Raw genomic sequence first — 60,948 nt, forward strand, 5'->3', positions numbered from 1 at the left:
TTCCCGGACCCGTCTCTCAGCGCGGTCTGTTTCATCTTTCCTCAGTTGTGCGCCGGCGAGGCCTTCCAACATTGCCGACCAGAAACCGTCTTTGCTCTCCTTTCGGGCCTCGCTGCCCCCGACCCGAATACCGGCCGACGCCGAGTAGTGGATGGCCTCCACGTGTCGGGCCGCTGCCTCTTCCATCAGTCTCTTCATACCTCCTCGCCTGTCGTTTCGGCTCAGGGCCCTCCTGGTGTCGCCAGCGTGCACCCGGCCTTCCCACAGGTACACCACTCGGTTTCTCAATGCCTCTGCGAAATCGCCGCAGTCCTTCCGAATGTGGCCGACCTCGTCGCACCACATGCACCTGTTCCCCGCTGCCGGCCGTCGGTCACGAGCCGGTTCTCCGCCTTCCCTTCGAGTCTGGGCGATCTGGAGATCCTTTATCGCCCGCGTCAACTCCTCCAGCGTCGCTCCTCCGGACGAGGCATTGACCATGCCGGCTGAAGCCGGACCGGTTTCGAGCCATTCCCGGGTTTCTTCCCTTCGCACTTGCGGTGCCGGTTCAAGCCTCCTTGTTGTGACAGAGCCCGCACCGGCCGCCCCGTTGTCAGCCCATTCTCGCCGTTTGTCGAAACGGCCACAGACTCTCTTAACCGCAGCCCAGTCGGTTGTTAGCCCGTCTTCGGTTTCCAGCAAGGAGCCGACTTGATCCTTGTCCCGCTCGTTCACCGATTTGACGAACAGTAGGACCATGCTCGTATCCAGAACGGTTCGGTCAAGCGCCGAAAGGCGCGCAAAGCGTTCTTCGAACTCCCGGAGGAGTGCCGACACGTTTCTTCCCTTGCCGGGGGACTCCACCCATTCCATGAAGTCCCGCTTCGAAAGCCGGAGCGCATCGTCCAGCCCGTATTTTTCTAGGAGTTGGCCTTCGAACTCCTCCCAGGTATGGCTCTCCGCCCGCACCTCGAGCACCTCCGCATGGATGCTCGGCATCGCCACTCGAGGAAACCCGGCAAGACGCCTCTCTTCCGGAATATCCCGCATCAGCATTTCTGCCCCGTAGGACGCTAGATACTTCGTGGCATCCTTTCTGCTGAACCGGCTGATCGTACCGACGACCGCCTCAATGGCTCTGTCGAGGGCGCCGGTGCCCTTGCGTGCACTCAATATCCGATCCACGGCCGAAGCCATGGCCTCTGCAAGATCCGACCCTTTCATCTTCTGCTCTTCTGCCGCCTCTTTCACGTCGGGTTCACAAAGATGTCGAGGTATTCCTCGCGGATGCGTGGAATGAGGCGGGACCTCGGGGGTCCTGTACCGAAGAGCAAGAGAGAAAGGAGAAGAGACCCACTACGTGCGAGAGTAGATTCACAGGGACACGGCCCTTCGACACAAGAAGCGAGTGGGGCAGCGACACAGAGAGACACGAACGTATGTATGTATTAACAAAGACTAACAACAAAACACGAAGATGGTTACAACCGAACAGGCCGGCGAACAGATGCCGATACCTGTTCGTAAACGCACAGAAAGGAAGGAGTAGGTTGGAGGTGCTGACGGAAGCACTCGGGCATTCCTCAGAGCAGCGCGAGCCTCCCGAAACCTGCACAGAAGGAAGCTATGGAGTTTGCGAACCAGAGAGAGAGAGAAGCCTTCGCACCCAAACCGACAGCACTTCGTCCTCAACTCTCCGCGATCCCCTCCTCTTTCGCGTCTCCCTCCTTTTATATGCAGGGAAGGAGCCGTTTCCCCCCCTTAACTTCCTACCCACTAAATCTACCTGCCTAGGATCTTCCATGAACAACATTCGAGAAGAGCTGGTTCCTACGCTCCTGTGCACCGATTCCGCTTGTGGACGGTTTTCTTCACGACAACGTGACAAAAGCTTGACCCAAAGTCGGAGAAATGTATCCTCGTAGGATACTCATTCGAACACAAGGGTTACAAATGCTACAACCCATCTACCCGTAAGGTTCAAACAAGTTGAGACGTAATCTTCAACGAATACGCATCCTGGTATGCACCAGAGAACACTTCAACTCCAACCCCGCTCGACGCAGATGACATTGAAATAGAAATAGAAGCTAAGGATCGGCTCACACAGATGTTAGAAGATAGCCCAATTACAACACGGCTAAGTGGACCATCAGAGCCGTCAAACGATGAAAGCACATCTCGACCAAGTCCGAAGCTGGACAAAGGGAAGGAGAAAATGTGGGAATATGAAGATCAGGAAGAGACCGAGATGCTTCAATCTCTTGATAGTGAATTTGAAGATCTCGACATTCGCATAGATAGAGCGAAGAAAGCCATACTCCCCACAGATCGAGAGCTACGTTGATCCACACGTGAAAAGAACCCCGTAAACCGCTACGAATACGATGAGTACATGGCATATCACTACGTTTTTATAATGAAAGTAGCGTCAGTACGGTGTCATGAAGATCCGTCACTAGGCGCGGATCGTAAGGCGGAACCGCCGGGGTTCAGGACCGGAAGGATTCGAAGTTTACGCTAGTTTTAGCGAGAAAGTATTTAAGATAGATTGAGAGAGATTGATATGGCGAGAGAGAGATATTGAAATAATAGATTTGATAGAGAAGATACATCAACAATAGGGTTACAAGTTTCTTATTTGATCATCCAAAAATTTTACATTAGTCCTTTCATCTTTTTCCTCCCCTCTTTTATAGATGCCCTCATGCATGTCAGGGTACAAGACATGCATAAAATGCATGTTTGCCATTTGGTGCTCATGTATTACATGTGGTGCATGATAACCATGTCACTCATTTTAGCTCTCATGTATGAGAATTTGCATGTAAAGTTACAATGATAAAAATATAATTCCAAGAAAATGTGCAAGGTTCAAATCCTTACTTTCCCTCCTTGTGTATATGTATATATTTATTTATTTATCCATCTAGCCGCCGGTCGCCATCGTCGGATGTCGGTTACCATTCCGTCGCCGAATCCCGGTTCCATCGCCGGATGTCGGTTACCGTTCGGTCGTTGGTCGCCGAATCCCAATTCCGTTGTTGGATGCCGGTTACGTTGTCGGTTGCCACCGGCTCACCGGCTCCGTCATCGGTCCGGTTTTGGTTGGCCAAAACCTTTGCATGTAGCCAAGCCACACCCATTCATCCAATAGCTTAGTTCAAGTCACCTTGAACTCTCTACGCTACACACATAAACACAAAGATAATAGCTTTTGCTCTATGTTATATATGGTGAGATCCTTATTTATCATGTCTATGAGGGATATCTCACAATTTTATTTTTCTCTTTGTCCTTGCAAACTTCCTACCCACATAAGTTGACACTTAGATGTCCGTTTCTTATGTAGTAAAGTGCATCCGAAAGCTCTTCAAGACCTCAGTCTTTTTGTAGTTTTATGTGATTTTCACACCATTGCCGAAAATATTCACGACATCCACCCCCACCAAGAAGAGAGTGTGTGAGATTTCGGCTACGGTGATCAATTAGATTCTTCCACGTCCTCATTCACATTCGTCGTACTATCTTCATCATCGAGGTGATCGAGGTCAGGATCCTCGTCTTGTCTTTTCTTGAAAACCTTTACTCATTTTCCCGCAATGGGTATAGCCAACCTTGATCCATCTAGCTCTGCAATGTAGTATGTGGCATTGTCGTTGGCACTTATCACCACATACGGTCTGAACCATCTTCTTGCGAACTTTCTTGTTGTACTGTGTTGATTGTCAAGGCTGCTGTCGTAGACCAATACCCAATCTCCTTCTTTGATCTTCTTGGGACGCAGTTGATGCGTCTATCGAACCGAATTTTGTTCTTTACTCGGGCTGCCTCCATCATTTTTCGCGCATGTTCTAGATCTTCAGGTCTCCTTTCAAGTTGCCTTATCCGTGTCGCTAATAATTCTTCTCGGCTCATCTCATTCTCCCATGGTATCACTACCCATGAGGCGATTGTCCTTTCGATGGGCATCACCGGCTTTTGTCCATACATAAGCTCCGTTGGCATATACCCTGTCATCGAGCTGTGTGTCGTTCTGTCGGCCCACAAGGCATAGGGCAATAGTCGTGGCCAATTCCCGACTCGATCATTGCATGCTCGTACGATGGCTTTGACGATGGGTCCATGCCCTCGCTCGATCTTCCCATTCGCTTCTAGATTGTAGGTAGTCGTGAGGGAGAGCTTCACGCCTAGTCGTTCGAAAAGCTCCGTTGCTTCGTGTGCGTCCAACTCCCCCTGATCGGCAACTATCTTCCCCACACATCTATATCGGTAGACAACCTCTTCAAGTAAAAATTTGCAAACAGCTGAGGTCGTCTTATTTGTCAAGGCCAACCCTTCTACTTGATTTGTCAAGTCTTCTCTTGCCAGCACTAAGTACTTCATTTGCCCCACTCCCATTGGCATCGAGACCAGATCAACCATCCATTTGAAGTGTATGGTGAGCCAGTATGTCGGTCGTAGCTCATCACGATGACGTATGTTGGAATGTACTTGGCAAGTTTTGCATGTGGACACAAAATGGAGTACATCTTTGTGTTGGAATTACGGTCCCTTCGGATGGGATGGTCGGATGTCAATGCCGACGAGCCCGGTTTCGGTTTCGGATCCGGATGACGAAGACCCCGGCTTCGGTGCCGGATGACGGATGTACCCGGAGAGCGATCCGGATGCAGGGACATATCCGTGAATATGTTCGCTATGGGCCCCTGAGGCTATAGTCGTAAATAGCCCAAAGTCATATAAGTATAAATATGACTTAGGGCAAACAGTTTTATAGTTGCTACTCATTTTTCTGTTTTTCCACTCAAGAGGAGTGAAGAGAGAGCAGCCGTGAGAGAGAGAGAGAGATAGAGCGCGAGAGAGGAAGAGGTAGACGCCTCTGTGTATTTCCGCCGCCTGTGGCGAGAACAGCGAGCTCAAGGTCGTCGCCTTGCAGCTCGTCATTGTATACTTCTCTTTGTATAGTGTTGTTTGGAGCCTAGTACTCCCGTGGTTTTTCCCATCTAGGGTTTTCCACGTTAATCCCTGTGTACTCGTGTGTTTCTCTCTTTGGTTCCTATTTTCTGCTCCATTGATCCGCGATTAATCGGTTGTGGCCGAGCGGAGAAGGTGAATAGAAGAGTCGATTCTCAACAAACTGGTATCAGAGCGAACTGCTGCAGAAAATGGAAGGCGGCGGCAGCGGGCAGCCGGGGATGATGGTGCTAAATGCACAAAATTACGCCGACTGGAAGATCAAGATGGAGGATCTTCTGATTGTTCGGGACCTGTACGAACCGATTGACAGGTCGGAAATACCGAAAGGGGTACTTGAGTCGGAGTGGAAGCTCCTGAACCGGAAAGCCGTAGCGACGATCCGACAATATGTCGATGTAAGCGTACTACAACATGTTGCAAACGACACCAACGCATATGAGATGTGGAAGAAGCTGTCGGGCCTCTACGAGAGGAAGAATGCGTTGAACCGGACCTCCCTGATGAGGAAGATAGTGAATCTCAAGTACCGGGACGGCGAGAGTATGGTGGAACACGTAAGCACGTTCATGGGATTCGTGAACCAGCTTGCGGCGATCAAGTTCCCGTTGGAGGATGCAATGCAAGCCATCATCCTTATGTGTACATTGCCGGAAAGCTGGGAGAACTTGGTGGTGACTCTCAGCACCTCGTGCACCGAAGATAACTTGTCCTTACAAACGGTAAAGACAAGTATTTTGAACGAAGAAGCGCGTCGGAGAGATAAAGAACCGGCCTCCGACACGAAGGCGCTGCTTACCGAATCGGATCGGGGAAGACAATGGAACCGGAGTCCGCAAAGACGGGAGAAGTCGGGGACCCGGTCGCAGTCAAGAGGAAGGCCTACATGCTTCCACTGTGGGAAGCCGGGGCACTTCCGAAAGAATTGTCGGCATTACCGAAAAGACAACGGAGCCGACGACACCGATTCGAAGAAGTCACCGGAGAGAAACGGTGCATACCGGGGAGCCACGGACCGGAGAGGTTCGGATCGGCGAGGGCAGGACCGGAAAGGAACAACGGCACTCGCGGCAAGTGAGGAAGAAATCATGCTCATCACCGAAGAAGGTGAACTAAACATTGCCGGCGATGAGACGACCTGGGTGGTCGATTCCGGAGCATCGTTCCACCTGACCCCGGAGAGAAGATACTTCTCATCCTACACAGCCGGTGAGCATGGCTGTGTTCGGATGGGAAATGAAGGTACGTGCCGGATTGCCGGCATCGGAGACGTGTGGTTGACAACCCCGACCGGATGCAAAATGCTGCTAAAGGATGTCCGACACGTTCCGGAGGTCCGATTGAACCTGATCTCGGCCGGGAGGCTAGACGATGAAGGCTACACGGGTAGCATCCGGAACGGTGTCATGAAGTTCAGCAAAGGGAGCCTGATAGTGGCTCGGGCCCGGAAGGTCAACACACTGTACCTGATGAATTCCCGGCTATGTCCGGAGGAGCTGAACGTGGCAGCCGACACTGCCGGTGAGCTGTGGCACAAGAGACTGTGCCACATGAGTGAGAAGGGGATGAAGAGGCTTGCAGAAGACAACCTTATTCCAGTGAAACAAGTGCACCTGGAGAAGTGCACCGACTGCCTGGCCGGTAAGCAGAACCGAGCCTCCTTCCACTCAAGGCCACCGACGAGACGTAGCGCACCATTGGAGTTGGTGCACACTGATGTGTGTCAGGTAGAAACAAAGTCACATGGCGGAGCCCAGTACTTCGTAACGTTCATCGATGATTACAGTCGGAAGCTGTGGACGGCACCGTTGAAGACAAAGGACCAAGTGTTGTGCGTCTTCAAAGAACTTCACGCGAGAGTGGAAAGGGAATCCGGCAAGAAGCTGAAAGCGATATGAGCGGATAACGGAGGGGAATACCGGGGGCAGTTCCAGGAGTACTGTCGCTCGAAGGGAATCCGACTCGAGTTTACTGTGCCGAAGACGCCGGAACTGAACGGGCTGGCCGAGAGGATGAACCGGACCATAATGGAGAGGGTCCGGAGTATGCTGGCGCATCGATATTACCCAAGGGATTTTGGGCTGAGGCAATGTCGACGGCGACGTATGTGATAAATAGATCACCCTCAGTACCTTTGGACGGAGACACGCCGCAGAGAGTGTGGACCGGTAAGGAAGTGTCCTACCGGCACCTGAAGGTGTTCGGGTGTCTCGCATACGTACATGTGGCAAAGGACCGGAGAGGAAAGCTAGATCCGAAGACCCGGCCATGCATATTCCTCGGTTACGGCGACGATGAGTTCGGCTACCGAGTATGGGACCCGGTCGACAAGAAGATATTCAGGAGTCGAGACATCATCTTCATGGAGGACAAGACACTCGCCGACTGGGAGTCGGAGAAGAAGATGAAGAGCTCCAAGTCGACCGGTGAGGATCAACTCTACGAGGAGCAGTCCCGACCGGCAAGGGACCGGTTAGCACTCGAGGATCTGGCCGAAGACGGTGAAGAAACCGAACCGGCCGAAGAAGACGAAAATGATACCGGAACCGGCCCCGATCCCGAAATGGATTCGGATGAAGAAGAATCGGAAGAACCGGTTACCGAAGCTCCCGAACGGAGATATCCTCTAAGAGAGAGGAGGGCCCCCCGGAGATTTCCGGATCCAGAGCACGTGCTACTAACCGACGAGGGGGAGCCGGAGAGCTTTGAAGAAGCAAAGCACGACACCCAGAGCCGTAGGTGGTTGAGTGCCATGCAGGACGAGATGGATTCCCTGCATGAGAACCACACATATGAACTTGTGGAGTTGCCGAAAGGAAAGTGGGCACTTCGAAACAAGTGGGTGTTCAAGCTGAAACCAGGAGATGCCGGAAACCCCCCGAGATACAAAGCCAGGATCTTGGTGAAGGGGTTTCAGCAGAAGAAGGGCGTCGACTTCGACGAGATATTTGCCCCGGTAGTGAAGATGACCTCCATCCGGACGGTGCTGAGCATAGCGGCAAGCATGGACCTCGAGGTAGAACAGATGGACGTGAAGACGGCATTCCTTCACGGTGACCTCGATGAAGAGATCTACATGCAGCAACCGGAAGGATTCGAGAAGAAAGGGAAGGAGCACCTGGTATGCCGGTTGAAGAAGAGCCTTTACGGACTGAAGCAGGCTCCCCGGCAATGGTACCGGAAATTCGACTCCTTCATGACCGACGAAGGGTACCTCAAAACGCAGTCCGACCACTGCGTGTTTGTGAAGAAGTTCGAAGGAGGAGACCTTCTAATACTCCTCCTGTACGTGGACGACATGTTGATCGTCGGACGGGACCAGGTCAAGATTCGGATGCTGAAGAAGGCTCTTCACCGAACCTTCTCAATGAAGGACCTGGGTCCGGCGAGACAAATACTAGGGATGCATATCATCCGGGACCGGAAGAAGAAGCAGTTGTGGCTGTCACAGGAGAAGTACGTGACGAAGGTGCTTCACCGGTTCAACATGTCGGAAGCAAGACCGGTCGGATCGACCCTCCCGGCAAACTGCAAGCTGTCCAGCAAGCAAAGTCCCAAGACAAAGGCTGAAAAGGAGGATATGATGAAAGTGCCATATGCCTCTGCCGTCGGGAGCTTGATGTACGCGATGGTGTGTACCCGACCGGACATAGGATATGCAGTCGGAGTGGTGAGCCGGTACATGAGCAATCCCGGCAAAGAGCATTGGAACGCGGCCAAGTGGATACTCCGATACCTGAAGGGCACGGCAAACGTGTGCCTCCGATTCGGCTCCGGGAAGCCCGAACTCGACGGCTTCACCGATTCGGATATGTCGGCTGATGCAGATACTAGCCGGTCCACATCAGGGTATGTGATGACGTATGCAGGGGGAGCTGTTTCATGGCAGTCGAGGCTGCAGAAGACGGTTGCGTTGTCAACCACGGAGGCGGAGTACATGGCGGCTGTTGAAGCTGGCAAGGAAATAATATGGATGAAGGACTTCATCAGAGAGCTCGGAATCCAGCAGGAGGAGTACCGACTCTACTGCGACAGTCAGAGTGCAATCCACCTTGCGAAGAACGCGGCCTATCACTCCCGGACGAAGCACATCCAGCGAAGATATCACTGGATCCGGGAAAGGATAGAAGACAAGGAGTTCGTGCTGACAAAGATCCACACGGACGAGAACGGGTCGGATATGCTGACCAAGGTCCTCATACCCGACAAGCTGGAAGCATGCCGGAAGAGGATCGGATTGGAAAGACATCCCATGCCGAAGTGAAGGGGGAGTTTGTTGGAATTACGGTCCCTTCGGATGGGATGGTCGGATGTCAATGCCGACGAGCCCGGTTTCGGTTTCGGATCCGGATGACGAAGACCCCGGCTTCGGTGCCGGATGACGGATGTACCCGGAGAGCGATCCGGATGCAGGGACATATCCGTGAATATGTTCGCTATGGGCCCCTGAGGCTATAGTCGTAAATAGCCCAAAGTCATATAAGTATAAATATGACTTAGGGCAAACAGTTTTATAGTTGCTACTCATTTTTCTGTTTTTCCACTCAAGAGGAGTGAAGAGAGAGCAGCCGTGAGAGAGAGAGAGAGATAGAGCGCGAGAGAGGAAGAGGTAGACGCCTCTGTGTATTTCCGCCGCCTGTGGCGAGAACAGCGAGCTCAAGGTCGTCGCCTTGCAGCTCGTCATTGTATACTTCTCTTTGTATAGTGTTGTTTGGAGCCTAGTACTCCCGTGGTTTTTCCCATCTAGGGTTTTCCACGTTAATCCCTGTGTACTCGTGTGTTTCTCTCTTTGGTTCCTATTTTCTGCTCCATTGATCCGCGATTAATCGGTTGTGGCCGAGCGGAGAAGGTGAATAGAAGAGTCGATTCTCAACACTTTGTACATGCTTGGCCACCAATACTTTTCCTTCAACTTTTCGAACGTCACCCATGTTCCTCTATGACCTGCCCAAGCACTCTCGTGGAATTTGGTCATCAACGTCACTTGCTCTTCTTTCTTCACCACCACTCGGCGTGGTATTCTCGTCCTTCTTTTTGGGTGTTGCCAACGGAATCCTCCCTTTAGGAAGTATCAATAAGCTTTCTTCCGGATTCGTAGAGCCTCCTCCTTTGTCAATGAAGCATCCGTTGTCATTGTTCTTAAGAATCTGCCGATCAATAACCACTCTCCTTCGTACTCGTCCTCGTTGAAGGCATGGAGGGTTAGCATGTCCTTGTCTTCCACAAATAATCGATCCATCTGAAGAAGTCGAGGGTGACGTCTTCATCTTCCGAAACCATGTCACTTTCACTTTCAAATCTTGCCCTTAATAGCATATCATCCATCGCATTCTTCTTGCCTCCAATGTGGCTGATCTTTAGGCTTAAAGACTTGATATAGGCGATCCACCTTACCATAGCTAAATCTAGGGTCGCACATCTCGATATCATTCTGAGGATTGGGAGACAATCTGTCTCTATTATCACTTCCGACCCAATCAGGTAATCTTTGCCCGCCTTCACTGCCGACACAATACCCCAAAGTTCTCGCTTGACTTGGGCGTATCTTTGTTGCCGTTCGCTGAGAACTTTTGCTCCGAACCGAATGGCATACCGCGCATTATCTTCTCCTTCTTGGTTGATGACCCACCCGATTCCGGTTGGGCTCGTATCTACAGTCACATAAATCGGCTTTCCTTCGGTATAGTCGGCCTTTCTTAGTGTTGGAGCTTCAAGAAGTAGTTTCTTCAATCTTCAGATCACGTTCGTGTGCTCGACACGCCATTCGAACTTCACTCTTTTCTTTAGCAATCCATATAAGGGCTCGACGACATGAGCGTAGTACGAAATCCATATATGGTAAAATGTGTTGGGATTTCGGTCCCTCCGGATGGGATGTCCGGAGATGAATGACGGCAAGCCCGGTTGCGGTTACGGAGCCGGATGATGAAGACCCCGGCTACGGAGCCGGATGATGAATATCCCGGTTACGGAGCCGGATGATGAAGACCCCGGCTACGGAGCCGGATGATGAATACCCCGGTTACGGAGCCGGATGCTGAAGACCCCGGTTACGGAGCCGGATGCTGAAGACCCCGGTTACGGAGCCGGATGACGAATGTACCCGGAGAGAGATCCGGATGCGGGGACATATTTGTGAATATGTTTTGCCAAGAGCCCTTGAGGCTATATTTGTAAATAGCCCGAAAGTCATATGTGTATAAATATGACTTAGGGGAAACAGTTTAGATGTTGTTGCTCATTTTTATGCGAAGTGAGAGCAGCCGAGAGAGAGAGAGAGAGAGAGAGAGAGAGAGACGAAGAGGTCGTTGCCTCTGTGTATTACCGCCGCCTGTGGCGAAGACTGTGAGCTCAAGGTTGTTGCCTTGTAGCTTCACCAGTGTACATCCCTGTTCATAGTGATAGTTGGAGTTTGAGGACTCCCGTGGTTTTTTCCCATTTAGGGTTTTTCCACGTAAAATATCCAGTGTACCTTTCTCTCTATTGTCCTCGTGCACTTTGTATTTCCCATTTTCTGTGAGTTGATCCTATTCCTCGGTTGTGGCCGAGCACTGTTTTCAACAAAGTGGTATCAGAGCGACGGTAACACAGAAAATGGAAGGCGGCGGTAGTTGGCCTCCGGGCATGATGGTGTTGAACTCACAGAACTACGCCGACTGGAAGATAAAGATGGAAGACCTCCTCATCGTCCGAGACCTGTACGAACCGATCGACAATGCCGAGATACCCAAGGGAGTAATAGAGTCGGAGTGGAAGCTCCTGAACCGGAAAGCCGTAGCGACGATTCGGCAATATGTCGATGTAAGCGTCCTACAACATGTGGCGAACGACACCAACGCATATGAGATGTGGAAGAAGCTGTCGGGCCTCTACGAGAGGAAGAATGCGTTGAACCGGACCTCCCTGATGAGGAAGATAGTGAACCTCAAGTACCGGGACGGCGAGAGTATGGTGGAACACGTGAGCACGTTCATGGGATTCGTGAACCAGCTTGCGGCGATCAAGTTCCCGTTGGAGGATGCAATGCAAGCCATCATTCTGATGTGTACATTGCCGGAAAGCTGGGAGAACTTGGTGGTGACTCTCAGCACCTCCTGCACCGAAGATAACTTGTCTCTACAAACGGTAAAGGCAAGCATTTTGAACGAAGAAGCGCGTCGGAGAGATAAAGAACCGGCCTCCGACTCGAAGGCGCTACTTACCGAATCGGAACGGGGAAGACAATGGAACCAGAGTCCGCAAAGACGGGAGAAGTCGGGGACCCGGTCGCAGTCAAAAGGAAGACCCACATGCTTCCACTGTGGGAAGCCGGGGCACTTCCGGAAGAATTGTCGGCATTACCGAAAGGACAACGGAGCCGACGACACCGATTCGAAGAAGTCACCGGAGAGAAACGGTGCATACCGGGGAGCCACGGACCGGAGAGGTCCGGATCGGCGAGGGCAGGACCGGAAAGGAACGACGGCACTCGCGGCAAGTGAGGAAGAAATCATGCTCATTACCGAAGAGAGGGAGCTGAACCTTGCCGGTGTAGAGATGACCTGGGTGGTCGATTCCGGAGCGTCGTTCCACCTGACCCCGGAGAAGAAATACTTCTCATCCTACACAGCCGGTGAGCACGGCTGTGTCCGGATGGGAAATGAAGGTACGTGCCGGATTGCCGGCGCAGGAGACGTGTGGTTGACAACCTCGACCGGATGCAAAATGTTGTTGAAGGATGTCAGACACGTTCCGGAGGTTCGATTGAACCTGATTTCGGCCGGGAGGCTAGACAATGAAGGCTACACGGGTAGCATCCGGAACGGTGTCATGAAGTTCAGCAAGGGGAGCCTGATAGTGGCTCGGGCCCGGAAGGTCAACACACTGTACCTGATGAATTCCCGGCTATGTCCGGAGGAGCTGAACGTGGCAGCCGACACTGCCGGTGAGCTGTGGCACAAGAGACTGTGCCACATGAGTGAGAAGGGGATGAAGAGGCTTGCAGAAGACAACCTTATTCCAGTGAAGCATGTGCACCTGGAGAAGTGCACCGATGGCCTGGCCGGTAAGCAGAACCGAACCTCCTTCCACTCAAGGCCACCAGCGAGACGTAGCGCACCATTGGAGTTGGTGCACACTGATGTGTGCCAGGTAGAAACGAAGTCACATGGCGGAGCCCAGTACTTCGTAACATTCATAGATGATCATAGCCGAAAACTGTGGACGGCACCGATGAAGACAAAGGACCAAGTGTTGTCCGTCTTCAAAGAACTCCACGCGAGAGTGGAAAGAGAATCCGGCAAGAAGCTGAAAGCGATACGAACGGATAACGGAGGGGAATACCGGGGGCAGTTCGCGGAGTACTGTCGCTCGAAAGGAATCCGGCTCGAGTTTACTGTGCCGAAGACGCCGGAACTGAACGGGCTGGCCGAGAGGATGAACCGAACCATAATGGAGAGGGTCCGGAGTATGTTGGCGCATGCGAAATTACCCAAGGGGTTTTGGGCTGAGGCAATGTCGACGGCGACATATGTGATAAACATATCACCCTCAGTACCTTTGGACGGAGACACGCCGCAGAGAGTGTGGACCGGTAGGGAAGTATCTTACCGGCATCTGAAGGTGTTCGGGTGTCTCGCATACGTGCATGTGGCAAAGGACCGGAGAGGAAAGCTAGATCCAAAGACCCGGCCATGCATATTCCTCGGTTACGGCGACGACGAGTTCGGCTACCGAGTATGGGACCCGGTCGACAAGAAGATATTCAGGAGTTGAGACATCATCTTCATGGAGGACAAGACACTCGCCGACTGGGAGTCGGAGAAGAAGATGAAGAGCTCCAAGTCGACCGGTGAGGATCAACTCTACGAGGAGCAGTCCCGACCGGCAAGGGACCGGTTAGCACTCGAGGATCCGGCCGAAGACGGTGATGGACCAGAACCGGCCGAAGAAGATGAAAATGATACCGGAACCGGCCCCGATCCCGAAATGGATTCGGATGAAGAGGAAATGGAGCAGCCGGTTACCGAAGCTCCGGAACGGAGATACCCTCTAAGAGAGAGAAGGGCCCCCCGGAGATTTCCGGAACCAGAGCACGTGCTGCTAACCGACGAGGGGGAGCCGGAGAGCTTTGAAGAAGCAAAGCATGACACCCAGAGCCGCAGGTGGTTAAGTGCCATGCAGGACGAGATGGATTCCCTGCATGAGAACCACACATATGAACTTGTGGAGTTGCCGAAAGGAAAGCGGGCACTTCGAAACAAGTGGGTGTTCAAGCTGAAACCGGGAGATGCCGGAAACCCCCCGAGATACAAAGCCAGGATCGTGGTGAAGGGGTTCCAGCAGAAGAAGGGCGTCGACTTCGACGAGATATTTGCCCCGGTAGTGAAGATGACCTCCATCCGGACGGTGCTGAGCATAGCGGCAAGCATGGACCTCGAGGTAGAACAGATGGACGTGAAGACGGCATTCCTTCACGGTGACCTCGAAGAAGAGATCTACATGCAGCAACCGGAAGGATTCGAGAAGAAAGGGAAGGAGCACCTGGTATGCCGGTTGAAGAAGAGCCTTTACGGACTGAAGCAGGCTCCCCGGCAATGGTACCGGAAGTTCGACTCCTTCATGACCGACGAAGGGTACCACAAAACGCAGTCCGATCACTGCGTGTTTGTGAAGAAGTTCGAAGGAGGAGACTCTCTAATACTCCTCCTGTACGTGGACGACATGTTGATCGTCGGACGGGACCAGGGCAAGATACAGATGCTAAAGAAAGCACTTCACCGAACCTTCTCAATGAAGGACCTGGGTCCGGCGAGGCAAATACTAGGGATGCACATCATCCGAGACCGGAAGAAGAAGCAGTTGTGGCTGTCACAGGAGAAGTACGTAACAAAGGTGCTTCACCGGTTCAGCATGTCGGAAGCAAGACCGGTCGGGTCAACCCTCCCGACAAACTGCAAGTTGTCCAGCAAGAAAAGCCCCAAGACTAAGGCTGAGAAGGAGGACATGATGAAAGTACCATATGCCTCTGCCATCGGAAGCTTGATGTACGCAATGGTGTGTACAAGACCGGACATAGGATACGCAGTCGGAGTGGTGAGCCGGTACATGAGCAATCCCGGCAAGGAGCACTGGAACGCGGCCAAGTGGATACTCCGATACCTGAAGGGCATGGCAAACGTGTGCCTCCGATTCGGCTCCGGTAAGCCCGAACTCGACGGCTTTACCGATTCGGATATGTCGGCTGATGCAGATACCAGCCGGTCCACATCAGGGTATGTGATGACGTATGCAGGGGGAGCTGTTTCGTGGCAGTCGAGGCTGCAGAAGACGGTTGCGTTGTCAACCACGGAGGCGGAGTACATGGCGGCTGTTGAAGCCGGCAAGGAAATAATATGGATGAAGGACTTCATTAGAGAGCTCGGTATCCGGCAGGAGGAGTACCGACTCTACTGCGACAGTCAGAGTGCCATCCACCTTGCGAAGAACGCGGCCTATCACTCTCGGACGAAGCACATCCAGCGAAGATATCACTGGATCCGGGAAAGGATAGAAGACCAGGAGTTCGTGCTGACGAAGATCCACACGGACGAGAACGGCTCAGATATGCTGACCAAAGTGCTCACACCCGACAAGCTGGAAGCATGCCGGAAGAGGATCGGATTGGAGAGACATCCCATGCCGAAGTGAAGGGGGAGTTTGTTGGGATTTCGGTCCCTCCGGATGGGATGTCCGGAGATGAATGACGGCAAGCCCGGTTGCGGTTACGGAGCCGGATGATGAAGACCCCGGCTACGGAGCCGGATGATGAATATCCCGGTTACGGAGCCGGATGATGAAGACCCCGGCTACGGAGCCGGATGATGAATACCCCGGTTACGGAGCCGGATGCTGAAGACCCCGGTTACGGAGCCGGATGCTGAAGACCCCGGTTACGGAGCCGGATGACGAATGTACCCGGAGAGAGATCCGGATGCGGGGACATATTTGTGAATATGTTTTGCCAAGAGCCCTTGAGGCTATATTTGTAAATAGCCCGAAAGTCATATGTGTATAAATATGACTTAGGGGAAACAGTTTAGATGTTGTTGCTCATTTTTATGCGAAGTGAGAGCAGCCGAGAGAGAGAGAGAGAGAGAGAGAGAGAGAGAGACGAAGAGGTCGTTGCCTCTGTGTATTACCGCCGCCTGTGGCGAAGACTGTGAGCTCAAGGTTGTTGCCTTGTAGCTTCACCAGTGTACATCCCTGTTCATAGTGATAGTTGGAGTTTGAGGACTCCCGTGGTTTTTTCCCATTTAGGGTTTTTCCACGTAAAATATCCAGTGTACCTTTCTCTCTATTGTCCTCGTGCACTTTGTATTTCCCGTTTTCTGTGAGTTGATCCTATTCCTCGGTTGTGGCCGAGCACTGTTTTCAACAAAATGTGCATGCTCCAAGGAACCTTCGAACCTCCATTTGGTTTACGCATTCTTCTTTCATGTCTTGGACCGCGTTCACCTTTCATGGCGAAGGCTTTCCGCCGTATGGTCTACATAAGTGACCTACTACCAAGATCTTCGGTTGCCCAAATGCGGATTTCTCTCTCGAAAATGTCAAATTCGCGTATTTGAGTCTTTGGAGCACCTTCTCGCAATCTTTCATATGATCCGCGACGAACTTTCTACACCCTTCCTTATCTTTTGATTCATTCTTCTCTTCATCTGAACATCCTTTTATTGGAATACCATCCAAGAATTGCATCGTGATGTCCGGGATGCAATCCTTCAAGACCTTGTTCATGGCATTCACCATATGAGCCACCGAGTTCGTTGCACCTTGAGGTAAGGTACACATCCGCACGAGCCCGATCGAAGTCCTCATGATTGTAATGTCACAACTGTCGATCTCCAATTGGAATTGGTCATATCCGGAGTAGAGATCACCAATGGAGTAGATGGACCGGCCCGCAAACGCCTTGGCAAATTCGTCCATGCTCGGACCGATTCCAGCATTTCGAATTGTCACCTTGTTGATGGGTTGAAGATCTTGGATGAATCGCAATGATCCATTCTTCTTCAGCACCGTGAACCACCTATTAGAGTAAGAAGCATTCGATGGTTCTAGAATACCCATATTCACTTTCTCCTTTAAGAGCTCGATCAGCTTCGGAAGGTGCGCTCTTGGAACTGGTATCGGTTTCAAATTCCAAGGCACATGCGGCACCGTGAAGATCACCATCGGCTCTATAATCTTTGGGTCGACACATCCGATTTCTTGGGGAGAGAACGTGAAGGCTTTCCCATGCCTTTAAAGCATTTCACGAAACTTTTGCTCCTCTTCAGGGAGGAGGAAATCCTCCTTTCCAACTTGTAGCTTTCTTTTCGTCTCTTCGGTGAAGACATGACCTATTGTCTTTGGCGGAACCGCAACTGGCTTGATCTTCTTGTCCACCGTTTTATATTTTGTGTTAACTTTAGCTTCCTCCATCAAGATGCCATGATAGTATTCATCGATGATAGCGTACATGTTGACGGAGTTAACCGAAATCACGCGTTGGTCGTGAAGATAGCTCAAGTCCATGACATCCTCGATTTCGACGATGGTGTCGTTAAATGAGGCTTCTTCCATAATATGAGTCACGAACTCTTCTTCTTCTATTATGTTTTCTTCTTTCAACATCTTCTCGAATTCTTGTATCCGACGTTTGTCCTTCTTATCGGGTAGTACTAGTTTACATGTGCCATTAGGTGTGACACATGTTGCTTCTCGTCGCAATCCATGCACTCTTCTTTCTTGTGGGGACTTGTGATCGCTCGGACTATTTGTGCCTCATGCTTCAATGGTCCGCTCTAAAAATCCGAGGATTCTCCTCCAAGAATATCTTGATTTCTTTCATGATTAGCTCGCACCGTTAGGAATTGAAGAGATCTTTGGTTGTCAAGACTCTTTATTTGAGCAAATGTCGTGGCATTGTCGAACACTTTGGTTTCCATCCGAGATGATGTGATATACGGTTGTCCTAGGATGACAGGATGCAACGCCGATTCTTGCACGAAGAAGTGTTGATCCATCTCCACATCCTCGATCGCAACTTTAACATTGGGACAAGCTCCGTACAAGTCCTCCGTAGTCTTTGTTGTCATGCGAATCTTCCATCCGTGATTTGTATTGATTGGCCATCTTCCTTTTTGGTAGAAGTAGGTTGACATGAGGTTGATCTCCGAGCCATGGTCGATCAAGGCTACCATGGTCTCTTTCTTTTCCCTGATCTTCACTAGCGTCTCCCTTGTCGCTCGTGCCCAATGAGGTCGAGTATAGTGGTTGTCCACCATTTCTTCATCGACTTTGTCTCTTGCTATCGTTATGGCATTTGCTTTCGCTTTTAGTGGCTTCTCTTCTTCTTCGTCCGATTGTTGCCTTTTTTGCTTTACAAGGTCCACGATCGTGTCGTGGAACTCCTTCGTAATGCCAAGTAATTCCCCCAAGGACAAAGTCACGTGGCTATCAAGAACGCGTTCCTCAAGAATCTTCTTTAGGTCTGTCATTTGCTCTATGTTTGACCTTAGCTTATAGGTAGGCATAGTCCTTGTCTTTCGAGCGGGGTCTTCGACACCAATCTTCACTGGCCGAACCGTTTCTTCGACTCGTTTGCTCGACTCCGCTTTTCGGCTTGCATCTCCTTCCTCCATTTGCAAGGGTCGACTCGTCTCTACATCTTCTTTCTTTTTCGCATTCCTTGTTTCATGTCTTTTTTATGGGCCTTGTTCTTCTATTCTTTTTCTCTTTTCTTCGACGAACACCTCGTGGTTGTCGCACATCACTTCCGCGAGTATAGTGTTGTCATCTACCAGATCCGACCACCCGATTATACTTTGCATGCTTCGATCCGCAAGCTCTACCTCATTCGATGTGACCTTTCCCTTCTTCTCATACTCAAGAACGGAAGACCAAAACTTTGCTCCCACTTTCGCAGCTTCAGTTTTGTCTTTCCCGACTCTTATTCCGGCCAACGCAGCATAGTGCATCGCATCCACATGAGTTGCCTCGGCATCTTCCATTCCTTTCTTCATTCCCCCTCTTCCGAAATTTACTTGCAAGGGTATTCTAGTCTCGCTCGAGCAAATCATGTTGTCATCTATGTATACGATATTTTGTCGAATGGCATCTCGAAGGCTCGAATAATCTTTTCTCATGTGGTTAAAGTTGTCGCAACACACACATGTAAAGGGTTCTTTTCCTTTTGGGCCCCATCGATTCATGTTTGCTAGTGTGACCGTCTCAAACTTCTTCCCCGGTTCTTTGACGATGTCATCGCCAATCTTCTTTCGGCGGTCTTGCTTTCTCCGTGACAGTCGATCCCGTCAAGTTGGTGTCATCAACCCATTGGCGACGCTTGTCGAGCCTATTGCACGCCCGCTTCACCGCAATTTAGTCCGCTACAAGCCCATTTGCTTGGGTATTGTCTTCGAGAAGAGTCCCCAATTCTCGTCTATCCTTCATGTCCATAGCTTTCAAGAAGTACAAAGTCTTGTCCTCTTCAAGCAGCACTTGGTCCGTGTTGGGGAGACAACTAAACATCTGGTCGAATTCGTCATACACCCTCGAGGCGCTCATCTTCTTATTCTTCTTCTCTATCCACTTCATCGGGGCATGTCGTGTCATCCTCGTTGAGTCTTCAGTCACGAACTCCGCTAATATCGCTTTCTCAAACTCGAACCATGTTGTCTTACCTTCTTGAAGCTCAATGATGCGTCTTTGGATGTTGTTAGCGACCACCCTCTTGAAACTCGTGATTTGTTGTGCTTCAAACACGTCTGTTTGATTCATCTCCCTTTTGTATGCGTCAAGGAACTTCGTAACGTTCCTTCCATCAAATTAACCCTCAAGCTCTACGACACGATCGACGGCCTTCTCCATGCTCGCATTGTTGTCTCGAGATCTCATCATTTGTTCGACGATTATCATCATCCTTTCGAATTCTCCCACTTGGTTGCTTGAGGATGCCATCTCCAAGTATCGGTTTATCCGCAATTTGATCCTTCCTATCGCCTCTTTCACGTCGGGTTCACCACTTGATTATGTCGTGAAGATCCGTCACTAGGCGTGGATCATAAGGCGGAACCGCTGGGGTTCTGGACCGGAAGGATTCGAAGTTTATGCTAGTTTTAGCGAGAAAGTATTTAAGATAGATTGAGAGAGATTGATATGGCGAGAGAGAGATATTGAAATAAAGATTTAACTCTTGATTCTAGATTTGATAGAGAAGATACATCAACGATAGGGGTACAAGTTTCTTATTTGATCATCCAAAAATTTTACATTAGTCCTTTCATCTTTTTCCTCCCCTCTTTTATAGATGCCCTCATGCATGTCAGGGTACAAGACATGCATAAAATGCATGTTTGCCATTTGGTGCTCATGTATTACATGTGGTGCATGATAACCATGTCACTCATTTTAGCTCTTATGTATGAGAATTTGCATGTAAAGTTACAATGATAAAAATATAATTCCAAGAAAATGTGTTAGCTTAGTGGTAAGCCTATTGACTCTCAACTTGGAGGTGCAAGGTTCAAATCCTTACTTTCCCTCCTTGTGTATATATTTATTTATTTATTTATTTATCCATCTAACCGCCGGTCGCCGTCTTTGGTTACCGTTCGATCGTCGGATGTTGGTTACCGTCCGGACGCCAAATCCCGGTTGCTGCCAACTCGCCGGCTCCGTTGCCGGTCTGGTTTTGGTTGGCCAAACCTTTGCAAGTATCCAGGCCACACCCGTTCATCCAATAGCTTAGTTCAAGTAACCACAAAGATAATAGCTTTTGCTCTACCTTATATATGGCGAGATCCGTATTTATCATGTCTATGTGGGATATCTCACAATTTTATTTTTCTCTTTGTCTTTGCAAACTTCCTACCCACATAAGTTGGCACTTAGATGTCCGTTTCTTATGTAGTAAAGTGCATCCGAAAGCTCTTCAAGACCTCCATCTCTTTGTTGTTTTATGTGATTTTCACACCATTTCCGAAAATCTCCACGACAACAGGAACCGAAAATGCTTTTCGAAGCCGCAAAGGATCCGCGATGGGTCAACGGGATGAATGAGGAGATGGAAGCTTTATGCAAAAATGAGACATGGGATCTCGTTCCTCTCCCTCCAAACAAGAAAGAGGTTGGCTGTAGATGGATATACAAAGTAAAATACAATGCCAACAGATTCGTAAATCGCTTCAAAGCACAGCTTGTTGCAAAAGGCTATGCGCAAATGCACGTCATAGACTATGAAGAAACCTTTGCCCCGGTGGCAAAGATGACAACTATATGGACAGTAATTGCACTCGCCGCAGCGAAGGGATGGCACCTCCACCAGATGGACATGAAAAATGCTTTCCTCCAAGAAGAGTTAGAAGAAGAGGTGTACATGATACAACCACCCGAATTCGAATCGCGTAAACATCCGCACGTCGTATGCCGACTCAAGAAGCCACTCTACAGCCTCAAACAAGCATCGCGTGCTTGGCATTCGAAGATCACACAGTATCTTCATCAAGTCGGATTTTGGATGTCAAAATCCGATACTTCTCTATACATCCGAAATGAGTTGGATAGCCTGATCATCATCATCTTAGATGTGGATGACTTGGTCATCGGAGGAAAGGATCTCGCCAAGATCAACAAAGTCAAAACACTTCTCTCCGGCAGATTCGAAATGAAAGACCTGCACGAACTCCATTAATTCCTAGGCATTGAAGTAATTCGGACACCAATCGGGATAATGATCTCACAATGACACTACGTCCTTAACTTACTCTACAAGTTCAGAATGACCAAGTGCAAGCCTGTGTCTACCCCTCTCGATCGTAACCTAAAGATTGATGCCAATTCCGGAACCGTTGAGAGCGAGCCGACTCAGTATCGACAACTGATCGGTAGTTTGATCTATCTAACCATTACGCGACCCGACCTCAGTTATTCAGTCGGCCTACTTAGGCAATTCATGCAGAATCCGCGAAACCTTCATCTTGATTGTGCTAAGAGGATACTATGGTATGTCAGTATGACAATGGCTTACGGCATCATGTATAAGTCGAACACAACTATTCGACTCGAAGGGTACACCAACGCGGACTGGCAGCAGATAAACGATCCACCTCCGGATTTGTCTTCTCCCTCGGGAGCGGAGCAATCTCTTGGAGCAGCAAGAAACAGCCGATAGTCGCACTGTCGAACACGGAAGCCGAATATAGGGGCACAACAATCGCCGCATGCGAAGCCGTATGGCTTAAACGCATACTAAAGGATCTGTGTGTTCCCATCAAGGATCCAATTCGTCTCTACTGTGACAATATGAGCAGTATCTACCTAGCACGAAACCCCGTATTTCCCGCGTGGACTAAACATATCGAAGTACATTACCACTTCATCTGCGAGCATGTACAAGCCGATGAGATCGATCTACAACATACCAGTACCCACCTCCAAGTTGCTGATATATTTACAAAGGTCTTAGGAGTCGACAAGCTCGGGCAATTTGCATTGGACCTTGGTCTCACGACATCTACATTGTTGAACTTGAGGGGGAGTACAGGTATAGGCGACATGGAAGCAATACGCAATGATACGCAACACATACGCAATTGATCGAGTACGCGAATAGGCAACATAGCCGACTAGACAAGTCGAAGTATGAACCGTACAACCTTCTCGACAGATAGAAGTTGTTACGGGCATGACCATTTAATATCCCGTGGTGAGAATTTACCGTAGTATTCTATACACGTGGATAAGTGTGAGGGTTAAACGAGAGTGTAAAGAAGGGGAGGATTACTTTTAATCCTCGGGATTGAGACAACCCATTAGGTCAAGTGTGAACTTGCTTGGGGGCCTTGGGTATCACTATAAATAAGAGGCCTAACTGCCCTCATTTGATCATCTTTTGACTACATCGAGACTCTGCTCTTGTGGTGGGTCAACTCTTGTAGTGAGCGCGCCAGCACCAGGTACGACTCGACGCCACGGCGATGGTATGGGACGCCGATCAAGGCTCGAGTCCGTCTCGATCCCTTCGCTCGGGGGTGGTCGGGTGGATCGGCACCCTTCTTTCTCTTTCTCCTTTCTATCTATCATTTGTTTATCCTTATCTTAAGCTTACTTTAGTACTTAGATCTCTAATAGAAGTTGTGTTCGAAGGGGCGTGTTGAGAGTCGAACTCAACTTCCCATAGATAGGTTTCACACTAGCTCATGGACATGTTGGGCTAGTTTTGTAAATAGTAGAAAGGGCACTTGCCCTAGCTTAGTTGGTATATAAACCAACACATTGTAACTTAGTTGTTGTTGGATGTTTTATGTTTTGATGTAATTTTGGTTAATAGACAGTTTGCCTTCTCTGTCGTAAGAGCTCTCTCTCTCACTCTCTCTCTCTCTCTCTCTCTGTCTTGACACACACACACTCATCTTCCGTTGTATTACAACCACTCTTGCCTCTTCATTTCTTTACATAGGATTTTGTACTTGAGTGGGATACATTATAGATCCTCCACTCCCATGTTCATTTAATATAGGACTTACACCGTTGTACCTATATTCTGATCACACATGTGCACCTTTGCACATGAGATGTATATATACCTAATTGTGGGTATTTTTGTATTTGATGATTCTTTTTAATATAGTTAATCATCCCCCATCTTGTCTCGTTGCTCATCAGTGTTAACTTCCTCTCTCTCTTCCTCTCACACACATACACACACATATCACTTAATCTTCCTCTTAACTTAATCACATAATTAGGTACTAATTAACTCTTGCTTAATTACCTAATTATTAACATGGTATCAGAGCATGTGGTTTAGCACATCCACGAAGCCCACCTGACTCTTCGTGATTGTTTGTTCGAGACGCTGACGAAAAATCCGGTTATCCGCTACCATAGTGCCACTACGTAGCACGTGTACGTGATCGAAGAAAGAAGAAGAAGAAGAAGAAGAAGAAGAAGAAGAAGAAGAGACACTAATCAACATGAACACACAAATGGGTAGTTCGCTCCCTAGTGAAAACCTAGACCGGAGCAATTATTCATCTTGGGAGTACAAGATGAACCAATACCTTGTCGACCAAGGGTATTGGAGCTACATCACCGGTGCACTCGAAAACAAACCCGACATCACAAATGCCAACTACCCAACGTGGGAGGAAGGAGCGAGTCAGGTAATGTATTGCTTGGCAACATTTCCACAACCACATGCTTAGCCACATTCGAGATGCCAAGACACCTAAAGAGGCATGGGAGAACTTGAAGAAGATGTTCGCAACCAACACGACCATCCGAAAGCTTCAACTCCGACAAGAGTTGAACAACATTCGGCAAAAAGATATGTCTGTGTCGATCTACACCGCCAAGATCAAGAGCATTTGTGACTCGTTTGGCTCCATCAACATAAACATTGACGAAGACGAGATGGTTCAAGTATGCTTGGGCGGCCTCGCACAATGATTCGACTCGTTGAGGACGACAATCTTGGTGAGGGAAAACCCTCCTTCGTTCTTCAACCTTCAATCAATGCTATTGGTCGAAGAGAACCACGTCCAAATCAAAAGCAAGATGTCAAAAGGACAAATGTTCTTCTCGAATTCAGATGGTGGCCGAGGACGAGGTCTAGGTGGTAGAATAGGTCAATTCGACCCATCCCACGAAGGGAACTCAAACCTTCGACAAGAAGATGGAAGCCATCGAGGAACCTTCGGAAGAAGGGGGAGCTTCCATGCTAAACAAGGTCGGCAAACGAAGCCCGCTACGTGCAACTATTGCGGCAAAATCGGCCACTGCGAAGAGGAGTGCCGAAAGAAGAGAAGTGAGTCGGTGTCGACAAGCCGACAACTCACAAACTACGCCACCAACTTCGAATACGACGACTATGATGGACTATTCATGATGAGACATAGAGTGAACTCTATGATGGCCTCCGACTCCACAAGCACCTCCAGCTCGGAAGATGTGTGGTTCGTTGATTCCGGCGCCTCACATCACATGACATCCTGCGAAGAGTGGTTCGGTGACTTGTGCACACCCGATCGACCCGGCTTCATAGAGATGGGAGACGACACCACACATCCCATTTGGTACATCGGCAATGTCCCATTCGGGAAAGAAGGCGAGCAAACTTGCATCATGAACATCTTGCACGTGCCCACAATAACAAAGAATTTGGTCTCGGTCGGCCAAATCGTGGCCGACTCATACCTAAGGGATGGAGAGACGGTTGAATGTTCATTCTCGATTCAAGTTCGTTTCAACAATGAAGAATGTAAGTTCGTTTCAACAATGAAGAGGCATGCAAGTTCGTTTCAACAATGAAGAATGCTTCATTGAGAAAGATGGCCGAGTCATACCTAAGGGACGGAGAGACGGTTGAATGTTCATTCTCGATTCGAATGAGGTGAAATTGGCCATGTATGCCAAAGGTCTCAAAACCGAGACAAGCATCGAGTTGTGGCACAAAAGAATCAGCCACATCAACCTCCAACGGCTTCGAGTGATGCAATCAAAGGGAGTCATCATCAGACTTCCGGCATCCAAGTCGAAACGAGTCGACCAAGTATGCGAAGCATACCAACTCGGCAAACAACATCGACTCCCATTCCCGAAGGAGAGCTAAGCAAGCAATGGCCTCCTCGACGTCATACACTTGGATGTATGGGGACCGGCTCAAACGTTGACGATCGGCGGATGCCGATACTACATCACCTTCATCAACAACTACTCCCGCTACGCGTAGATCTTCCCGATGAAGAAGAAGAGTGAAGTGCTCTCCCACTTCCAAAAGCTCAAGGGCCAAGTCTAAAGAGATACCGATCGACACATTCGATGCCTACAATCGGATGGAGGAAAGGAGTACTTCTCCAACGAATTCATCTCCTACCTCCAAGGTGAAGGCATTTGTAGAGAATTCTCGTGCCGACACACACCCCAACAAAATGGAGTCGCCGAAAGGAAGAATCGGCACATACTCGAGGTAGCACGCGCCATGATGCATGAGAAGCACATGCCGAACTTCTATTGGACCGAAGCGGCATCCACGGCCGTCTATCTCATGAATCGATGCACCACCAATGGAGTGCATGAGCTAACTCCATACGAATTCCTTGTCGACAATTTGTCTGACCGGAGCCAAGTTCTTGGTGATTGTTGGCACATGAAGACATTTCTCATGATTCCCCTTTGACCAAAATGGCTCAGAGGGACATCTCTGATATGTTTGATGGGGTGAGGGATGTCATCGCCGGTTTTGACGACCCCCGGCTATTCTGAACCTTCGGTGTAGTGCGATTTTTTACGCTTATCTACGTCTCCCTAGCTCGATCCGGCTCTGTCCAAATCAACACGCTTCTTCCAGCACTCGCTCTCTCTGCGGCCCTTCCGGCCACAATACCAGCAATCTTACGCGGCCTTTCCTTGCCAGCTTCCAACACCGCCTTGACTTCCCTTGCTCACTTGAACTACTATAGCCATTTCCATTATGCCTCTAGTTTTGCTCGTGTCAGTTGCCTCCATTGCGTGCCAATCCGCCTTGTCCTCCACAATCATGGGGCCGATCTGCCTCCATGTACAACATCTTGTTGTCAACATTCTTGTCGACACACTCACATGGTTTTCTTCAACGAGCAAACATTGATTGTAGCTCAAAAAATGATGTTGTGTTCTCTCTCATGCAGACCGTCGTTTGGAATTATCTGAATCTCTGTGCCAGGCCTCCGAGCCAGACCTGCACAATCTCGTCTTCTTCCTGATTGTTACAATCACAGAAGCAACGGAGTCACAAATCTCCTTTATCTTTGAGGTATAATCAGTCACCAACATATCTCTCCGTCAGGCATTGCTCAATGCCTACATGAGTTGTAGCTTCCCAGTCGTTGTACTTGCAGCAAACATCTTCTTGAGATTTTCCCAAGCATCCTTTGGCGTCTTGGCGTCCCGGATATAGCTTAAAAGTTGATTGCTCACACAGGATGCGAAGTAACACAAAACTCTGTTTGCTTCCTATTCCTAGGCCAGGAAATCTCTATGTGTCGACTTCGGTGTTGCATCGTTAGCTACTTCGACATAACTCCAATACTCGTGTCCCGAGGAGGTATTAGTGCATCTTGTATGACCAAGATGCGTAGTTGCTTATGTCAAGCTTCTCCGTCGGAAGCGAGTTGCCCATACCTCTGTTCATGTTCTTGTCTTTTCTTAACCAAAAAACAAAGGCCCGTCCTTGTGCTTGTTGGCGTGAGAGAAGAGAGAGAGAGAGAGAGAGAGAGACACACACACACACACACACACACACACACACACACACAAAACAATTTATTGAAAGGCAAAAACTTCTTCTATTCATTCATGTCCCCTATGGTGGGGTTATATAGCTACATGACATGAGGATCACAATCCAAGAACATCCAATGAGGCTTGTAGGTTAGTTACATAACCTTCTAACAACCTACCCACTTTACATTTTTGCACACATTCACATAAATGTGCATGTGTTTAAACATATTAATATACTCACACTTACTCTTTTGTGCACACTTACACATACTTACAACATGACTTTTAACACAAGACTTTACACTTATCTATCCATGTACCATCACTTATACACTCATACACTTACAATTCCACGGATAACAAAAAAATATTCTCTGTACATACAAATGTGGTCACAGAGCACTTTTTATACAAGCCCTCTAACAGGGTTGACATGAAGTACTGACAAGTACTTCAATGATCATTAACTGAGCCTAACACTAGATTGCCTACAATAAGCCTATTTCCTAAAATAGGCATCTAGGCTAGCTAACGGCCTATCGAATTCCATCCGATTCAGCTCACGGCTTATTCAACCAATTCGGACCTAGTCGATTCAACTCTCGGCTTCTTTAGCTGATTCGGCCCTTGTTGAGCTTGTCACTCAACAATGTTCCTATTACTGCAAGGGCTCCATCGGCATTCACGATCACAATGCTCCATCTGTTTCAATGTTGGTGCAAAACTTAAGATGATGAGGAGTATGGTGACATTAAAGGTAATAACATGAGTGCACAAAACCTCATGTTCCACTATTTGTGTGACGGGTGCCCAAATACAAAATTTTGAGTATTCCCATATTTCCCTCCCCATAATAAATTATATGTATCTTTAAGATTTGCTCACTAAATATTAGCTAAAATATAGCTAATTAGCTATGGCTTTTTAGCTACATGTTAGCTATAATAGTGTTTCCATTCCCATGCTTTCACCCCATACAATATACTAACATACATCAACTATTATATATTAATATCTCGCATCAAGTTGGCCATGACATTTATCACCTATTTTTGCTAATCAAACAAAGGTTGACACAACTTTTGAATAATCTCATATAAGGAATGGATCATCTGCAACTTGTCAAGTAGGTATCTCTTCGCTCATTGTTTGTTGACAATTATTTCCTAGTTTTGTTTCATCCCAAAGAAAATAGTCTTTTACACAACTCTTGAATAGCCTCATATAACAATGTGGTCATGTGCAACTTGTCTAGTAGTTATCTATAAGCTCATTGTTTGTCCTTAAGCAAGAAAGGTAACGTATAACTTGTGTTTAAGGAATTACAAGTGTATATGATTCCTAAAGTAAAGAGATATTTAACTTCTCTTATTTAAAATCATATGCATGTCTATGTACCAACTCTAAATGGGAGAATATATTCATTATCTTATCGGGGACAAAGGCTTGCCCTTACTTGTTAATTCACCGAAATCTCTATATTTGAGGGTAAAAGTGTAACTATTAGGTTAAAGTTCTAATCAATGCTTAATTCAAAACATGACATTAACATAGTGAGGATAAACACACACATGAACACTTCTTCTAGTAGTACCAACATATACACACAAATTTTGTTTGTATAAGAAATGCAACATCCAAAGAAAAACAACTCTATTCACAATCATTATATTACGTTAATGTACCCATTTGCTTCCTTTGCCACTTTTCTTTGGTACGCATGATTGCTACTTACAAAAAGGCACATTTTCATTGTTTTTACTACACTCCAACTTGCCCAATATACTCTCTTCTCTATCAATCAGATTGCATCACGTACATGATACATAGCTTTACATGTTTATTCCAATAAGGTCAACTTCACATAAGATCTATCCATAAGGGGCTCCATATGAACCTTGCCTAAGTTATGAATGATGCAAAAGATATGTAAATATCATGGATAGATCCATGCCACTAATTGCAAACCAAGTTACCACCACAACCACCAATGGACCTAGTCTAGGCACAAATTGGCAACCAAAACAAGCTAAAAAAAGTAACGTGTTATGATCTAAAACAATAGTGTAAAGAAATAATTTTAGTAAAGTGGGATAAGCATCAAGGCAATATTTTTAGGGTTTTAGAATTTCCAAGTTTCTATCTAGAAAAGCTTTAACTAATTGCTTTTAGATAGAAGGCAATGTCTCAAAACAAAAAAAAGTTGATTTCACATAGAAATAATATGGCAGATTGTCATGTGTGTGTGTGTGGGTGCGTGCGTGCACGCATGTGTATAAGGTGAAGAATATGTTTGAGCTCAAAATATATTCGTTCAAGGGTTCATACTTCAAGGCTTAACAAATGCTTAAGAACAATCCTTTAGAAATTATATTACAACCATATTTTGGTTGCCAGTAAGCATCTAACGCACTCCACCAAGTGTTATGCATGTAACTTGGCTTACAATAAAGGACATCGATCTCCTCATGATTTGCACAACTTTTTTTGACCGTCCACTCCTTTAAGTGTGATGCGTAAGGCTCACAATTAACCCCACCTTTGATGGATATAAGGGTGAGTGCCAGCTTGACATTCCAATACCTTTCATTTGCAGTTTCCAAACTTCGATGAAGATGGAGAAAGGAGAAGATTTTTAGAATAAAAAGGTTGTTGGAAGATCCAAGCTATGGGGAGCATGAGTGTTGAGGAGCTTTACACATGTGGAGTGATACTCTTCTTTGCCTACCTTTAGGCTAGATGGATTGCATAAGGTCGACATCAGTATTAGCTTTTACTCAAGCTCATGAGTTTCAAAACACTTTTACACTTTTAGGTAGTCAAGGATATTTTTAGGTAGCAACAAAACGTTGTCAAGTAGTTTTGTAACACTTTCCACCACCTAAAAAGATAGAAGTAAAAAGCTATAGGAAGTTGGTTGTATGGGTGATTCGAAATATATCCAACGATGGAATTGACTTATACAAAGATGACTTGGGAAAAGCAAATATGCATGAAGGAACCAATCATGGGAATATCGTATCTCAAGATTTAAGCACCATTTTCAAACAAAGTAAAAACATGAAATAATCCTCATTGTGTGGCATATATGACTTCCGAAGGGTTTCATTGGACCTAGTCTACATCAAATATTGATGCCCCAATATGAGTGATCTTAAATGATGGGAAATCAGTATTGCACTACCAACCTAATGATGAGCTTATACAAAGAAATATAGGTCGGTATCTTCATGAAATTATTCGTTAAGTCATGGAACATGTTGCTCACTGGGTGTGGTAAAATTCCTTGATATTTAAGTATTGCAAAAACATCTTCATAGTTCAGAACTTAACATATTCTAACCAATTGTATAAGTACAAAATATATGAAGCAGGCATGAAGTGATTAAACACATGTGGTATATAGCTACTTTTTTAAGTTTACGTTCAATGGATTAGAATAATTCATCTGATGATTAATCATCATCAAATCAATGTGGTTAGGTACATTATTGGTATGATTTGGTAATTTTTAAGTCATTTATATTGATATGTATGCTTCATGTTTCTCGAGCATGATGTATTTATGGTTAGTTTTGAGTGTCAATGTATTATCATTCAATATATTTGCACACAATTCTAGGATTTCATTTGCTCATATTCTTTTGAATTTTAGATAAACATAATCTCCATGAACTTATTTTTGTCTTTCATCTTCAATAAGAACATGGCCCATAAAATACAATCTTGAGTGCCATGTGGACATTTATGATTTAATTATGATTGCACATGTTACTCTTGAAGGAATGACATATATCATATTGTTTGGTTATTAAATGGTCCATTTTAATTTTAGTTTCCTTAATGAAGAGTCACTTTGTGAATCAACGAAGGCAAAATCTTCAATCCTCTTTCACCCTTGTTTCATGAATTTGTTGAGTCATAGTCCAGTATTGTCATCCTTCGCTTTTGATTTGTTGATGACATGTTTATTCCTAGCAATTCACTTCATTTCACATGTTGATCGAGTATTTGAAAATGTATCTTATTATTGTTGTCTATACAAATGGCACTTACATCAGTTGAGCAACAATGCTACAATGACCATAAGTTAGCATTTGGAAACATAAATATAAACAAGAAGTTTATGTGATCTTCTTTGAAAGCTTCATAAGGAATGAAGGGGATTTGCCTTTAATTCATTGTTAAACAAGAAGTTTCAAGAGCTTATGTGTACTAGACAATATATTTTTGACTCTTCTAAAAGCAACATAATTCCTAAGTTGTTCATATTATTATGACAACTTTGATACCATCACTCCATGTCAAAAGTAATTAAATCTTCAAAGCTTGTCATGATCTCAATATTGCAAATGTTCTACAATAACTAACTAAATCTGGCTGTTGGTGGTCCATCTTGGTCCTGCCATGGGTTTTACTATTGGCATTGAAAATTAAGGTAAAGCCATTAAGTGTGGCGCATGACGTGGAATTATTTATAAAGACATAATGTTGTCATATGTGTGAAATAAATGTTGTATTTACCTATATTGTGCTTCCTTTTACTTTTGGATCAATAATACTATAACAAGACATTATATGCTCTCCACGTAATGCAATGTATTCACATTATATTGGGTAGGTTGTAAATTGTAATAATCACTATGAATACAAGCAATAAAAGGGATTGTTCGAGGAGTAATACATAATTGCCAAAATAAAGCTTCAAAATATGTGGTGTTTCATTATTTAACTCTAATTATTGAATATTAAGACACCTTTAACTTTTAAGGGAATCAAGACTCGACCTTGGAAGAAAGCATAAGAAGGTGAAATTTCCACCTTAAACCTAAGGCCATAGAACAAGGAAGTCTAGTGAAATTTTATATCTTAGACGGTTTCTAAATAGGGATGTATGTGCTAGCATGCCATGGATTTGGTTGGATTTATGCATTTGTCAAATCATGCAAGGATGCATTTGTGTTTATACATAGTTGTGCGGTAGTCAGGTCACACTTGTTGGAGCTAAGAATGCAAGGCAACAAAAACAATGTTTTCTACTCACTATTGAGGTGTACTATAATTGCATTCCCATTTGAGCGTCAAAGATATCTTAGAACATATTAAAATTTTATCATTCAACATAGAAGTCCAGTGATTTAAGTGCACATAACATTCAATCACTCCAAAAAAACATTGCAACATTTTTCTCGTTTGTTGTCTTTATCACTTCAACGATTACATTATTGGCGAAGTTTTGTTTGAGTTATTGTTGCAGTCTCTTGCTTTGAGGAATATTGATCAAGGCCAAGTCATTTGATTGATTATTTAAAATAACCGTTCGAATGTACTAGAAATTAATTAATGTAGTTTGGTGTCATTTTATTTGTATTCTAACTTAAACTAACTACGTTTTATGTCATATCAGTTGAATCGACACATTTGTTTAGTCTTATAAGAAAATAAACATTCTCAATAAGCAAAGACGCCCTATACACCACCACATAAATCACATCACTCCAAGACTAAACTGTCTTATCACAAATACATTGCGATGATGAAACTTCATATGGCAAGAGATCTACCCCGACCCGAAATGTGGTTTGCAAGTTTCCCGATGCGCATATTCTGTCTTAGAGGTATCATAAACCCTATTGATAACAGTATTGCAACTATTGCCCTTTTGAATTTCTTTGAGGAACAAATTTTATAAAGTATAGATATTATAAACATTATATGTTTTTCACGACATAACAATAGTGTATCTGACTTTAAATGGAGCGCATCAAGATTTGATGAGCTTGAAATCCAACTCCTCAATAGATTTTAAATGAGGGCAACATCGATAACCACAAGAATAATAGTTTTCACAATCTGACGCTCTAAATTCTTCATTTTATCATATTTTACAATATAACCTTTAAAGTGTTGCATTGAAGACACAAATGTTTTGCAAATGTTGAATATTTGTCATTCTCTAGAGATTGAAGACCAACGCAAATTGCGCTTAAGAAATGATATGCGATGTCCTCATGATTATACATAAACAATGGAAATAGATTAGTCTATTATAGATATACACAACATCTATAATATTTTAAAAGGTAAGTGGAGCACATTGTTGAGAATATCTTTTTAAGGTGGTTCTTAATTATTAATAGTGAACGTAATAGAGACTACAAACTTTTCATTTGAAAAGCACACTTAGCATGAATGGTTTTTAATAAATCCCATCCATGTAAACAATGACAATTCATGTCGAAGACGCGGCTTTCCAGTGACTGCAATGCAATGATGCATTAGAGAGAGATTTTCCTAAGGGGAACAAAAGAAACAACTTTTTCGGATGTATCTTTGCATTAGACTCCGTCCAATGCATCTCTTAAAAGGCTTCATGATTGTATTATATAGTATTTCTTGGCAATGTTGAATTACATTGAAGGAAAAAGGAAACCATTTTTGGAAAAAAAAAAGAAATACAAGAAAAAGGAAACCATGATCCATCTAAGAGAATATAAGCATAGTGGTTTTACTATTTGACGTTTGGAATCAATCTTTTTGTTAATGGGGGAAGAATGTTTCCAAGGTAATGTAGCGAGTGCATGTATAGTAAAATGTTGATGAATTGGAGCAAGCCTCTGAGTAGCTTGAAAAGATGGCGATTAATAAACATATAAATTGAAAGTAAAAAGCTTGCATGTTTTACATTAGGACATTATGAATCACTCTTTTGCCTCGCATATAAACCAAAACACAAATTCAAAAGAGAAAAGTGGACCATTAATATTAAAATAACAAATACCGGCCTTGTTTTAGACTTTGTAGGTCAATGCACTTCACAACAAAATTAGGCGCATTTAGGTGTATAGGGAGTTAGAACGTTGATTTAGAAACAAGGTTCGCAATGACCATTTGTATCGACATTGGATGATTAAATAAGCAAGATAACTTGAAGATATTCGACATTTGATTCTATGTATGTATGTACGTATCTATCTATCTACAAGTATATGGATATAACGGCCTTGTGTGAGATAAACGGCAAGCTTTGAAACTTGTCAGGCCTCGATCTATTGATGTTTCAAAGGCAATAATAAGCGAAGAAAGAAAGGGAATTGAGTAAGTGTGATGGGACATGATCGTGCTTAAAATACGAGGATGCTTAGACTAATGACCATTATTGTGATTTGCCATTAAATCACTAAAAAAAGCAAAAGCAAAAAAGGCAAAGCACATATGTACATATTTCTTTTCCTTAAAAAGGTTTCTTTATTAAAATTGTCCCCATTTTCCATCTTCTTTTTCACAACTATCTTATTTTAAAATGCATTTTTTTTTCTTCTTCTTCTCGTTTTCGTGATTGGCATATACCTACCCTAGGAGTAGGCTATAGAGGCCATCAATACCGTGGTTTCGCATCCTTACACAAATGACCCCACCCTAGAAGTGGCCCATTGAGGCTATTGATATCTTGGGGTTCAAACCCGTAATCCAATGAGCCTACCCCAGTAGTGACCTATTTAGGGTATCGAACTTCATGGATTCAAAATCCATAATGCGAAACGACCACTAGCTTTAACCTATTTAAGTTATCGACAGACAGAAGGTCATGGCTTCGGATTCACATACTTCCTTGCATACATCTTTGTTGCAACCAATACACCATTAGTCTTAATAAATCTTTGCATCGAATGGAACCAAAGTAATGACCACCAAGACACCTACTACCTATTCAGGCGATTACACCGACAGGAAGGTCAACCCCGCAGACGAATCCACATATATATTTTCCTTCTCCAAATTGACGGTTCGATCATTATTCTAATAATAATATCGCTTCTTTCTGAGACCACATACGGCATCATCCACGCTTCGAACTCACAACCTCGCGGTCTGCAAATGCTTGAAGCAGCCATCTCATGTCTCTCCCTCTCCCTCATTATGTATATACTGTGTACATATATATATGTACATGGCTTGTATAACTGAGTGCATAATATCTTTGTGTATGTACATATGTATATGTATATATATACATAGAATCTGTATGTGTTTGTGTGTGTACATATGTATATACATAGAATCTGTATGTGTTTGTGTGTGTACATACATTTGTATGTATATATGTATATACATAGAATCTGTGTGTGTGTGTATGTATGTACATATGTACATATAGAAATTGTGAATTCAATTGATTTGGGTTGCCTTCATTTGCAGAGAAAGAGAGTGATGCCTTCATTTGCAGAGAAAGAGAGAGATAGAAGCAAAATGTCGAAGGTAAAGAAATTCATGCTGTTAAATTTATTGCATTAGATTTCAATTCAAACAAACAAACTCTGGTTGTGAAACATTTATGTTTTCTTTTTGTGTTTTGTCATGAGATTATTTTTTTGTTTTTTTCTTGTTTGCAGTTATTGTGGCCACACATGGTAAGGAAGAAATGGTTCAACAACAACAACAAACCAATTGAAGATGAGTTCAGTGCAGATGAAGAGGAGGAAGAGGAAGAGGAAGAGGAAGATGAAGATGAAGATGAAGATGAAGAGGGAGAGGGAGTTGAAGAGGAAGAATACCCCAAATATTCTCAAGGTAAAACACATTAAAAATATAATCGTCTCATGCTCATGAATGAACTGAATAAGAAAATTCAAACGAAACAATCGATTTGGACTATATCTGTCTGTATACATATATAAAATTCGTTATCTTCAATTTACTTTTCCCCTCTTATTAGGATTTACCTTAAGATGCTGAGATTATGTTGGTAAAGATGTAGACCATTTACCTAAATGCCTGTTGAAGAAAGTTTTGCAACATGTGAAAAAAAGAAGTCTAAATCATGCTATCTCTCTGTCTAAATCATGTGAAGAAAGTTGAAGTGCTCAATGATGCATCCCATTAGAAAATAAACCAAGATCGAGTTTTTGTTTCCTTTTCACTACCATTGGAAATGCCATGTTGATGTTCACAAACACCAGATGAGCTAGGTTATCCATGTAACCTGCCAAATAAGAGAAAACTTCTCTCCTCTGACATGTAAAAGAAGTATTGCTTTAGAAATTTCTTTAGAGAGCTAAAAACATAGAATTTTTTTTTTTCATGTTGCATTCCTGTAGGATTCTATACTATATGTTTATGTAGAGAGTGAGTGAGTTCACAAAATCGATATATGCAGAAGGAAAACAAGCGTAACTCCTTTTCTCTAACATATAGTATATAATATATACATACATACATACATACATACATACATACATACATACATACATACATACATACATTTAATATATATAATTTGATGCGTGCAGATAAACCATTAAGAAAAAACTATTTGCCCGTGAGAAGAGGGCAATCCGCAACATTGAAAAGGGAGTACACCCATAAGGAGGAATTCCTGTATGCAAACATCTTATTCTATATTTATTCTAAACCTATATTTTCGTACTGATTCTAATGAATTTGCATGGAATGTTTCTATTGCAGGATAGGTGTTGGCACATGGAATGTTGGAGGAAGAGAACCACCGACACAACTAGAATTGCAAGACTGGCTTCAAATGAATAATCCTGCTGATATCTATGTACTCGGGTAGGATATCTATATCTATCTATCTATCTATAGATACATCCATACATACATACATATACATTCTTTCATTCTTTTTATGTAACAATGTTGGGCCTTTGGTTATATTATAAGCATATATAGTATATTGTGTAGGGATAAATGAAGGATTGGAATCCCTTTTTTCTTTACTCATTTTGTACTTGAAGAGAAGGGTTTTATGTGTTAAAGAGGCTGTTAATATATTGGATAGGCCAACAATGCATTTTATTTATGAGGAATTGACATATAAGGGCTTCTTGGTCATACACCTTGGAAACATACATGAATGTTATGCTAATGAATACTCATCCTTATGTTCACAGTTTCCAGGAAATTGTTCCCTTGAATGCAAGCAATATCTTTGTTAATGAAGACAATGGTCCGACAGTGCAATGGCAAGCACTCATCCGGGAAACTTTAAATAAGTCAAGATTGAAGGACCATATGACTTCTTATAGTGCCCCCCCTTCACCATCGAGACATATCAAATCCGAGATATACGATATATTTGTCGGAAATGGAAAGAGTGGTGCGGAACACATCCTGATTGATGAAGAAACTAGCTATGTGGAGGTAGATAATGCCCCTCTAGAATCAAAAAGAATGGAGGGTTATCAAGATATGAGTCTTGGAAAGCCAAATTTAGTGGAATTTTATAGATGCACTGAGCGAATTGGTGTACAACATCAAAAGAAGAGTGAAAATGAAGCGACCATGGATTGGCTCTCTTTGTGTGATCGCCCACATGATTCTGTGTTGATCAATGATGATGCAAGGGCTTGTGGATTTTCATTTTCATCAACATCTAGGGTTCTGCCGATCCACCCTAATCCTATCAAGAAGAGGGGACGCTATGTCCGAGTTGCTAGCAAACAAATGGTCGGGATACACATCTCAGTATGGGTTCGAAGGAAGTTGCATCGGTTCATACACAATCTGACAGTCTCATCTGTTGGCCTTGGCATAATGGGCTGTATGGGAAATAAGGTATCCATCTCTCTATCTCTGTATGTGTCTCTTATGTATCATCACTGGTATGTGCTAACAATGTTGGAACAAATCACTGTCTTTTTTTGTTTTGGGTAATGGTAATATGGGTTTTATTAGGGATTGAATATTGGAACTAGAATTGAAGTTTTCATCTTTATTTAGCAATGATGCAAACCTCTTAGTTGCCCTCATAGGTCATTGTGGCCTTTAGTAGACATCATTTCTCTCTATCTTCATCTGTGTCTCTTATGTATCATCACTGGCATGTGCTAACAATGTTGGAACAAATCACCCTGTTTTTTTGTTTTTGATAATGGTAATATGGGTTTTATTAGGGGTGGATTATTGTAACTAACAATCGGCAACGGTTCGGTTCGGTTTGAGAGGGTCAAAACCGAACCATGAATTTTTTTTGAAACCTGAACCGAACCACGAAACCGTTAAAACCACGGTTTTGTGATTCGGTTTTGGTTTTCAGCTTAGGTCAAATTTTAAAATTTTAAAATTTTAAAGATGTTCCTAAAATGTGAGAATAAGTTCTAAAAATGAAAAGATTGTTTAAAAACAAAATTTTTTAATTTAAAATTTTCTTTTTACAAATTTTATAAAATTTAAAAAATAAAAAACTGTTAAACCGTTTAAACTGTGGTTTCTAACGGTTGAAACCGAACCAAACCATTTAAACCATTAAGCCGTTAAGCCGAGGTTTCGCGTTGCCAATTGTTAATTGCAACTAGCATTGAGTTTATAATGAATGAGGTAAACCTCTTTGTTGCCCTCATAGATCATTTTGGCCTTTAATAGATGTTAATACAGCTTTCATTCCCTCTTTGTGGCATGTCTAAATACTGCTCTCATGTATTGTATGTTGTATACTGTGTTTAACATCTCTTTTTAATAGTCTTGTTTAGCACTGGTGTAGCTTTTTCATCTTCTCATTAGAGTAGTTTGTGGGGTCAATTCCAGCTCATAGAGCTTTGGAGGTAACATCATACGAAATCATGAATGTAAAATTCCTGGCTCTCATAGGACATGCTATACATATTGCATTTTATTTTTATGTTAAAAACAAATAAGATATGGGGTATAGATTCCACGTAGTGAAAAATCAACTTGTGGATCCCAGGGTTCTGTCTCTGTGAGTATGGTGCTTCATGAGACCAGCTTCTGTTTTGTGTGCACTCATCTAACATCTGGAGACAAGGAAGGTGATGAACTACGAAGGAATGCGGATGTTAAGGAAATATTAAAACGTACACGATTCTCATCATCCAAAGCAGATCATACAGCTTTTCCAAAAACCATATGGGAGCATGAGTATGTTGAAATAGCCTCATTTCTTATATTTCTTCTAGGTTCTGATTGAAGGAAATCATATTTGTGATCTGACATATGCTGCATCTTGAATGGGACATTTGCATATAGAAGAGCATGATTATGGATATATCGTACCACACTCCTAACAAGCATTTATATATTGTGGAGATCTATTCCCCTAACTATATTATTAGGGGGGTTGATGTAAGTGTTGAGTAGGCATATTAGCTATTGGATGGCTTTTGTTTGCCCGCAGTCAAGACGGATATGGCCTCAACATAGACCTTCGGCCATTTGTAGCTTTAACTTATCCCCAATAATGTATAGCTAAGTGTATGCTCATGACAGTATCTATCTTCTTATTGAATTTATTCATCCATGCATGAACTAGTAATTTGTGTCATAGCGGTTAAAAATCTTCTTTCCTTCGTCAATTTGACAGCCAGATATTCTTTCTCGGAGATCTGAACTACCGACTCAACCTTTCAGACAGCGAAACACGGTTTCTCATAGCAAGAGAGGATTGGACAGCCCTTTTCCTGAAGGATCAGGCAAGTGGGTTAGCATGAATACTTGCTTGGGGATAAAACTAGTATGTTTGATAATACCTAAAGAACACTTTTAAGATAGCTTTTTCCTTTAGCTCGGAATCAATGTGTAGAGTTAAAAGTACAAGGCCAGATTCTATTTGAGTTCATCTATCAATTTTATTTAATCGTTAGAGTAGCTAAATAAGCAACAAAAGTGTTCCAGATATCTGACATGTGATGTATGCCATTTTGTTTTTGTTTCTCTATTGCAGCTCAAAAACGAAATGAGGAAAGGTGGAACATTTGATGGATGGTTTGAAGGTCCCATAGATTTCCCCCCAACATACAAATATGAGGTCGATTCTAATCAATATGCTGGACAACATGCAAAACCTGGAGATAAGCGGCGTTCACCAGCCTGGTATGCGCTTGACTGAAAGATGTTTCTTTCATTCCAGTATATCTGTTATTGTTTCCATGTTTCACTTCTAGCCCAGACAAAATGTGAAGCTATACATAAATTGTTGCTACTTTTAACCGTTAAAATGTCATGAACAGTCTTAGGAGGATGTTTCCAATATGTGAAGCTATCCATTAATTGTTGCTACTTTTTAACCCTTAAATGTTATGAACAGTTGGTATAATCAGTATCACGTTCTAAATACTTTTATTACACCACTAACTTTATATGATATTTTGTGTTTGAAGATGGAATAGTTACGAGTAGCTCATATCACATTGTGATTATATATAAATAATCTCTCTTTTATCTCAAAGATTGAACTCAGATCCCTGAAAGTTGAGCAGGTGTGATCGCATACTATGGCATGGTAAAGGACTACAACAACTATTGTATAAGCGCGAGGAACTTTTTGTGTCGGATCACAGACCTGTTATTGCTGTTTTTCTATCTGAAGTCGAAGTTTTCTCTGAAAACAAGATCACCAGAAGTATTTACCTTTTCAAGAATGCAAAAGTAGAGATTGAAGAACTCCTATTTCAGACCCACAATCACATCCTTCCTCGGAAAGCTCTTTTTGAAGAATGAGATATCACCATATGATTCAAAGGCATGTATCACTTGTGTGCCTTTTGTTTTGAAATTGTTTGAATTTTTTTGAATATAGGAGCTTATTTCCTAGTCGTAGAGTATCTTTATATGTTTACCTCTTGATCAAAATGCATGTATCCACTTGTATACGATTTTAATCTTTTTGGATTAAGAGCTTATTTTCGAATCATAAAAATACCCATATATGGCAGAGGTTGAATCTATATATCCTTGCTCCTTTTTGAGCAAATTTGCATGTACCCACTTTTCTGTTCTTTTTCTGACATTTTGAAGTATAAGAGAAAACACACTCTATGGTAGGATTGATATCATATATCCATAACTCCTTATCAAGCAAAATTTTGAAGTCAAAACAGATTTGTAAATTTTCAGATATACCAGTCATTGCTCCCATAGATTATTTCTCGGATCTTAAACTTGAAGATTAATTAAGAAGTACCTGTACAAATAACATATCATTTTTCTTCCCGGACAATGGATTTACAAAGGACTCAAATCAGTCCCAACCACATTTACAATTAATATTTGTAAGTATATAGCTGTAAGTTATTCTCTTCTTTCTTAGAAATAAATTAATTTAGTAAGGTTTCTTCAGTCACTTGTTTAGGATTTCATATTTAATTTTCACAGGGGCCAAGTTTTGCAAGAGCTACTCTAACCTACTCTTATTAAATGATTACAAACCTCATGGTTTCTACAACAAAGCCAGGTATTATGTTTTACATGTAAATAAATGCAATCAAAGTTTCAATGTGTGTACCTATCTATATTGTGGTGTATAATGTCAACCATATTTCTATTTTTGCTACTTGTTTTTGAAACACTAGATTTGAGGGATGATTAGGAGCCCCATTTCTTCTTAGAATGGTGATCTGAAGTGTGTTTTTAATAGTCTAATACCTTTTTTTACCATCTCTGAACCCGAAAACTAAGCCCACAACTTTGATAAGTAGAAATTACAGTAATGAAGTGGTAATCATAGGTTTATTATTATCCCAAATAAAAACATGCAGTAAATGTTTAAAAAAGCATAAACATTTCCTCAAACTCTGTATATTTGGATTCTTCTTACCGAGCTTATATATTGAATGATAATACAATATGATAGACAAACCATTCATTTCACCAATGAAAAAAAGAGAAAGCAATCTTAAACTAATTTTCGCCACATGTTTGTGAGATTGAGTGAGATGTGCTTTCATTTGTTCTAGATTTGAGGTGCTCATGTCTCTTTATCTCTTGATTTTTACATTTTTCTCTCACATGGGTTTAAGATTTAGGGCTCTCGAGTCTAGGGTTTAGAGTAACGATTCATGCACCATAGATATATAGCATTTCCAGAATAAAATAATCGCACATGTTAACTGAAATGTATTTAATATAAAACAACTAACCTTGAAATGTAGTTCTCCTTTTTAAAGAGCTACTTGTTAAAATGGAAAAATTAAATAGATTCTTTCTAGAAAACCAAGCATTTGAAATTCATTGGTGATGAAGGAATTGAATTATCATGATAGCTGGATAAAAATGAATGTTTTCAATTTTAATTTGTATCCCTCTTGAGTCTTATATCAGCCAAAGCAGTGATACCATCAACCTTCTCGATTGAATGGGATTATTTTTTCTCATATATAAGCCTGGGAAATATTAAGCCTTTCCATGCTATCTCTAAGCCTGACTCGTCTTCTTCTTCTATAGATTCGTCCTTAGTAGGTTCCCCATATGTAAGTGCTAATATCAGCCATGAAGATTAGTGGATTCCACAAAAGTTATAAACAAGCAGGAGAAAGAACGAAACAAAAGTCAATGCATGATAAAAATGTTTTGAACTTTTTTATTCACTCTGTGTGATAGTTTGATTGTTCCATAAACTCTCAAGGTCTATAGGTCAACCATCCTGTTAGAATCAAGATAAAAATCTAAATATGCTTAAAATCTTACCAACATATTTAATGGGTATAGGCTAGTTTTGCGATATTAGGACATCGAATTATTAAATAAGAGGGTTTTCTTTCAAATCAAAATGATTTCCAGGGGCATTTAGTGTTGGAATATGCTTTTTTGTAATAAAAATTTCAATTTCTTCAAAAGATTGCAAGAGTAATCAGACTATTTGCCAGGCATTCTCTTTGTTGACATAGATTGTGTTAATATATTCCTGGTTCCTCATGCTTTATTTCATGTCAATCCCATGCACCACCTTAAGGTTTTCTGTAATATAACTTGGATTTTTCCATTTCTGCTCTCACATAGACTGTGGTCTAAGTTGATGCTGTTTCAGCCTTGATACCAAAACATTGGGCATTAGTTTTTTGACACTTACTGTGAAGTAACAATAACTCGTGTGATTGATAAAATATCCCATTTTGTTTGTTAACATGTACCTTAGCCAATGTTTGTGTGGTGGTGGTCCAAGGCTACATGACCTGCATTTGGGGTTTCTTTTAGTGCTTTTAAGATCCTATGGTCAACATGACATTCTGTACATGAACTTCCATTTGTGGGTTTTTCACCTCATGCTGCGATTTCACTAGTAATATGAGTTATTTCAAATAAAATGATACTGGCCCTTGGAAATGGCATAATATTGTGCTTCGCCCCTTGTTGATATGACTTAATGCATGTCAAAATTGAGCATTATCAGATCTTGAATAATTAAGTGTTTCAAATATGACCAAAAATTCTTTTTTTTCTATGCAAAAAAAACCTTGAATGCTTGGATATTTCGAAATATTGACCCGTCAAAACAAATTTAAAAAATACCTTGCTGTCATGATTTACCGTGTAATGCTTTCAAATGAAATGGCTTCATAATGGTATACTAAAGAGAACTCCATTTTGGTTTCTAGATCCACTGACCAATGGGTGACAACAATTAGATGGTCTTGTTGCAATCCAAATGCCGAGAAGTTTAAATCGTATCCAGGTGCTACATGTATAGAATGAAGAATAAGTACCGAATCCTACCCTTTTTTAGGGTTGCCGAAGTTTATGCTGAATGGGTTGTCCCCTTTCTCCAAAACCGAAGCATATTTCCTTGCGATTGTACCTCCTTTCTCTAATAGCACGATAATTTGTGATTTATCATTTATTGAGGAGAATTTTGTGAACCTTTCGTCAAATAAGCGACACAATATCCATTGTATGAAATATCACAAAGCATGTGCCAAAGTCAGTGATGAAACTTATGAGATGTGCTTCCATGAGGAAGTTTTTGACCTCTTATGTGGAAGGTTTTGTTGTGCGAGATGACCCATTGTGATGTATTACTACAATTTGTATGGTGAATTGTCAATGGAGCATGCATATTAAATGACATTTTGTTTTCTCATACAATGCCTAGGGGAGGACAAGAAGATATTTACACTACCTTTGGATCATTTCATTTCAATTCTCACTATTGATGTTGAACCTAATCATCCCCAGCCTTGGGTGGTTCAGTTTTATTAGTGTGGAAAAATATATATGCATATATGCATAGAATAGATAATGAATAGTATGTAAATCTGTAGTCTCTGTTGAAATATTAATTTATAATACTATGTTGATATTTTCAAGAGCATTGTAGCCTTGCCATGCGTGCCATCTCGCATAACATTATGCATGATATGCATTCTACTTGAGTATGAGTCAAAATCATGTAATACAAGGACCACACTAAGCATCATTTTTTGTTTGTGGCAGTTAGTGTTTGATTGTGAGTGTCAATGTATGATCACACATGCGCATTTCATGCATTAAAAGTGAAGAAACAATTCACAAACAGTCGTCTATTGCACATTGTTTTCCTCCGAGCCTATATTTCTTCCTAGGTTGATACAATTTTAGGTCACAAGAAATAAACTTATGTGGATGTTTCTTCCTGACCCTTGATTTGGATGTTGAATCTGGGCATAGATTAGTTACAACTATTGTCAAATCCCAAAAATTGACTAAGGTTTTATTGAATGGGGTATGTTTTTCAAAAACTCATGGTGCCGTAGAGTGTTATTAACATCCTTATTCTAGTGTCAACAATTTAATCCCTCCCTCTAGGCCAAGCAATCGACTCTACTACTATTGTAACACCTCACGTTGCTTTGGAGACAACTCTCTATCCCCCACTACACCTACTAAGGAATATACTAAAACTCCCATATCTCCTTTTTAAACATTATTTACTACTATAATTGACCAAAATTTTATTGAATGAAGGTGACATTCCTCAAACACTTGCAGTTCATGGGTGTTTGTGAGTCTCTATCAAGGTTCAACAATGAGATTACGTGAAACTTGTTGAAGGGGAACAACACATAGTTTTACCACGAGAATTAGATTTTCTTTAGAGGTAGCTCCCTATCCTCATTGGGCATGCCTAGTAGAGCTCCTCATTGGTTAAAAAAATTGTAGAAGGTTTTAGAGAATAAGACCACCTTCCCTAGACATTTGTGGTTGGATAGTGTGTTGTTGGGTCCCTATTGTAGGTTGAGCAAGCATTGTGCTACCGTCACATCTAGCTTTCTTTTGGATGCAATCCTCCATATTTGCCATTCTTAGTTAAAGAGTATTAGGAATCCCTTGTTGCCAAAAGCTCATGATATTGTATTATATGTGATATATTATTGGAAAGAAAGAATTAATGTGTCTTACACTTTATGTCTTCATCAAACATTGTTTCAATTTCTTGGTGAAGGAATAGTTATATAGTAAAACCCTAACACTGGCATAATGCATCTTACCTAACTTAAAAGCGAAATGACAACACATGATTAAGGCACCAACCTATCTTTTTGTATGGGTCATAGTCTTACAAAGTTCAAACATGTTATTGACGCATCTAAATCCTATTAACTTGTATTATCGAATGGTTAACATGATTAAAGTTTGAGTTTCTAGCGACCAGTACTAATGAACATTGGAAATTCGAAAACGGTGTTGCGATAAACTAACTTTTCTACATCAAGGCAACATATATTGGTGTGAACCCTCATGATTATAATCATTCTATTTTTATAAACATGTTTTCTCGCCATACGAACACATTAACTCATAGAAAGAAAAGACTATTTGTCATTGTGCACATACGAAATGTGTGTGGGGTGAGGAAATATGTTGCAAACTCAAAAGGAATTATTGTGGCAATTGAGAGTGTTAGAGAAGTCACAAAATCTCAACCATGAAGAGAGCCAATTGTGCAAGGTGACATGTCATCATATTCAACATCTAAATCGGTGTGTAGGATGGGATTGGTTTCCTATCATTTAGATCCCTAGAGTTCTATAGTTTGTAGTAAGCTATTCATGTTGGTGTTTTTCTTTCATAATGAAATCCATTATTTGAGAGAGAGGAGGGATTTGTATTGTCGTCTTTGACGGTCAAATATGACATATGAGACAAAAAAACATTACATTTTCACATGATACATTTGGAAAAGCATTGTATCAAAGTGTGATACTCAAACCCCCAAACTTTTTTTTTTCTTCAAAGATTTTCCTCATTAGTATTAAGAAAAACATGTGAATGCTACAGCTTAAGCTTATGTGCCCAAAATCTTACAATTTTCATGTACAATGATATGCAATAATCCTAAGACCAAAGGTAGAACTTTGTAAAAGGTAAATTTTTATTTATTTTTCATTCTGCCATGCTTCACTGTTAATCAAGAAAGGGTCCAAGGAAGTTGATAGTTCCATTGAGGCCCTTGAGTTGACTCAGAGAATAGGGGTAACTTTTTCCATAAGTGAAGGAGCTTCTTCTTTCTCTTGTTCACAATCTCTGGTGAACCCTGCATGTTGTCATACTGGTCGCAGACTACTGCCACCAAGTTCTCCCATATCTCATGCAAGACATTTGAGAGACACTGATATGTCGCATCATAACATCGGTTGCATCGACATTTCCATAATGCCCACAACGTTATTGTAAAACTCAGTAAAACTTGGAAGAGCACTATTGCTTTCTCGAAATGCAAGGATACCAGCATCTCAGAAACATTGAACCACTTGGGTTGTCTCAACTTTGCATTTGAAAACCTACTGGAAATGGATTTGGTCATTCAAGGGGCCAAGTAAATTTATTCTCTTCAGATGGCTATTAGTGCATATGGCCTTACCAGTTGGTCACTCATTGAAAGGGAATGTAACACCTAATCTTCGACAATGTGACTTTTGCCACAAAGCGCAAGAGACTACCAAGCATGCCCTTTGGTCATGTTCCTTGGCTCAACAAGTATGGAATAAAGTTCTTTCGTTATTTTTAACAATCAATGTTGGTTGCTTATTTTCATGGGGATCAGCAATGTGGGGAGTGTTACATTTGAGTTTGATGTTGTATGAGGCAAGCAATGTTCAAGAGGCAATGATGGTACATAATAGAATATTGATATTGGTCATCCCCTTTCAACAACCTCGAAAGCAGGTGCGATGTTTCGGCAAAGTGTGCATAGTTGACTACTCTCATCGCATGTGCCCCAACACCTAGCCTCACATTGGAGAGAGAGAGAGAGAGAGAGAGAGAGAGTTGTGTTGTAGTAGGGACAACAAGGTCCACCCACTCTATTGTTGTGGAACATCAAGGATTTTCTTGTATTGCCATGTTATTTTAATATTCTTGTTTTTAGAGATAGACAGAGATACTTGAGATGGATATATCTACTGATTTGAACACAAGAACTATGACCTTACCACTAGAAAACTCGTGAATAGTTTACTAGTGACTCTTTATGTTTTAAATTTTGACTTATGGAACTAATGTAAAATATTTTCTAATAGTTTGTGTGTGGAGTTTATTAGTCACTCTCAATGCTTGAGAAATTGACTTATGGGGCTAAAGTGAAATTTGCATAGTTTGTGTGGAGTTTATTAGTGACCCTCAATGTTCTAGAATTTTATTAATATAGATTGTTAGAGTGCCTTATAGAAAAATGTGTACATGAAAACATCAAACATTAAAATTGAAGTCCCTTTTAAAATTTGATGGAAGGTGGATCATTGCATTAGACTGTTATGCTCAGATTCACAAATTTATTTAGCTCCAAATACGCATAGTCGACAAGTCTTCTCATTCGAGCCCATTGAAGAGAATGTAAGCTAGTGAAGAAAAAATAAGCCTTTTGAAACCAACCATGCAAAGAAGAAAACAATTTTGTATTTTATTTTAACTTATGTAAGATGTTTAAACATGATACCATACATCTCTCACAACTCATCATACATTCACATCACAAAAAGAGACTCTTATAAGAATGTATTTTTCTTAAAATTGAGAGAGAGAGAGAGAGAGAGAGAGAGAGAGAGAGAGAGAGAGATTGCAATGTAGTATGCGCGTAGAAGAAAGACGGATGCTAATACTAATGTAGTCGACAATCCATGTTGATCTTAACATTGCATTTGCAAAGTTAAAAGTAGGCGTCAAAAGTTAGTGCGGCGTGTTACAGCATGCATTATTGTTTTGCTTTTTGTAATGTGTAGAAATCGTGAATACACTTTGTTGCGTTGTTGAGTCTCATTTTGTGGCATGGAAGGTGAAGGGGAACCACCATAACAAGAAAAAAACAATATATTCTTTGTTACAATTCTATGATCCCTTTTCTTGTTTAAGAGAATTAAGGATAAGGACACAAATTTCCACAAGTGCACGAGACACACTAGAAATTATAAAAATATATTCATATTGCATCAAGATAAACTTAGGCTCATGAAAAGAAGAGCCATTTATGATGACAATGTGATAAACCAAATTATCACATATTTGTGCATAAAGCTACACAATATTGTTGTAATCATCATTCAACAAAGGAACCTAATCCTCATGAATACGGTCCATTATGATAACAAGTGTCGCGATGAAGGCTTGGTCCACATTGGGCTCGACACAAACGGTAAAGGTGTGCTTGTCAAGGAGTGCATCACCAATTGAGTGTTTTCGTTTGAGCTTTATTGGTAGACAAAGACAAGAAAAACTATATTAGTTACAAAATTGATAATGGCATTATGATAAAAAGAGCCAACCATGTTGACTACTAAGAACATACATACATACACCTAGTGCACATACATACATACATCATACAAATAGATAGATAGATTAGTGCAGTACCTCTGCTATGCGTTGATCTTTGTGGAAAATGTCGACTTCTCTTGAGAAGAAATTACCCTTCACATCAAAGTCGGGTTCCCCATCGTCGCCATCACAACCATTTAAGTAGACCTCGAGGTGAGTCTTGAATTGGACTAATGAGCTCTTCTTGACGGAAAAAATCAAGTTTTCGTCATCAAAATCTCCACCTCTTGCGACTTCCCACCTCTCATGAATAGAAATGAGCTATATTCATAGAGAAGATACACATATAGAAGTTAGACAAAGGAAAAAGCTAAAAGAAGGTTATTCATTAAGAGTCCATGAGGAGAATGATGTACCCACGATAAACACAAATCTATTTAAAAAAATTATTTTATAGGGAAGGCCCAAATGAGAGAGAATTGATTCAATCGATCAAGATTGTATAAGAAATTGGATTTGAACGACCCAAAAAGAAAATGAAAGAGACCTATTTAGCCATTCTGAAGAGAATTTGAGAAAGTTGAAAAAGCAAATGAGAGAGATCCAATTCGATTGTCACTTAATTGTATAAGAAACTAGAATTGAGAAAAGCAAAAAAGCAAAAGGAGAATCAAATTAAAGATCTTTGAGATGTTAAAAAGGAATTTAGGTTTAAAAAGAATCAAATTTGGGCCAATCATGAGAAGAGTTTTTTCTTCCTTTGTGTGTATTGAGGAATGAAGAGAAAACCAAAATCCATGTGAGGGAAGATCATTAATTAATTGTGTACATCCAATAGGAGTGGATTACGTTAGATCAAGATGGAAACCACTCATCTCAAAGGAGATACAAGGATTTAGAAACAAAAACAAAAAAGAAGTAGCAAAAATGAAAAGAATATTGTGTATATGTAAAATTTACCTTCTTGCGTGCAGTGAGGATGGGGTTATCATCACAATCGAGGAGGGTGCATCGGTCACGGATGCTGAGGGCATGCCCATCCATCTTGAAGATGACATTGTCATTCTCGTCCGAGATCGTGAAGCCCTCCCCACTTGCGCTTAGTGCATTTTGTGACACCGTCAACTCGACAGGGCAGTCCGACTTGAAGTCCTCTGATACCACATAGAAATCCATGCTCAAATGAATGAATGAAAGAGAAGAGAATTGAGTGGAGTTTGTCCTCACAACAAGAAGAGCAAAAGATTTATGTGTTTATGATTAGGAGTTGATAAAGACTTGTAATATATACAACTACATATCTCACTCTATTTATACACATGATCTTTACACGGTTGAGCTCTTTTCACATTTGTCCGACCAATCCCCCCCCCCCCCTACCCCCAAACAACACGTATACTCCTCTACATGTTCGCATGAAATGTACAAATCAAAATGTTTCTTTTCTCTAGTGGAGTCCTTTTCACATTTTTTCAAAGTTCAAACCACCCCACCCCACCCAACACGCATACACACATACTCACTCACACTCAACACCGACTTCTTCGTGTCAATGCGCGAATAAAAGCTTTTCTCTTTTCATCATTTTTATCCTCTCCCCTTTTTGTTTTTCTAATGCAATAACTTATTTAGCCTTGAACAATAACTTCTTACACATTTGCCTTTTGTGTAATAATTAAAAAAGACAAGGTATTCCAAGATCTCTCGCCGCATATGCCAACAATTATTCTCCTTGCGTCCACATTACATTTCTTTGTCTTCGTAAATTAGTGTGCCCCCACTTTCCGCGTATGTTTACGAATATTTATTTATCCACGTCTGAACAAAAAGGTTTTCAATTTGTATGCCACGTCGCAACTACCTTGTCTCAAGTTCCAACTACATTTGCGATATGTTTTACACTCACATTGGTTCTAAGAAATCTACAAGTCCCTAATTTTCTAACAATATCAACATCGAGATTCTTAGTTTTCAAAAATGGGAGAAAAATGAACTATACCGATTAGTAGGCGCACTCTTGTGGATGCATAAAACACTCATCGATAATTTAACTAATCAAAGGTAACAACTTGTTAAGTTAAAATGTGCAGTTTTCTACATCTATCTAGCCTTTCCCTGCCATATCCTTGAATGTGAGACAAAAATTTAACGACCTTGAATATTGTACGTTCATGATGTTATTATAAAATGTTGGTGAGACATTGGCTATCCCTTTACTAATATTTTCCCTTTCTTTAAAACCTATACTGTTTCCAAAATTTAACCCCACCTTATATTGGATATCCTTATCTTATTCTCTATGATGCTTATCCAAACAAGTATTCTCCCTCAAAATATCTCATTATAAGTGTTTTTGCATTTAAAATACTACACACACACAGACACATGTTTCTCACATGTCGACACTCTCCCAAAAGTCTACTAGATAAGTTAATGTCTAATCCGAATGTTCATCCCCTATTTATTTTTGTTTGTTTCTCTCTCTTGAGTATACATTTTTCCTATGCAATCACTATCAAACTCACCAACTTTACTCATGAGAATGGCACCATTATTATCTATGAAGAAAGAGACACGTTAATTATTATTACCTTTGATATCACTTTCTATAACATTTGCATTTTTTTGTATTATCTTTGTTGAAACCTTTTCACCATGAAATCCATGTCTACAAAAAGAATGGGCCAACATCAACATAGAGAACTCTTCCTTGAATTCCTTGTCCTGAAGCTCCAATCTACAAATGGATATGTTTCCAAATATTGACCCATTTTCTAGATAAGCTTAAATGTTGGGGCAGAAACAACTAAACAATTGAAATTAGAATTGTACTGCAAACAAGTGTTAGCATAACCCAAAAATGTAAACAATTGTTAAGCTCGCACTATATTATGTGCCAATTGTTGGACTTGTGAGGCTTTGATGATGCTTGAGCATCTCCACTAAAGCATGCAAGATTGTGATCTTGATCCTCCTTATGGACTCTGGAGCCCTTGACAATCTAATGAGGCTTTGATGGGCTCCTTCGTGCTTGTATCAAGACTACAATCTTGATTTTCAATGTGGGGTACTTGATTGCACCCAATATGTGGCGTGGTAAATGAAAATGAGTATCATGTATGTCATATTAGAAAGGTGACTCCATGCCCTTGTTAATACAAGTTATGTGTTTAGATATATATTTTGAATAGTCCCCACTAATGCAAAGATTGTACGTTTCGGGTTGGTTACACATAACTTCATGGTTGACACCCTTAAGGAATCTCTCTCTCTCTCTCTCTCTCTCTCTCTCTCTCTCTCTCTCTCTCTCTCTCTCTCTCATTTTCCTTTGATAAAAATATCTGTTTTTTTATTATCATCATGATAGAATAACTATTGATATGATAAGACGAAAAATAAGAATTATCAAGATGATAAAAATGCACATGATATGGTATTGGGTTACAATATATATTTGACCACAATTATTTTGTAAATAGACATTTTTAACCATTAAGTCTGATGCAGATTGACATTACAAGCATGGGACAACTTAATCACTTTGACATATACATCCCTGATCAATCATAACTCCCCAATTTGCCTTCAAGCCAAACTTTACCAATTGCTAAATCGTTTAATGAAGAGTGCATAAGTTCTTTAGCTTTTTTGAAAAACATTTTTTCGCCTCCGGTAAAAGGTTACTTTTGTATTGAAATACAACAAGAGTTTAATGAAAGTAATAACTTGCATTTCACAACATATACCCACATCACACCCCTCCCCCCAAACACCTCCCTATAGATATAAGGTGAGTATAGGTAGTCTCTTTCACAAACAACATGACCAATACATTTGTCGTAAGATGTGCAGCCGTTGTATATTTCTGTAAAAAAAAGCTCTCCTAACTAATGGGAAATCAACCTCTGTTTTGGAAGCAATTTGTTCCAACATCATAGTATCCCTCTCGAGGGAATTTGCATTAACGATTTCACATGTACAATTGAATATGTGCCTTGAGTCATCACCAATGTTTACATATGCAAATCTAGATCAAAATACGATCACTCAACAATCTCTTGTTTGGATCTTATTGTGGGGGATGTTAACATCATTCTACCACAATATCAATGTGGAATCTCCTGAGGTTAATTTTTTCCCCGTTATCTTAGAAAAAGTAGTAGAATTGCTAACCTATGACTAAATTCATAATACCCTATATTCCATGTATTATGCATTACACATATAGCAATTTATCATAGGTAGACATTATTTTTGGTATATGCAAGTAAGGATCATTCGCACAAGGGTTGAGTTATTCTCTCTAAAGAAAGAAGCCCCTCAAGGTGGTAAGATAAATATACATACACATATCTTCCTATAAAAGAAGATGATGTCTAGGCCTTCAAAGTGGTGGGTTAAGTGTTGATGTCAATGGCCCAATTTCATCATTATAAACTCATTTTGGGGGGGGGGGGGGGGGGGGGGGTTCCAACTTCCCACCTACATGGGACACCAAGCATTTGTTACTTGATGCTTGCTATTATGTTTCCAATGCCAACACGATCATATGGTTTGAAAAGAGGAGCAATTGAAAATGTGATTTTGAAAAATAAATAAATGTGTTTATGAAAAAAACTTCAAAATTGCTTATCTATTTGAGAATTGAATAAAGTTTTCCTCGATGTCAAGAACGAGCAAATACATCAATTCAAGTAGCAATTTTAGAGAACTTTAGTATAGTTATTCCATCGAGAAGTATAAAGTTGATATTTAGGGAGCACAAGTGGACATTGTGTTCATTAGGCAATGCATTTGTGCCATGGATGTCGAAGAAGTGGCCGACATTTTCTTTAGATATAACTAAAGCTAGTGCATAAACTATGAAGCCATGTGGAAGTAGATGTTTGTGTGAAAAGGCCTTAGAGTTACTTTACAAGTACATGTTCAATTGTTCTATGATAATAAAATATCTATTACATTGGGACAAAAACACAAATGAATATGTGGAGGTCCACTATCATTATGTATGTACATGTAAAGGCAATTGAAGGCTCATAGATCTATAATATATCAAAATTAAAGACCAAATTGTCTTTACAAAAGTTCTACATAAAAATTAGCTTTTTCAAATTTTGATGAAAGCTAGGAGTGAAAGTCAATTTAGCTACATATGTTTGGAAAGAATCAATAATAAAAATTTGAAATGAACTAAAGGTCTCTCATTTTAATTAATTGATTATACTTTGCAGTATATACAAATTTTTGGTATCAAATATCATTTTATATCTTATATTAATGAATATATTTATAAACATGTGACAAGTGGTATGTTATGTATGCACCTTAAATCTAAAATGTATACAACCGTTTCTCTAACTTCGCATTTTGTAGGAGAGAAATTAATGAAGATAAAAGTCTTATTCAAGAGATTGTTTTTTATAAATTTACAATGTTTAAAGCTATGAAGGCTATATATAACATCAAATCTATATTAAATATGTATGAGAGAAACATTAATTGTAAGATCATCAGAAAAGTAGATGGGATGCACTATGTTCCAACCATGCGTGTGTTTATAGCATGATGCCCATGCTTTCATAATAGTGTTGATCATGCTTTTGTAGTTGCCTCCATGACATTGATTTCAATCAACACTTGCATTCTAGAAAGTGGTTTTTAAAGTCATATTTTTAGGAGCAAATTGCTCGTGCAAATGATCTAAAAAGTTTATTTATCATAGACACGACATTAAACCCATTTTTGAATACATGAACATTTAACAAAAGCACTACAAGTATAAGCGTTACCATCACACCATCTAACTTATACGTTAATATTGTGAAATGCACATAAAACCAAAGGGACACCACAATATTTAAGAATTTTATTAGTAGGATTGTGGGCATGGAGGATATTTATCGTGATAAAATTGTAGGTGCGTTCACATTGTGTTTTAGTGTATAAATTTGTGGTGTTGCTACTTGCATTGTTTAATTGACATATTAGCTAGTGTAATGATATGATCCACCGTAATGATGGGACATCAAACCCTAGATCAATAACCGATCTAAGTCATCTATAATAAATATTGATGTCGTAAAATGGCCCTTTTTTCGAGAAATGTCTCCATCATAGAGCAAGTCGGCCATGTGTTCTCCATGAAACACAATGACTTACACAAAGGCTAAAACGTTTCCCAAACTTGCAAAGGTTGATATGGAATGTTCCGGTGTGTAATTTGTGGATACTAGCACTCTTAGCTATGGGCCCATCACGTGTCCACTACGTTGTTTAGATCATTTTGCTTACTTCAAAATTCACATGGGCATCATTTATTAAAGAAATGAACAATGGGTACATGGTTTTGATACTCGTACATGAGCATGAACAAATTAAGACCTACATTATAACAAAATTGTCATTTTTCAATGGTCTTGAAAATCTCAAAACACCCCAAATGTGCATCCTTAAGAAATTATATTATCTCACTAGTGGTAAGGGATGTTGATGGTAATGGTAGTGACAACAATGGTCAACAATGAGTAAGTAATTAAAAAGGCAAATTCCTTCAAGTGGATGTGGAGCATATATTGGTTTTTCTGAGGCATAAGTGTTACCTAGCTCCATAGGCCACCTTGACAATTTTGTGATATCAAGTTACTTAGAGCTACACAAGATTGCTTAATGTTAGTGTAGACAGACAATTAATAGTCATTTAATACTTAAACGAAGTGAAGAGTCAAAGGACTTGCCCATAGTATAATAATGACGCACTCAATTTATCTTTACCTTAAGCTTGTTACTTATCATGTATAGAAGGGCCCTCACCGCCATGGGAATGTGCAATCATTGCTTGCCCCTCAAGTAGTAAATGATTGTCCTCTAAACAATGTTGTGCAACCAAGTCTTGGATCCTTACATAACACTCCTCCTTGGGTATTGTTCTACTTATAATAGTGTCTTATCTACCAAATTTTTACATGCCCCTTGCTGAATAATCAACATATGGCATGCTCAAGTGACAACAAATTTGCCATGAATGAACCCAAAACAAAACATTTGTTGGACCTATTGTTTGTACATCATCAAGAGGATGAGGATGATGTTAACTGTCATTAGTGAGGTATAACTAATCATCAAGAGCAACACTAGTTGCAAGTGTATCTGAATCCTTTAAAATGTCACAATGCCAACAACTTCAACCACTACAATGATGATTCCCATTGTTGAAGGCAAGTCCCCAAATTAGTGTCATTGCCATTGCTTGCAAAGGGACAACACACGCCACAGTTGTGGCATAGCAACATTGTTGCAAACAAGGCCCAATAAAACAATTTTTGGAAACCAATGATTGTGGAGTAGGAATCGGCAACAGTTCGGTTTCAGCTTAACCAATTTGGCCTAGTTCAAACCGAACCAGTTGTCTATATGAGCAAACGACTCTTTTCAAAATTTCGTTATCATCAATTGAACACTCTTTGTGGTGATGTGGACAAATCGGTTGGCAAAGTTGAAGCCTAGTTGGATGTTGGCAATAAGGTGATTGGTTGGGTTCTATTCTTCCTTGGACCGATATATGCAAAGTTATTATGTAGTTGTCGTGGTCGTATCATGGTGGTGGTTGCCATGCTATGGCATGTGAGAAGGGTTTTTGGCGAACTTTTACATTGGGTCAAGATTATGATCGAAGTGACCTCCGGATGAAAAACTGATAAGAACAAGATTAAAGCTCAAACTATAAGAGCTAACCATTTTTGTACATCTTCGTAGAGAGTGACAAGGCTATTCCCACGTTAGCATAACTAGGAGGTTCTTGACAAGGAAATGAGACATCATCTAAACCCCATACAAGTCCAATCTGAAACCAAATATGCACGTAGAGCTTGGCTATAAATTGTTTTTCTACCAGACCACAGCTCATGGAACAAGTGCATTCACAAACTAAAACATTCAAAACACTCTGCTGAATATTCAATATACCTTATTATTTTTCCCAATATTTCCATTCATGTAAATGTTCAACATACAAATGTGAGCTGCAACATCCTTCTCATCTAACTGTTGTGTATGGCTAAAGGCCTTCTCCCCAAGCTCCACATTGCCCCATTTCCGACAAGCACCCAAAAGAGTCAACCACACAAAACTAACAGGATGAAATGGCATGCACTCAATCACAGAAACTGCCTTTTCTAAGTGTCCGGCACGACCAAGGATATCGGCAATACAACTATAGTGCTCAAGAGTTGGAATGCACTTAAAATATTGAATCATTACATATAAGTACCATCCACCTTTCTCCACAATGCCTCCATGACTACAGGCATTCAGAATACTTACAAATGTGACTCCAGTTGGCTTGGCATTTGCTTCCAACATTCTAGTAAAGATCATGAAAACATTTTCACTTTCACCAGCCTGTGCATAGCCTGTGATTAAAGTAGTCCATGCAATTTCAGACTTGACTAAAAGCCCATTAAAGACTTCTTGTGCCTCTGCAAGCAAACCACATTTCACATACATATCAACCAAGCTGTTGCCAATATAAGTGTCTCTTTCCAGACCCTTACTAGCGATTTGAGAAAATACCTTACGACCTTTATTTTTGGACCCCAGATTACCACAAGCATTTAAAGTACAAGCAAGTGTAATATCATCTGGAGAAATAAACTCTTCTTGCATTCTATCAAAGGAGGCAAGGGCACTATCATCACAGCCGTGGCACACATATCCTGTGATCAAGGTTGTCCAAGTAAACACAGTTCGCACCTGGAGCTTATCAAGCATTACCTCTGTTTCAGCTAGCAAGCCAAATTTTACATACATATCGATCAATGCACTGTCAATAACCATGTCTCCTCCAAACCCTTCCTGTAAGATTTGGGTATGTACAGCCAAGCCTTTATCTCTATCTCCAATGCAGGAACAAGCTCTTAATATACATGCCAATAAGATCGTGTCTGGTTGAATATTATCGAGGTGCATCCTCTCTAAACAATTGCATACATCCTCCTGATGTCCAAGTTCAATATAGCCAGTGATGAGAGCAGCCCATGAGAAAGCGGAATGGATGGGAAGCCTATGAAACACTTCCTCTGCATCAGAGAACATCCCACATTTTACATACATTTCAACCAAACTGCTGTGAAGAAGACCGTCAATATCATCCAATCCTTTACAGACCATAATCTCGTGTATTTGTTGACCTTTTTTTACAGTTTCTATATTGCTACACACTTTCAAACAATGAACCAATGTCATGGCATCTGGAGAAATACCATCATGTTCCATCTGTTGCAAAAGATCATATGCCTGTTCATACAGCTCATGTTCGACATATCCTCCAAGAAGTGCATTCCATGAGAATGTTGTTTTATAATGTAACCGATTAAACACTGCCAATAAATCAGGAAATAAAAGGCATTTAGCATACATGTCAATCAAGGTGCTGCCAATAAAATGGTCTGATTCAAAACCCTTTTTGCATATTTCAGTGTGTATTTTCTGACCGAATCGGATTGCTCCTATATTACTGCATGCTTTCAACACGGAAGAAAAGGTGACAGCATCTGGTGCAGTCTCAAATTCCATTTTCTCTAAATACTCAACTACTTCGTCAGAATACCCATGTTGAACATATCCACCTATTAGTGTATTCCAAGATATGACCTCTCTAGCTAAGATTTTGTTAAAAGTTTCTTTTGCTTCAACAAGATGAGCACATTTAGAATATGCATCTATCAAACTGTTTGCAACACTCACATTTCTTTCAAATCCTTTAAGAATAATTCTGTTGTGTACTTCATTAACCTTGTGAATGGCTCCTGACATGCCACACACTTTCAAGCAATAAGTGAATGTAATGCTATCTGGAAGGATACACTCATTTGCCATTTGTTTCAAAGAATCAAGTATCTCTTTCTCGTTCCCATCATTCACATATCCTCCAATTAATACATTCCAGGAAACCAACGTCCGAATCTGGAGACTATTAAACACGTGGCGCGCATCTGTAAGCAGACCATACTTAGTATACATATCGATCAAGGTGTTTCCAATGGTTACATCTCTTTCAAAACCTTTGCTTGTTATTTCTGAATAGGTTTCTGCCCCCATATGAATAGATTGTATGCTACTGCATGATTTCAGACAGCAGACGTATGTAACAGTATCAGGAGAAATACCTTCATTCTGCAATTGTTCAAAGCATTTCAATGCTTCCTCGTCATGCCCATAGTCTACATAACCAGTTATTAAAGCATTCCAGGAGACCACGTTCCTATCCATAGTTGAATCAAACACTTCCCGAGCTTTTGCAATCCAGCCACATTTCACAAACATGTTAACCAATGCACTAGCAACAACAAGATTCTTTTCTAATCCTATTCTAATGATGTAGTCATACAATTCTTGACCTTTGTCAGTATCCTTCACTATACCACAAGCTTTCAAGGTGCAAGTAAATGTGGAAGCATCGGGAGAAATCCCTTCCTTTTGCATCTCTTCAAAGTAATTGAGTCCCTCTTTACCATATCCGTGATTCACGCACGCTGAGATTATGGCAGTCCATGTGACTATATCTCGAATAGAAAGCTTTTCAAATACTTCTTGTGCTTTCAAGATTTCACCATTTTCACTGTACATGTCAACCACGGTACTTCCAAGGAAAACATCTTTTCCAAGCAGGCTGTTTCTCGTGATCTGATCATGTATGTCACGACCTATTTCTATATTCTTCACCTTAATGCAAGCCTTGAGCAAGAGCATGAAAGAATGGCCACTGAGATGAATAGAATCATGTTCTTTCTTCATTACCATGTATATATTAAGGGCTTTCTCAGGCTCTCCATGTCTCATAAAACCACAGATTAAAGCATTCCATGGATATAAATCACGGCAAATAAGGTTTGGAGGAACCTGCAGAGAACATTTTGTGTCGCCACATTCAGCCAAAATCGAGATGATAAGGTTCTCCGAAATCCATGGAGGCTGTGCTACTTGGACGCCAATCCTCAGCAAGTAAGCACCCACAAAATACACTGTATGGATTCTTCTCTCTCTTCTGCAACTCTGAAGGATACAGAAAAGACACTGTGGAGAAAGAAGAGGCACCATAACTCGCCGCCTCCATATCTAGGGTCGGATGAATCCATCATCGTCCGGGCAGCAGGGGAGTGTAGCAGAACTCCATGCCTGTCTTTCTGCTTTCTGCTTTCTGCTTTCTGCTTCTTGATTTTTGATTTTTGGTCTTTGCTTTTTTATTTTTGGTCTTTGGTTTTTGTTTTTTTTGTTTTTGTTTTTCAATTTTTGCTTTTTCTTTTTCAATTTTTGCTTTTTGCTTTTTGTTTTTTGCTTTTAGTATTTTGTATTTTGTTCTTTGCTTTTTGTATTTTGTTTTTTGCTTTTTGCTTTTTGTATTTTGTATTTTTTGTTTTCTGTTTTTTGTTTTTTGTATTTTGTATTTTGTATTTTGGTTTTTGGTTTTTGGTTTTTTGGTTTTTTGGTTTTTGTTTTTTGTTTTTTGTTTTCCAATTATTTGTAAGTCTAGAAATTGCTAATAAACTTAGAATCTCTGGTAGTTACTAGTAAGTCGTCCATCAATAGCTCGTTAAATGAGAAGAACTCCTGAATGAGTTTGTAAGTGAAATCATAAGTGGTTTTAATTGGAGCAAGGATAGTGGAGGAGCAAGGCATACATGTTCTTCAAGAATCATAAAACATTGTTCCAAATTGTCATTGCAACGAACTGTTGGTTTAATAGACTTACAAATTTTACTTTAAAGATCAATAAAACATGTAGTCAATTGCAAATACATATTGTGAAATGATTTTCCCAGAAAACCAACAGAATCAAGGAACAAATAATTTTCTAATTGAGAAGTATTGATTTGGAACACACTAGTAACTAACTAAATGTCCTAAGTAATTATCAAGGTGATACCTTTGGCACAGTGATAATCATATCTCTTGAGCCCATTATTGTTAAGATGTAAAACTTTGAATAATGTGGGGGAATTGTTGGGCTTCCTCTCTCATCATGGAAATAATGTATATCACATGCATTGGGTTTATGAGTTTGTTCTTGTTCATCAAAACCTTACACAATAAATTAGTTAAAACCATCATGGCATGGAATGTTGAATCGTGTTTTCCTTAATGGGCTACGTGACTAACTCATACCTTGGAATGTTGCACTTCCAAGTGTTATGATCGAGTCATGTGACACCTTCCTCTTTGTTGCCCAAATTGAGGCATTGGGGTGTTGTC

The 60,948-nt window shown here is 41.6% G+C and overlaps 3 protein-coding genes across 3 annotated transcripts; 1 reads left to right on the forward strand and 2 right to left on the reverse strand.

The window, feature by feature from the left end:
* Positions 1-35,007: 35,007 nt before the first annotated feature.
* LOC147852132 (type I inositol polyphosphate 5-phosphatase 4-like) lies at positions 35,008-44,038 on the forward strand. Its single transcript, XM_087333955.1, has 12 exons — positions 35,008-35,125; positions 35,453-35,484; positions 35,619-35,796; positions 36,516-36,603; positions 36,691-36,795; positions 37,137-37,800; positions 38,930-39,120; positions 39,563-39,671; positions 39,923-40,071; positions 40,458-41,249; positions 41,353-41,431; positions 43,572-44,038. The coding sequence occupies exons 2-10, from the start codon at positions 35,476-35,478 to the stop codon at positions 40,696-40,698; spliced, it is 1,734 nt and encodes a 577-aa protein (XP_087190081.1). The 5' UTR covers positions 35,008-35,125; positions 35,453-35,475; the 3' UTR covers positions 40,699-41,249; positions 41,353-41,431; positions 43,572-44,038.
* A 4,311-nt stretch (positions 44,039-48,349) lies between these two features.
* LOC147852133 (protein LURP-one-related 15-like) lies at positions 48,350-49,972 on the reverse strand. The gene is made up of 3 exons (XM_087334311.1): positions 49,663-49,972; positions 48,799-49,023; positions 48,350-48,633 (listed from the first exon to the last, which is right to left on the reverse strand). Exons 1-3 carry the CDS (start codon positions 49,876-49,878, stop codon positions 48,502-48,504), a joined length of 573 nt encoding a protein of 190 aa, XP_087190437.1. The 5' UTR covers positions 49,879-49,972; the 3' UTR covers positions 48,350-48,501.
* Positions 49,973-56,113: 6,141 nt separating this feature from the next.
* LOC147852134 (pentatricopeptide repeat-containing protein At5g27110-like) lies at positions 56,114-59,942 on the reverse strand. Its single transcript, XM_087334232.1, has one exon. It carries the CDS (start codon positions 59,794-59,796, stop codon positions 56,656-56,658), a length of 3,141 nt encoding a protein of 1,046 aa, XP_087190358.1. The 5' UTR covers positions 59,797-59,942; the 3' UTR covers positions 56,114-56,655.
* Positions 59,943-60,948: the final 1,006 nt, after the last annotated feature.

Source organism: Azolla caroliniana, unplaced genomic scaffold, assembly GCF_043228905.1.
Source record: "Azolla caroliniana isolate FFs.n. ecotype wild unplaced genomic scaffold, voAzoCaro1.0.p SCAF_18, whole genome shotgun sequence".
NCBI lineage: Eukaryota > Viridiplantae > Streptophyta > Polypodiopsida > Salviniales > Salviniaceae > Azolla > Azolla caroliniana.

Bases quoted from the DNA above. Each gene is read 5' to 3' on its own strand.
- LOC147852132 (XM_087333955.1), top strand. The intron at 35,797-36,515 runs GTAAAACACATT...TGATGCGTGCAG, and splicing joins ATACCCCAAATATTCTCAAG to ATAAACCATTAAGAAAAAAC. The intron at 36,604-36,690 runs GTATGCAAACAT...TTTCTATTGCAG, and splicing joins ACCCATAAGGAGGAATTCCT to GATAGGTGTTGGCACATGGA.
- LOC147852133 (XM_087334311.1), bottom strand. From the start codon at position 49,878: ATGGATTTCTATGTGGTATCAGAGGACTTCAAGTCGGACTGCCCTGTC. The intron at 49,024-49,662 runs GTAAATTTTACA...CTATGAATATAG, and splicing joins TCCTCACTGCACGCAAGAAG to CTCATTTCTATTCATGAGAG. The intron at 48,634-48,798 runs GTACTGCACTAA...CTACCAATAAAG, and splicing joins AAGATCAACGCATAGCAGAG to CTCAAACGAAAACACTCAAT.
- LOC147852134 (XM_087334232.1), bottom strand. From the start codon at position 59,796: ATGGTGCCTCTTCTTTCTCCACAGTGTCTTTTCTGTATCCTTCAGAGT.